Genomic DNA, 72089 nt, shown 5'->3' with positions numbered 1-72089 from the left:
ATTTTTATTTTTCATAGTTTTTTCCCCCTTTTGTTCTGTTTCTTCTTTTGCAATATGACTAATATGGGAACATGGTTTATGAGATAGTTGTTAGGGGCTGTGCTTCATGATTACAGAGAACTCATGTCTATCTGGTGACATGTCATTCAAGAATTGTGCACATCTTGCTGAATGAGAAAGGTGCAAATGCTTGTCTTTTCCATGTGTGACAAATGTCGCAGGATCAATTCAAAATCACTTTGAAGAATCAGTTGTGAAAAAAAATAGATCCTACATAGCGAGAAGTACCTTTGTGTTCTTATTATTATTGCATTCTTCTTATTAAAAATGTTTGGTATCATTGCTCCTTAGGGATAATGGCAGAAGTTTTATTTCTGCATTCTCTTTCTCGCTGTGCTCTGTGTGTGTCCACAGTCCTCAGACAAGCTTTTTCAGTCTAACAATTCAACTCAAATGAGATATCTGTGAAGTTTAGCACAGTGCCTGGTACTTAATAATTCCACCTTAATCCAACATTTATTAGGCATCTACTGTGTTCCAAGCACTGTGATAAGTCCTGGAGATACAAAATTAAGGGATCTCTGACCTCAAGGAGGTTTATACTTAATTAGGGAAAACAATACCAGATCCTAGCTCTCAAGCTGTGAGGGACCTCAGAGTCCATCTAATTCAATTTCCTTGTTTTTATTTATGTAAAAACTGGGATATAGGGAAATGAAATGGCTTGTATAAGGTCACACAGATATTAAACATCAGAGACAGAATCTGAACCTAGATTCTCTGATTCAGCAGTCTTTCTATACTACATTGACTTCTATTGTGCAGATGAGCAAATAATATATAGGGTTTCCCAAATAGGACATTCTATATACAAAATAAATATAAACTCAAAATAATGGGAGGAGGAGCTCTAACGATTGTTGGGATGAAGGAAAGTCTTATATAGAAGGTCATATCTGAGCAATGTTTTTTTTTAATTTAATTTTAATACTCTTATGAATCCTATTGGGAAAGAAAAGTCAGAACAAAAGAGAAAAGCCATGGAAGAGGAAAAAAAAACATAAAAAGGAATTGAACATAGCATGTGTTGATTTACATTCAGTCTCCTTAGTTCTTTTTCTGGATGCAGATGGCATTCTCTGTCCAAAGTCTATTGGGACTGCTTTAGATCACTGAACTTCTAATAAGAACCAAGACGTTCATAGCTGATCATTGAACATTTTCACTGTTATTGGGTACAATGTATTTCTAGTTCTGCTGGTTCCTCAGCATCAGTTCAGTTAAATCCTTCGAGACCTTTCTATAATCAGTTTGTTCATCATTTTTAATAGAACAATAATAATCCATTATCTTTGTGTACCAGAATTTATTCAGCCATTCCCCAATTGATGAGCATCTACCCAATTTCCAATTCTTTACCACTACAAAAAAAAAAAAAAAAAGAAAGAAAGAAAGCCACTACAAACATTTTTGTACATGTGAGTCTTTTTCCCTCATTTATGATTTCTATGGGATACAGACCCAGTAGTAGTTCTGCTGAGTCAAAGGTAAGCAATATTTTCAAGGAAACTAAGACTTCAAAATGTGGAAGCATAGGCTGGAGACAGCCTGGGAAGGATTGTAAACTAAACATAATAATAATAACAGTAACAAGACCCCTGGGAGCTATTATAATCCCCATTTTATAGACAAGGAAATTAGTTAGGGTTAAGTGACTGTTTCAGTATCACATATTTAATTAGTGAATGGGACTAGATTTGAATTCAGGTCTTCTTACCTCCAACTTAGTACTTTATTCACTCTATACCATCTAGTTGTTTCTATTTTATCAGATATTTTTAATTATTTGTGCTTGTATGCTATTTCTTTTTGAGCTACCCTGTGGTGGATATGAATCTTAAACATATAATATATATTTGCCATGTAAAAATAAATAATTTGTCTATATTGAATTCCTAAAAACTGATCTTTGACATTGACTTTTATATGTTGAATTGTCTTTTAAGCTCGAGTTTTGATTGTCCTGAAAATCTGAAAATTCAATGAAGGTCTATTTTTTCCTCATTTAAAATTATAATTTTACTGGATATGATGTTTTTGGGTGCAGTTCTTTTTGGTTATCGGTAGAAATGATTCCAGGACCTGGGGTCTTGCTGCTGATAAGTCTTATACAATTTTAGTTGTAACTTCAGTGTATTTGAATTATTATTTTCTTGTTTCTTGCAAAATTTTCTCTTTAATCTGGGGAATTCAAAGTTTGGCAATAATATTCCTGTGTGTTCTCCACAAAGGATCTCTTCCAGGTCGTGACTGTTGGATTTTTTTTTCTATATCTACTTTCCCCTCAATTTCTATCACTTCAGGACAGTTTTCTTGAATTATTTCCTGCATTATTGTGTCAAGACTCTCTTTTTGGCCACAATTTTATGGCAGTCTTATTCTTATATTTTCCCTTGATCAGTTATCCAGATCTGTTGATTTTCTTATAAGATATTTCACATTCTGTTCTATTTTCACATTCTTTATAATCTCTTTTGTTATTTCGTGGTTTCTCACAACTTCACTTGCTTCTCCTTGCCCAATTCTAATTTTCAAAGAATTATTTTCATCTTTGACACTCTGTACCTTTTTTTCTAGTTGGTAAACTCTTTTTTCATAATCTTGTTTCTTGTTTTTTTTTTTTTTTTTTTTTTTTTTTTTTTTTTTTTTAAGTTTTCCTCAGTCTCTCTCATTTGATTATTAAATTCTTTTTTGAGTTCTATAAATTCTCTCTGGGCAGGGAGCCATTTTACATTACTCTTTACATTACTCATTACTTTTTTTTCCCACTAAAGTGTCCTCTGAAGATGAACCCTGGCCTTCCCTGTTCCCATAATATGTTTCAATGGTGGGATTCTTTCTTTGCTGGTTCATTTGTTTAATGAGTTATTCCTGTAAACTCCTGGAACATGGGATTGGGAGATGATCCCTTTATTTACCTTGGGCTCTCCACTCTGACCAGGAACCCCAAACCAAGAGCTCCACCTTCCTGCAAGTGCCCACAGCTGGCAGTGTCCCTGCCCCATGGTTGGCACTCACCAGGTGCTGGTCCCTCCTCCCCCAGGGCTTCTCTCAACAGCACAGGTGGGCCTGGCTTTCTCAGTTAGGGGAGGGTCACTTCATCTTGAATTCTCAAACAATTCATTCCTGCTGAGGCTTTAGCCACACCCAGCTAGCCTGAGGAATCTCCACTTAAAGTTCCAGCAGAGCTGACCTTGAGGTATTGGCACTTCAGACAATTTAATCCCAGTCTGAGGTCTTTCTTTGGATCTTCTCAGGTTATATCTGGAAAACTCCTGTTCTGCCGCACTTCTTGGTTTTTCACCAGTCTATGCTTACCCTTGATGAGGTGTTAGAGTGGTCTAGATTCCTGGTGGTCTAGAGGTTAGTGGCTGAGAGAGGGTTATTAAGAATCCCCATTAAATTGGCCCCAGGTTCTAGGAATGAAAGAATTCACTCATTCCCGAATATTAGTTGCAAAATGAAAGTTTATTGTTCGATAGAAATCAGTTTAACCAGAGACTGACTTTGATAGTGGCAGACCTATGGAAAATAGAGTTTTGCACCGAAAGTGCAGTTCTCAGTGGATAGAAAGTCCTGGCAGCTGAGTAAGCTATCGAGGTCCATCTGCCAAGACCTCAGTCATTGGAAGCTCATTATATTGGTTGTCTTGGTGGGGGTTGGGAAACCCGAGCAGACCAGTAGGGGCTGGGAGAGCCTAAATTGGCTCATATCCTGTGGGGGCTAGGACAAGCCCAGTCTCCTATTGGAATTCAAAGGGATGCTTTTTGACCAGGATTTGTGAATCTAAGGCTCTGGTATCCAGGAAAGACAACCTTGTCTGGGGAGGATATGCCTCAGCCAGGAAGGGCTGGGAATCTGAAAGTAATCACAGATCAATAAGAAATACAGTTTCTTAAAGGGACCCCAACCCATTTCACCCTGAGGTGAATTTGTTCTATTTGTGGGGAAAATAAGGAGAGCTTGAAATTTTCCAACCTACTTCACCATCTTCTCAGAATCCTCCTAGTGTTATTTCCTTACGGCAATATATGCTCTATGAGATCAGAGAATAAGCTTTGTGCCAGGGTACAGCACAGTGCTCTGCTACAATCTGGGACTTCATAAATGTTTATTGAATGGATAAATGCATGCACAAATCAATCCTCTTCATTATGAAATAGGTGGAGAGAAAAAAAGAAGAAAGCACCTCATTTCCTTGTTATCTCCTTCCCTAACCCCCTCGACTCTTTTCTTTTCTAGAAGAGGTTCCCTTTCCGACCACATTACTCAATCCAGAAAACTCATCTCCCCCAACTAATCTGACTTTTCTTTTGAAGGCATTTGTTAAAAACCGCTAATAGAAATACCTCTAGGTTAATCAGAGATTAATGAATTTTGAAGTGACAAGTTCCTTTGGAAGGCTGCATAATAAGTCAAAGAAAGGTTGAGATTTTTATTGGCAGAGGTTGTAGCCACATTGATGAAACCACAGATCCTCAAAATATTGATTAAAAAAAAGCTGGCTAGCAAGTCAAAAAAGCAAAGAGCAGTGCCCTCTTGGGCCCTCTTCTAACACATTATTTCAGATGGCTTTAAAGAAGCTATAATTTTAATATTTCTGGATGTTTTAAAATAAATTGAACAAAGAGAAGTTTGTCTACGAAGTTATAAAGTGACTTCCTCACAGCTTATTTATAGGGCTTTATAGAAATAGAAATATAGTTATTATAATTATATTATCACCTAATATATTATAATTATAATAATTATAACAATTTAGGATATTGGACCAAATCAAATAAGAAATAAGTCACCAATTAAATTGGAATAATTATAAGGACTTACCTTTGAGTTCAAAAAAATCAATGTCACAAATCCAAAAAAAGTAGACAAAACTAGAAGAGTTTGCTTGAAAAAACTCTAGGAATAATTACTAGTCCTATATCCTAAGGAGGTGACTGGCATAATTAAAAGTCCTAAGTACAATATGATACTCATTTAACTTTTTATGCTAGCAAAAAATAGTAACAAAATGGGTATCCATTGAATGAAAAAAATTGTCTCATATAAATCAAATGGGATATTATTGTTCCATAGGAAATCATGAATATGAAAAATCTATGGGCATTTATATAAAACAATAAAGTAAGAAGACAAATAAATTAAGAAAAAAATAGTGACTATAATGTAAATAAGAGTACTTAAAGGGCCAATATCATATAGGGAATAGAGAGTGGGCCTCTCAATCAGTAAAACCTGGATTTAAGTCACATCCTGGTTATCTAACCCTGGAAAAGTCAATGCATTTTTTCACAGCTACAGGCACCTCTCAGTGGTAGAAAAATTTCTAATCTGCATAAATAGAAAAAAATTCTATTTATTTTGATGGTTGTAGCCAGTGAGTAAAGGCCTAATGCCATCTTATTTTAAGGGATGCATTATTTTTTAAAGACCAGAAAGGCAAGTATGTGATACAGTGGACAGAAGAATTTAAATCTGGAGCCAAATAAATGTGGCTGTGTAATCCTAGGCAAATCATTTAATTCTACTTGTATCATTTCCTTACTTATAAAATGAGTTAGAGAAGGAACTGGCAAACCACTTCAGTAATTTTGCCAAGAAAACCCTGTATAAAGATACCAAAAGTCAGATATGACTTAAATACTTGAACAAAAACAGATGCAACAAAGAAGATAAACAGATGTTATCTGATAATTATATCACCAATGATAGCTAAAGAGAAGTTTGTTAATATTAGTTCCCTAATAACTGGATTCCTGCTTGTTTTTCTTACTGAGTCAAGTCAAGGGGCATTTATTAAGCCTATGCTATGTGCCAGGAGCAGTCTAAAATCTACAGATCAACCAAAAAGAACAGTCTCGCCTGAAGGAATTTACATTATGATGGAGGAATGTCACACTTAAAGAGATGCTGGAAAGTAGAGCTAACACTTGGTATATATTCCAAGATGGTATCTCAATCTCAATTCTCATGACTAATCATTTACCTCATACCTTCTAGACCTACACACAGATTTTGGTCCTTGTGTGTCTCTTACTCAAATGACTTCAGGCACTTTTGTCCCATGTTCAAGCAGGTGGCTTCTGCTGGACCATAAAGGTATACTTGGACTCCTGCACCTGAATTTGGGTTATGAGTTATTATCAACGCTCTCAGAATCATGGTTCTGATACTAGAGAATTTCGACCATCTTAACAGAAAAAGTCTTGATTGACAAACTCTCTTATCCATTTCCCCTGAACTTGCATTGGCATTCAACTCAATTTTATGTCCCATTTCATATCATTTTAAAGTTAGAAATAATCATAGCTAGAGGCCATCCAGCCCTCTCTATTTTGCATGAATCGCCTCTCTCTCCACTCAAGATTCCATCTTAGTTTGAACATTTTAATTAACTTGGAAATATGTAGTAGTTGAAAGAACAATGGATTTGTACTGAAAATATTTGTTCTAATTCCAGTTTTCTGCTTGCTACCTGTAGGACTTTCAATAAATCACTTTGAATTCCTGGATTTCTGTTTTCTCATCTCTTAAACAAGTAGGTTAGATTAGGTGATGTTTAATGAGCCTTCCAGCTCCAAATCCTAAGATCTCCTAAGCCAACTCCTTTTATTTTTAGATAGCTATATTAAGGAGCATGTTATATTGATTTGAAATTTGCCCCCTTGAAGTTTGCATTCATTTTCCCCATGTGGCTATGCCTTGTGGAGCTTGCCAGATTATGCCTGATCACTCTTCTCTCAAAAGTCCCCTCTTCTACAGGTTAACATCCGAACATGGGAAGACATCACATGAAAAGGAGTTTTCGATGTGTGGAAGCTAGGAATGATGCCCGGAGGAGAATAAAGGCCAGGTTGGGTCCCTCCACAAAATGAAAACCCTAAGAGAAACTCACCAGTGGAAGAAGGGGATGGATCATAACGAAGATATTCCAGGTTGACAGCAGGAGCCATATAACAGAATGAAAGGCAGATCTAAATCTTTTCCAACCTGGGCTGATTTTCCATCAGCTTGCTTTTTCTTATGAAGTCATAGAAAAAAAGCATAAAATAAAATGATGTACTGGACGGGGAGTCAGGAAGCTTTGATTTTGAAGGCTGCCCTAGACACTAACTCTGTGATCTTAAATAACCTATTTAAGTTCTTTTGACCTCAGTTTCTTCAACTGTAAAATGATCCCTCTAAACTCTACATTTAAATCTATGATCTATGGAACAATAGGAATTCATGCTTCTCTGGTTCTTTCCTACTAATCCAACTGAAACTGTTTCCTACTCTGGGCTTCTTTTTGTGGGATTGCCATATGGCTCACTTCTCTTTCATTTCTCTTGAGAAAGTAACTGAGATGATCAATCTCATTCAGAGGTGACACAGCTGAGTGGAGGGAGCTGTTAGATGAATGACTGTAGAATGTAGAGAATAATGATATTAACATATATGTATATTGGGGACTTTTAAAATTGCTTTGGGAGGAAAGGAAATATATATTATATGTATTCACTTCTATTCAGAATTGTGAAACATGCTGACTCTCTAGCAGGGAAATAGTTTGATTGCAGGTTGGTGCCTATTCATAATGAATTCGATGGTGCTGATTTATTTATACCAATTGTTTAAGGCATATGCCAGATATATGAAAAATATATATGTATTTATTTTAATAGATGCCAGCCTAAAGATAGATAAAGTACCAGCTCAGAAAGGAAGGAGAAGCAGCAGTGGGAATAGTGGGAAAAAAGTCACTCAGAGAAAATGTGTACAGATCATGCCATTGAGATTCCTCATTCTATTCCTTTTTAAGCAGTGGGATCCCAGACAGTGTTAGACCTGTCTGTCTGTGCCTCAGTTTCCTAATCTGTAAAATGAAGATAATACCTACCTCTCAACAGGCTGGGGGGAAGACATGCATATCATTGTGAAGAAAGTTAGTAATGAAGTGAAATACCCTAGAGACACAGGGGCTATTATTTTAATAAGGACAAAAACAACCTGTGTGAAACTTAGTTTTTTATTTATTTATTTATTTATTTTTTTTAATCAGGGTGGAAGTAACTTCCTACTCCAATCTTCTGTCAAAATATTTTGTGCCCACACAATGTAGAACCACTGTTCTTTCTGAATAATGGATTTTTAATTCAGAAGTCCTGGGGTTTGTGCCTATTACCTGACTAATTGCTTTGAGTAAGTCATTCCACTTTATATTTGTTGTGTATCATGTGTAAATTGTATAAAATGAAGAATTTGGACTAGACAGCTTCCACGTTTCTTCTAGCTCCATATCTGTGGTCCACATGGAATAAACACTGACTATACATCTATTGAACTGAAGGGCTGATAGATACCTTATAAACATACCTTATGCTGCATTAATAAATGCTTTTCTACTCAAAGGAATTGCTCATCTTTTTATCAATGATAATTAAAAAGGAAGCCAGGAGCAGCAAATAGTGTTTTATTTATTGTCATGAATCACACCTACAGTCAATAGGCTTGTTGAAATAAACCCATTCCATATTAAGACAATTAACATGAAAAAACAAGAATGGAAAAGTTCTAAAGTTACATTCTTTTTTTTTATTTAGAATTTTTTCCACAGTATATATACATGAGTAATTTTTTTTATAATATTATCCCTTGTATTCATTTTTCCAAATTATCCCTCCCTCCCTCCATTCCCTCCCCCCGATGAAGGCAATCCCATACATTTTACATGTGTTACAATATAACCTAGATACAATATATGTGTGTAAATACCATTTTCTTGTTGCACAATAAACTTTAGATTCCGAAGGTACATGTAACCTGGGCAGACAGATATTAGTGCTAAAAATTTACATTCACTTCCCAGTGTTTCTTCTCTGGGTGTAAGTCCATCATTGATCAACTGGAAGTGAGTTGGATCTTCTTTATGTTGAAGATATCCACTTCCATCAGAATACATCTTCATACAGCATTGAAGTGTACAGCGATCTTCTGGTTCTATTCATTTCACTCAGCATCAATTGATGTAAGTCTCTCCAAGCCTCTCTGTATTCCTCCTGCTGGTCATTTCTTACAGAGCAATAATATTCCATAACCTTCATATTCCATAATTTACCCAACCATTCTCCAATTGATGGACATCCATTCATCTTCCAGTTTCTAGCTACAACAAAAAGAGCTGCCACAAACATTTTGGCATATACAGGTCCCTTTCCACTCTTTAGTATTTCGTTGGGATATAATCCCAATAACAGCAATGCTGGGTCAAAGGCTATGTACAGTTTGATAACTTTTTGGGCATAGTTCCAAATTGCTCTCCAGAATGGCTGGATTCTTTCACAACTCCACCAACAATGTATCAGTGTCCCAGTTTTCCCACATCCCCTCCAACATTCATCGTCATTTGTCCCTGTCATCTTAGCCAATCTGACAGGTGTGTAGTGGTATCTCAGAGTTGTCTTAATTTGTATTTCTCTAATCAGTAGTGATTTGAAACACCCTTTCATATGAGTGGATTTAGTTTCAATTTCATTATCTGAGAATTGTCTGTTCATATCTTTGACCATTTATCAATTGGAGAAAGGTTTGATTTCTTATAAATCAGGGTCAGTTCTCTATATATTTTGGAAATGAGACCTTTGTCAGAACCTTTAACTTTAAAAATATTTTCCCAATTTGTTACTTCCCTTCTAATCTTGTTTGCATTAGTATTGTTTGTACATAAACTTTTTAGTTTGATATAATCAAAATCTTCTATTTTGTGATCAATAATGATCTCTAGTTCTCCTCTGGTCATAAAATCCTTCCTCCTCCACAGGTCTGAGAGGTAAACTATTTTCTGTTTCTCTAATCTATTTATTATCTCATTCTTTATGCCTAAATCATGGACCCATTTTGATCTTATCTTGGTATATGGTGTTAAGTGTGGGTCCATATCTAATTTCTGCCATACTAATTTCCAGTTTTCCCAACAGTTTCTTCCGAATAATAAATTTTTGTCCCTAATGTTGGTATCTTTGGGTTTGTCAAAGATTAGATTGCTATAGATGTACCCTTTTTTGTCCTTTGTATCTAATCTGTTCCACTGATCTACCGGTCTATTTCTTCGCCAGTACCAAATGGTTTTGGTGACTGCTGCTATATAATATACTTTAGATCAGGTACACTTAGACCACCTTCCTCTGACTTTTTTTTTCATTAGTTCCCTTGCAATTCTCAACCTTTTATTCTTCCATATGAATTTTGTTGTTATTTTTTCTAGGTCATTAAAATAATTTCTTGGGAGTCTGATTGGTATAGCATTAAATAAATAGATTAGTTTGGGGAGTATTGTCATCTTTATTATATTCGCTTGGCCTATCCAAGAGCACTGAATGACTTTCCAATTATTTAAATCTAACTTTATTTTTGTGGCAAGTGTTTTGTACTTTTTCTTATATAATTCCTGACTATTCTTTGGTAGATGGATTCCCAAATACTTTATACTCTCAACATTTGTTTGGAATGGAATTTCTCTTTGTATCTCTTGCTGTTGCATTTTGTTAGTGATATATAAAAATGCCGAGGATTTATGTGGATTTATTTTGTATCCTGCCACTTTGCTAAAATTCTGAATTATTTCTAATAGCTTTTTAGCAGAGTCTTTGGGGTTCTCTAAGTATACCATCATGTCATCTGCAAAAAGTGATAGTTTGATTTCCTCATTTCCTACTCTAATTCCTTGAATCTCTTTCTCGGCTCTTATTGCCGAGGCTAGCGTTTCTAGTACTATATTGAATAGTAATGGTGATAGTGGGCAACCTTGTTTCACTCCTGATCTTACTGGGAAAGGTTGCAGTTTATTTCTATTGCATATTATGCTTACTGAAAGTCTTAAATATATGCTCCTGATTATTCTAAGGAATAGTCCATTTATTCCTATACTCTCAAGAGTTTTTAGTAGGAATGGATGTTGGATTTTGTCAAATGCTTTTTCTGCATCTATTGAGATGATCATATGTTTTTTATTAATTTGATTATTAATATGGTCAATTATACTAATAGTTTTCCTAATATTAAACCAGCCCTGCATTCCTGGTATAAATCCTACTTGAGCATAGTGTATTATCCTGGGGATGATTTTCTGAAGTCTTTTTGCTAATATCTTATTTAAGATTTTAGCATCAATATTCATTAAGGAAATTGGTCTATAATTTTCTTTCTCAGTTTTTGATTGACCTGGTTTAGGTATCAGTACCATGTCTGTGTCATAAAAGGAGTTTGGTAGGACTCCTTCATCCCCTATTTTTTCAAATAGTTTATATAGCATTGGGGCTGATTGTTCTTTAAATGTTTGGTAGAATTCACATGTAAATCCATCTGGTCCTGGGGATTTTTTCCTGGGGAATTGATTAATAGCTTGTTCTATTTCTTTTTCTGAAATGGGACTGTTTAAGCAATTTATCTCCTCCTCTGTTAATCTAGGGAGCCTATATTTTTGGAGGAAGTCATCCATTTCACTTAAGTTATCAAATTTATTGGCATAAAGTTGGGAAAAGTAACTCCTTATTATTTCTCTAATTTCCTCTTCATTGGTGGAAAGATCCCCCTTTTCATTTGTAAGACTAACAATTTGATTTTCTTCTTTCTTTTTTCTGATCAGATTTACCAAAGGTTGGTCTATTTTATTGGCTTTTTCATAAAACCAACTCTTGGTTTTATTTATTAATTCAATAGTTTTTTTTTTTTTTTTACTTTCAATATTATTGATTTCTCCTTTGATTTTTGTATTTCAAGTTTAATTTTTGATTGGGGGTTTTTATTTTGGTCTTTTTCTAGCTTTTTAAGTTGCAGGCCCAATTCATTAATCTTCTCATTCTCTATTTTCTTCAAATAAGCCTCTAAAGATATAAAATTTCCCTTATTACCGCTTTAGCTGTATCCCACAGATTTTGGTATGATGTCTCATCATTGTCATTATCTTGGGTGAAATTATTAATTGTTTCTTTAATTTGCTGTTTCACCCAGTCATTCTTTAAGATGAGATTATTCAGTTTCCAATTGCTTTTTGGTCTATTTACTCCTAACTTTTTACTGAATGTAGCTTTTATTGCATTGTGGTCTGAGAAGAAGGCATTTATTATTTCTGCCTTCCTACATTTAACTTTGAGATCTTTATGTCCTAATATATGGTCAATTTTTGTATAGGATCCATGAACTGCTGAGAAGAAAGTATATTCCTTTCTATTGCCATTCAGTTTTCTCCAAAGGTCTATCATACCTAGTTTTTCTAATGTTCTATTTACTTTTTTAATTTCTTTCTTATTTGTTTTGTGGTTTGATTTGTCTAAATCTGAGAGTGCAAGTTTGATATCTCCCACTATTATACTTTTACTGTCTATTTCTTCTTGTAACTCTCTTAACTTTTCCTTTAGAAAGTTAGATGCTGTTCCACTTGGTGCATATATGTTTAGTATCGATATGGCTTCATTATTTATGCTACCTTTCAGCAGGATATAGTTTCCTTCCTTATCTCTTTTAACTAGATCAACTTCTGCTTTTGCTTGATCTGAGATAAGGATGGAAACCCCTGCTTTTTGGCTTTACCTGAAGAATAATAGATTTTGCTCCAACCTTTTACCTTTACTCTGTATGTATCTCCCTGCTTTAAGTGTGTTTCCTGTAACCAACATATTGTAGGGTTCTGATTTTTGATCCAGTCTGCTATCCGTCTCCGTTTGATGGGAGCGTTCATCCCATTCACATTTATAGTTAAAATTACTAATTCTGCATTTCCTGCCATCATATTATCCCCAGATTATGCTTTTTCCCTTGACTCCCTGAACCCCTTCCCCGATATTTAATTTATAGACCCCCCTTGTGACACACAGCCCTCCCTTTTTTTTTTTTATTATCCCTCCCCCCTCCCTCCAAGTCCCTTCCCTTATTCTCCTTTTCCTTTTCCCTTTTCCTCTCCCCCCTTTTAATGAGGTGAGAGAGAATTCTCTGAAAAACAAATATGTCAATTATTTACTCTTTGAGCCTCTTCTGATGAGAGTAAGATTCACAAAATGTTTCTCCCCCTCTCTAAATTCCCTGGTGTTTTTTCTATGCCTCTTCCTGGGATATAGTTTCCCTCTTTTTTATCACTCCTTCCCCTTTTTCTGATACTACCCTCTTTCCTTTACTACACCCCCTTTTTATATCAGTAAAATCAAATTATCCATGCGTACTTTCTATATACCCACAACAGAGATACAGTTCTCAAGGGTTCTGTGTACCTTTTTCTGTTTCTCTTCAGTCTTGTGGATGTAGATCAAATTTTTTGTTTAAGTCTGGTTTTTTTCTTAGAAACATATGGAATTCCTCTATTTCGTTGAATGACCATCTTCTTCCATGGAAAAAGATGCTAAACTTAGCTGGGTAGTTTATTCTTGGTTGCAATCCTTGATCTTTTGCCTTTTAGGAATATCAGGTTCCAGGCCCTTCTATCTTTTAATGTGGAGGCAGCCAGTTCTTGTGTGACCCTTATTGTGGCACCTTGGTATTTAAATTGTTTTTTTCTAGCTGCTTGCAAGATTTTCTCCTTTGTGTGGTAATTCTGCAGCTTAGCCACAATATTCCGTGGTGTTCTTTTTTTAGGGTCTATTTCAGAAGGATTTCAATGAATTCTTTCAACATCTACTTTCCCTTCTGTTTCTATTATCTCTGGACAGTTCTCTTTGATGATTTCCTGTAAAATAGAATCTAGGCTCTTTTTTTGGTCATAGTTTTCGGGAAGTCCAATGATCCGCAGATTATCTCTCCTAGATCTATTTTCCAGGTCTATAGATTTTCCCAGTAAGTATTTGACGTTGTTCTCCAGCTTCTCATTTTTTTTTGTTTTGTTTGAGTGATTCTTGGGTTCTCTGTGAATGATTCATTTCTATTTGTTCCATCCTGACTTTTACGGAGTTATTTTCTTCTTTAATTTTTTAGTTCTTTTTGTATATGCCCAATTTCGTTTTTAAATGAATTATTTTACTCTATTGAATTTTTGTCCATTTCCCTAATTTTTTTAAGAGAAATATTTTCTTTTTCCAATTCAGAGATCCTATTTTCTTGAGACTTTTTTTTATCTTTTCCAATTGAGAAATCCTACTTTCCTGTGATTTTTTAACCTTTTCTAATTCACAAATTTTTGTTTCCCTGCATCTCCTGTGAATTCTTTATTTTTTCCAACTCCAATTTCAGAACGTTGTTATTGTCTATCATAGCTTCCCTTTCCTTTCCCCATTTTTCTTCAAACTCTCTTAATTTTTTAATAGTCTCTTCCAGGAGAGAGTTATGTGATGGGGGGCAGGAATCGTTCCCTTTTAGGCTGTTATCTGCTGACTCTCTGCTGTTAACTTCCTTGGGGTTGGATACCCGCTCTTTCTCTGTGTAGAAGGAATCAATCATTCTTCTTGGCTTTTTACTCATATTTTAAAATCTTTTGGGGTCTGTCCCTGGGGTAGGAAATTATTTCTTTATTTCCGTACCAGCTTCCTCCCTGACCGGATGGATGCAGCAGCTCCTGCACCAGAGCTAAGAGAGAACTCTGGGAGAGAGTTCCCCACCCCCTTCCTGTAAGTGCCTCAGAGGTGATTAGCACTGCTGTGCCCCGAGGGCGCTTTGTTCTAGTGGCTTCCCTGAGGTTTGAAACTGAACAGTAACAGCGACACAAATCCCAGCCTATGCGTCCTGGTGAGGCGTGGATGTCTGCAGCAGGTGACGTGAAAAGCCCCTGCGCTCAAACTGGAAGTGTCTGCCAGAAACCGCGGTCCCTAGTTCAAAGGTTCTGCTTCTCTGGGACTTCCGTTCCACAGCCTCCAGCTGAGCCAGGCACTATGAGTTACTGCCCCGCCCACTTTTCAATCTCTTAACTACCCCCAGGTGAAAGCCTGGATTGCCTAAGTCGGCCACACCCACAGTGCTGAGGTCTGCTGATTCACTCCCGGATTGGGGTGGTTCTGGTATCTGGCTTTATATTTTAAAGTGGCTTGATTTCTCCTCTGAACTGCTGTTTTATAAGCAGAGAAGAGCTAACAGCCTGTGCCAGATTCCTCTATCTCAGTGGCTTCTCTGATCCCAGAGCCCTCTCAGCCCGATGGGCACAGTATGCTAGCACCCAGCCGTCTGTGCTGGCCTCTCTTCTTCCTCCCCTGGGAACTGACCTTTTCTGTGGAAACTGCAGATTCTCTTCAGCTGGTAAGTGGTGCTTCCACTCATTGTGGTTTCTATCAGTCCAGTGCTGTTTTTGAGGCTGATTTATCTAATTGGTAATGAGGGAAGAAGGGAGCTCACAGAGTCGCGTGTATCTTCTCCGACATCTTTAAAGTTACATTCTTAACACAGGACGTGATTGTTCTACCAGAACTGCCCCAGGCCATTGCTCTTCCTCAGAGATATTACAAATATAGGGCAGCAGGGTTTTAACTTTACCTACATGGAACAACAAGGACAGGGTCAGGACAGAGTTAACTTTACCTACATGGAACAACAAGGACAGGGTCAGGACAGAGGGGAGAAAAGGTAGAGTGGGGAATGAGATGTCTCCCAACATAGTTTTTCATGGTCCTTTGCCAGTCTCTATTAATGTGAAGTAAAAATTGTTAGCTTACCATAAGTAGGATCATGTAACTTGTTAAGTCTTGTCCAGAAGCCACCTTTCTCCCAAAACCTATGGAAAGATTTGTAACTGAGATGGGGAATAAGGACATTTTTAATCAACATTTAGGAAGCACCAGCTGACTAGAAATATCTAAACTTAGCCCCTAGGTTGTTTGTTTGCTTGTTATTGGGCCCATGGCCACATCAGTGTAAGGAGTTTCTGAGACAGATTTTCCTGTACTAGTGCAGGTTGGCACCTTGTCTGGTCTTAGAGAGTTGGCAGGCATTTACCAGACTGACACAGTATATTCCTTTGGAGACACTTGAATCCAGGTCTGTCCAAGGAGAGATCGCTCTGTTACTTTGCCATGTGGCAAGAAAGATTCTATAAACTAGAATGTTTCCATAACACAAAACCATAGAATTAAAAGCCTAGAACTTTGAAGACGTCCACAATAGACACTCAGTCCAACTCATGTATCAAAAAAAGAATTCCTTCCATAGCATACATGATCCTAGAGAGGTTCCTCTCTTTCCTGTGTCCTCCTTCTCAGAAGTGAAGGGCACCTGGTTTTGTGCTTCTCTTTCCAGATGTTTTGTGCTTTTTGTCTCCAGCACAAAAATCAGCAGTTAGACTTCCGCATGTAACACTAATACTTTTGGGGAATGGATCACTTCCTTTGGTGGGATTTTATACATGATTAGATACTCAGCTATGCTACCACCATGGGTACCACTGTTTTCCTCCCTCGTCACCAAATCTCTCCCAAGTGCCAATATCCCTAGATATAACTTTATTTTCAATACTAATTATTAAGTAAGGGATGGAAGGGTCAGTGAGTAAAATTATTTTCTAGGAGTAAAACAAATAAAAACACTATTAATTGATTACTCATAAGGTCCAAATTGATGGCAACACTTCTTTTACTAATTTTTTTTTTCTTGGCTGAGGCATTTGGGATTAAGTGACTTGCCCACAGTCACACAGCTAGGAAGTGTTAAGTGTCTGGGGCCAGATTTGAACTTGGGTCCCTCCTGACTTCAGGGCTGGTGCTCTATCCACTGCGCTACCTCGCTGCCCTCTATTATTTCTAAATGTCTTCTCCATCTTCCAGTCTTTTTTGTCTTCTTGAAATGCTTTTGAGTATGACAGTGGGAGTCACATTTTGACTTATTATTTTAGCAGAGAAAGTAATTTTGATTAGAGCCATCCTTAGTCTTTTGTCTGGGATCTGGAGAGAGTTAAAGTAGATGATCTTGAAAAAATCTTAGCGGTCATCTTGGGAAAGGAATTGCTTTACTCATGGTCACTCATGGAATCAATGAAAGAACCAAATCTCCTTCATAATATAATACTCTTTCTATTGCACTATCCTGCACTGTCTTTCTGCTGGTTATCTGCAAACTGTGTCCCTTACTTGTGGTTCTAGTGGAGCTGGGATAAGTTTAAATGGAGTCAGTTATTCTTATTTAGTTTTTACAGACACTCACAAATACACACACAGGCTTGTAGTTGGAGATCAGTACAGGCAATATTAAAGGTATTATCAACAGACAGAAATTGGCTGGCCCATATCAGGAGAGGAACCAAGAAAGACAGCGAGGGAAAGCAGCAAATTAACACGATACTCTAATGAACATATCTAAGTAATTATCTAGTCAGCTACAAGACAAGCCATAAACAAGAACTATATCTTTAAAGCTCTGGTAAAGATACTCTCAGATGCTTTAGACTATATGTTCCAGTTGATATCAGGGATCTCCAAATCCTCCTATGGGAAGAAGTCATTAATTGGTTCCATCAAATCCCAGAAAACAGAAATGCCCCTTCAGTGAAATGCATCATTATTCAAAAGAGATTTAGGAATCTAAAAGTTAGGTAGAATAATCTGAATTTTTTCTCATCAGGACCACTTATAGAAGGTAGGACTATGCTAAAGATAATTCCACAATTCTAAATTCAGCTTCAGATCAAATAGAAAGGCTGTCTGGAGCAGTGGCTATTCTCTGCTTTAGAAATGGAGTTTGCATCCTGACTCTGACATACTGACTTTGTCATCCTGGCTAGCTAGTTACTTAACCTCTCTGAATCCCAGAAAGCTCCCTGAGACTTTAAGTTAAGGATAATTGCCACATAAAGGAATCTTGATATGGCTAACAATTCAGCCATTTAAACTGCTGCATCATATAGAAATCATGTGAGTTCTTGTGTCTGCTAGAACATAAAATTCTTTCACATGAATTGTTTTCTGACAAAGTACCAAGTGTCCCTCTAATAATTTTGTATTTCTAGGACCGATTTTTGAAAAATTACTACAATTCTTTATATTTATTACATTTTATCTTTATAGATTATAATAGGTTTAATAACTAATAATGATATCTAACATTTATATAATATTTTATGATTTGTAAAGCACTTTATAATTATCTTCACAATAATTATGGATGGTAAATATAATTTATTATTCTCATTTTACAGATGTGGAAACAGGCAGGGAATGCTTAAGTGATTTTCCCAGGGCCTTGATAGCTAGCAAGTATCTGAAGTAGTTTTCAAATTCAAGTCATCCTGACTATGGGTCCAGTGCTTTATATACTAAGATATCTAGCTGAAATGAGATAGTGGGTCCATCTGGCCCACTCTTTCCATTTTATACCTGAGGAAACAGAGATTATCTAAGAGATTAAGTGACTTTCCTTAGGTCATTCAAGTAGTTTGTGCAATGTGAGATTTGAATCTAGGTCTCTGACTCTCAAATTCTTTGCTATTTCTGTTCCATCCTGTCTTTTAAATTTTTGTTTGAATCAGTCCCCTTTTTCATCCCATAAAAATCATTTCTGGATATTATCATTCACTTTGGTATTTCACCTTCATATTATCTGAAAATTTGATTAATATATTACTATTTAGAAGGGAAACAATAGTAATTGACAATAGGAATAGCAATTGGAAAAGAAAAAAGACTAGAGGCAAGATGAATTAGAAAATAAACATCTTCTAAAATCTAGGCAAGAAATCGTGAGGGTTAGGCTGGTTGTGTCAGTGGAGAGAAAGGAACTGAGAGGAGAGAGAGTGTGCAGGTAGAATTTGCCAGCTTCTTAGAGTTCTGGTTCTACTATCTACTACAGTTTTTAACAGAGCACTTCAATAAATCCACTGTTTACTGAGAACCTAATATGTCCAAGCAATTTAATCTCTCCTATGTAAAATGGAAAGGTCATGGTTATAGGCTCTTTGATATCTCTTCTACTTTTAATGTTCTGTTATTCAGTAATTGGTGGTAGGTTCCCACCTCCTTCTAAGTCTTGAAGGAGAAATTGCATGAATATCTACTGGTTATGTTAGAGAGTAAGTACTCTTTTCTGATGGAAGTTAGACTATAAAACTTTAAATTTCTGTGATTTTATTTCTTAGTTTAATCAGGGTAAATGAAGCAGTTGGCAACAGGGTAAGGTGTTAAGTACCTAGTATTCCTTAATTCTCTGCTTCATTCTCTGATGAGGGATCTGCCTTCTCATGACCCAGCAGTGAACTAGATTGAATTTGTAAAGGCAGAGGGCAAACTTCTCTGATCAACTGAAAGGATAATCTTAGAAAATAGTGTGACAGGCTGGACAAGGATGCTGTTCCTATCTCACATATGGTCATTATCCAGACTAGAAAAAAAATTAAGAAAGTCAGCTTGCTTCTAGGTCAGAACAACTTGATTTGCAATCACCCAGAGGGAGAGACTAATCGGAGAAGGAGGAAACACTATAAGGATGGAATAATTCATTGTTACAGGCAAAGAAGCCTCAAATTACTGTCACCCTCTTAACTCCTCTATTATTCTTCAAATCTATTATACATCCTAATGTGAGAGAGTGTGCATCTATATACTTTCTGCAGTGATAACAATGATGATACTGATAATAATGAAAAGTAACTCTGATTTTGATAGTGCTTAATGGTTACAAAGCTCTTTAAGTATTTTATTGTATTTGATCCTAATAAAAGTCCCTTGAGATAGAAATTATCATTCTTAAATATTCAATATGGAACTAATATCTCAGAAATGTTGATGCTCCTCCACAAAGGAGAGTGTAATCCTCTCATGTCTGTCTGTGCAGCCAGACTTATTCACAAGCTCTCATAAGTTTGCCATCCACAGTAATGGAGGCTGGAGGTAGAGTACCAAACTCTATGCCTTTTTATACAGAAGTAAAAGCTGGATTCTAATCTCATTCCACTTTACATCTTTTTATCCGCTGGTTTCAAAAGTACAGAAGAAGATGCAACTGTGGGTACCCCTTGTTTTCTTGTTCCACCATAATTTCCTGCCTCCTTTTGCCTCCCCTTAGTGGATTATAAATTCTTCAGCACTTAGCATAGTTCTTGACACATAGTAGCCCCTCAATAAATGTTAATTTGATTAGATTAAATAACAGGGTTCAGGGCTAACAAAAGCTTTCTGCAGAAGGAGGGATTTGAGATGAGTCTTGAAGGAACTCCTCAAACTCCAAAGGGAGAGGTCAAAAAGGAAAATGGCCCAGAAATACAAGAAAACCAGGAAAAAAATTTTTGCTCTACATAACTCCAGAGGTCAGAATTAGGTAAAATAAGCAAAAATTCAGATTTAAAATTGGTGTAACAAAGTTTTCTTAACAAGGAGAGCTGTCCAGAAGGTGTAATAGACTGCCTTCTTAAGATGTTGTTCTAGAGGAATTCAGGAAGAAATTCAATAGTCATTTCTTCAGCATATTCTGAAGAGGCTTCTTCCTCCAACATAGTTGCCCTAGATAATCTCTGAGATCCTAAAATTCCATGATTCTTAACAGCTTGATTTCCTTAATCCATTACCACCCAAACTATTGCCTTCTGTGCTTCTTTTTATGTTATTCCAAAAATCTCCTTTTGAAAAACAAAATAAAATAAAAATCTTACTTAGATAAGACATTTGAACAAATTTCATCAAAAAACCAATCCTGACTTTGCTATTTAATGTTGTTTTCTCTTGATTGCCTTGTCTGAAATAAACTCCTTCCTTCTTGCTACATTTTATAATCTCAGTTTTTTATCATAGATTCATGCTGAATCCTTCTAAAAACCTGTTCCAACCCCTTAGTTATTGGTATTCTCTTCTCAAATTATCATGTAGGTATTTAGTTGTTTATCCATTGCTTCATCTCAATAGAATGTAAGCTTTTTAAAGCCTGGAAATATTTATTGGTTTTAGCATAAGGCTTTGTACCTAACAAATTATTTCTCAAAGCTTGTTTTATGATTTTGCATTTGATGAAATACTTTTTAAAAACCTCCTTAGGTATGAGTTTCCACATTTGTAAATATATAATGTCCAAGTTTTCATCTAGCTTTACAATTTCAATTTCATGAAATTCAGTTTAAGTACATGCTTCTTTCTTCAATTCAACCAATTTAATTCAACAAAATAAATTATTAAGTATTTCCTATAGGCAAGACAATGTGATTGGGCTGAGGATCCAGAAATGAAAATTGATTGTTTCTAGCCTCAGAGAGTTTCAGTCAAGTGTAGGTTGGAGGAAGGAGATAGTGACATAGATATAAACAAGTGGGTGGGGGGAAATAGTGGAGATCTTGATTTCAGGTTTTAAGTGGGAGAAATCACTTTCAGTAATGGAAAAGAGAAAGTGTCCTTTCTTTTTAAATGAGCTGATTGAATTTCCAATTGTTTTGCCTAAATTCAGGAGCTTCCTATTTTAACCAGTACATAGATACTCCTAAACTTGGAGAGCAAAACTAAAATGGTGCAGAAGCAAGAAGGAAATATAGCTTAATTTCCTACCATAACGCTCCCACAAAGATTTTTTTAAAAATCACCAAAGTTCAAGAAATAAAAAAAATATATCTTTCTGCCTAGATGAGCAAAACCAGACAGACATCCCAACATTGAGGACAAGGTCTAGTCAGACATAGCAATGTAAGCCCTTCCAGTGCAATGACTGAATAAAGATATATATCATGACAATACCAAGTCCTCGACTCACACAGAAAAACCTAGTCTTGATCGGGTACAAAAAAAAAGTACAAATGGCAACTCTTTAATTGTTACCAGTTCTGGATCAGAGCTCCGTGGAGAAACAAAGAGGAGACCTGGTGGCATTCCAGAATAAGGAGTGGTATCCGTTCTCAGACTGAGCAAGAAGCAACATTAGAAGCAAGTGACTCTTGCTATGTGACTGACTACAGACTAGAGTCTCAATTTCAGTTCCTATTCCAGTCTGAAGCATGCAAAGTAATAAGCTAAGCAGATCAGAGGAGGACAGGCAGTTCTGCCAGACTGAACCAGCTGAGCTTTCCAACTGGCTGATTGAATTCAGGAGCAGTCCACTTGGAACTCCCAAACAATGGCAGGCTAACATATATTGTTCAGATCCAAAGACAAGTCAGGAACTTGCAAAGTTCACACCAGTAGGGCAGTGATCAAATTTTACCTTGGATCAGATAACTTTGGGAGCATTAAAAGCTTACAGGTTCCCAGCCTAGCTTTCCTTGTACTCTTTTCTCATAATTCTCAATGGCCTAAGAAGATAATAACATTCTTTCTAGAGGTACCCATAGAGCCCAGTACTAACATAAAGTCCAAAATAAAGAAGTAAAATGGAAGAACTACCAAGTAAACAAAAAAAAAAAAGAAGAATCTCACAAATAAAAAAAAAAATTAATGCTGACAATTTTGCTGAAAACAAAAAGATGGAAGAAATGATTCTATAAAATGACATCTATAAGCAAAGTTTTAAAGTAGAAAACAGCTTAGTGGCAAATTCAATTTGAATTCAGGAAGAGATATGCAAAAATTTTTTTTTATTTTAATAAATAAGAATGCTAGAGGGAAAATGGGAAAGAAAAGATAGAGGGGGAAAACAAAAGAATTAGGAAGTGATTAAAATGTTGGCAGAAGAGGAGAAAAATCTTATCCAGGCAATATATTTCCTGAAAATTATAATGGATTGAAAAGAATTTAATGACATTATGAGCCCACAAAATATTAAAATAAAAATACTGAAAAAAATGGAAGAAACTATAAGATATATTAGGTAGTTAAGTGACACAGTGGATAGAGCCACTGGGATTAAAATCAAGAAGACTCATTTTTGTAAATTCAAATTTGGCCTTACTAGCTTACTAGCTGTTTGACTTTGGTCAAGTCATTTAAACCCATTTGCCTCAGTTCCTCATCTGTACAATGATCTAGAAAAAAAGTGGCAAACCACTGAAGTAACTTTGCCAAGAAAATCTCAAAATGAAGTCACAAAGAGTCAAATATGGCTGAAGAACAACAACAAATAACATATCTCAAAAAAGAAAAAAAAAAAACATAATTCAAAGAGAGATAATTTAAGAATCATTGAACTACCTGAAAATCAACCAAAAATTATTTCAGATATCACATTTCAAGAAAACATTAAACAAAATACTCAGATCTCATATAACAAAATAATGCAATGGTTATGGAAAGAATGCACTATTCACTTCTTGACAGAAATGCCAAGATGGAAACTTTTAGGAACATGATAGCCAAAACTCTAAGGATTCTAGGTAGAAGAAAAAAATATAGCAAGAAGTCAGGAAAAAAAAAAGGTTCAGGTACTGAGAAGTCACAATCAGGATCAAAGAAGCAGCCATCACTATAAAACAGCAAAAAATTTGTAATACAATATTGCAAAAGGGCAAAAAATATAGACTTACAACCCAGAATCACTTGACAATGTTGAGTCTAATTATATATTTGGGAGAAAATGGAACTTAAATGAAAATATAGGGCATTCAAGTATTCCTGATTATCAGAACTGAATAAAAACTTTGAAATATAAGTATTAACATCAAGAGTATTATGAAATATAATAAAATCAGCAAGCAAGCAATCATAATGGACTAAACAAGGATAAACTGTTTTTATTCTAATATGAAGAGATGATACATGTACTCTCTTATAACTCTATCAGCATCAGAGTTCATAGAGGAAACCTAATTAGAAAAGACCTGAGGGTGTTTCTATTATCTTAAAGATCCTAACATAAGAATAGAAAAAGAAGGGGGAAATTAAATATTAGGCTTAGAAAGAAGGAAGGTTAGGGGAAATTATATCATCTATTCAAGATATATGAGTAGGTATGTATAAAAAGAAAAGTAAGTGGGAATGTTAGCACTTGAATCTCTCATCTGAACTGGTCAAAGGAGGAAAGATTAGATACTCAGTTGGGCATACAAATGGGCAAAATAAAGGGGAAAAAAAGGGAGAAAGGAGAATAAAAGGAACAACAGATTAAAGAAGGGATCAGTCCTAAGCAAACAAACTCTATAGAGAATGATCTCAAAAAGAGGTTCTCAAAGAAAGGATCAAAACCAGTGAGTGGTATCAAGGTGAGAGAGAGAGAGAGAGAGTAGGAAGTCACTGAAGTAGAAGCAGATTATACCAAAACTAGATCATGAATCCTGAGAATATTCCTTTTATCTTACTATCTTTCTATATTTATAAAGATGGAGTGGGAAACAGTGAAGGAAGAATACAGTAAAACAGGACAGAAAGAAATACACAATTATTAACCATAACAGAATATAAATGGGATGAACTAACCCATAAAATGAAAGAGAATAATTGACTGCATTAAATAGTAGATTCTAACAATATGTTGCTTACAAGAAATACTTGAAACATAAATAATATTAAAAACTGGAGCAAATCTATGATGTTTCAGCTGAAGTAAAATATAAAGCTAATGGTAATTATTGTGATAAGATATATAGTGAAATTTTAAATATATAAGAACAATCATTTTCCAGTTGATAAATTGTCAAAGAATATAACAGACAACTATCTGAGAAATAAATACAAGCTATAAATAACCATATCATTAATAATTTGAGAAATTAAAATTAGAACAATTCCGAGATTCCACCTTATTGTTAGAATGACAAAATTGGAAAAAATAATTGGGGAAAAATAAATAAAATGACAGTTGCTGAAAGGAATTTATGTATGAAAAGAGATATGCCAATGCACCATTAATAAAGCTGAGAACTCATCCCAACATTCTGAGAAGTAATTTGGAACTATTACCCAAAAGTCATTAAATTTTGCTTACTCTTTGGCCTAGGTTTGCCATTAATTGGTCAACATTTTAAATAGATCAAAGAAAGATCTTGACAGCAAAACTTTTTATGGAAGAAAAAAGTGAAAACTGAAGAGCCATTTCATTTAGGAAATAGGTGAACAAATTAGGTGATAAGAAGAGAATGAAAAACTATTGTGCTATATAACAACTATATTATATAGACAAACAATTTTGAAAGACTTAAGAAATAATATCAGTGAAATGACTAACTACAACAATTCCAGAGGACTTATGACGAAACATGCTACCCATCTCTTGAGAGATAGCTGATGTACTCAATGACCAATAAGAATTTTTTTTTGATTGATCATATATGTTTATAATAAAAGGTTTTTTCCTTTCTCATGAGAGGAAAAGAAATTAAAGGAAGGGAAAACATTTCTATTGACTGAAAAAATAAAATTTAATTAAAAGTACAAATATAAAATAATTCAGGAAGTATCTAAAAATAATTGTTTCCTCATTCAAACTCAATGCTTGCTTTATAATTTTGTTTATAAAAATAGTTTCTAGTTTCAATTATAAAACTCCCCTTTCAACACAAACTTTTACATTCCCCTACTCTTGTATACACATAATATTTGTGTTGTTATTATACTTTGATAAAAATACATAATTTTTAAAAAGGTACATAATTTTAGTAGAACTGGAGGATTGATCTGTGATTTATGACCTGCTGTGTTATTGATAAAAAAGAAATTCCAGAAGAGGAAAACACCTACTACCAACTCAGGAATAAACTTTAGAGGGCTCTCTAGAGCATTAAGTGACTTGCCCAGGATTAATTATTCAGTGTGTCTGAGGTAAAAACTTAAAGCCCGATATCCTGGTTCCAAGGCTCACTTTATATTTACTTTTCAATGCTATCTTTTATGATGAATTTATTAAACCTCAATAGCACCAATAGACATTTGAAAATCATAATACATGTATATATAACACATTCAGTTTATAGAAGCATGCCTTCATGCTTTTATTTAGCTTGCCCATTTTATTCTCATTGCATCCTCTTGGAAGTCTTAGCTTTTTTCAAAGCTTTTAGTGGCAACCCTTTTAAGCTCCTCTCCCTTTAGTTATCTTTTTTCTTCTTGAATTATGATTCTCTTATCTTAATGAATATTATTTCCCTAAAATACAATGTAACCTTCTTTAGGAAATGGATTGTTTTTTGTTTGTTTATTTTCTTTGCCTCATCAAAATCTCCAGTTTCTGGTACATAGTAGGTACTAAGAAATGCTTGTTAAATTATATTTATCCCATTGAGTTAGGCTGCATATTTTCTTGGCATTAAATCAAAGCCAAAATGATAATGCTTGTTATGAATAGAATATGGATTGCCCGGTTCCTTGTAGTGAGTGCTTATAATAATAATAGTTAATATTTTTATAGTGTTTAAGGATCTGAAAAGCTCTTACCATATGCTAGCTCAATTGATCCTCACAATAAGCCAGTGAAGTAGGTGATATTTTTATCTCCATTCTTAAAATGAAAGAACTGAGCAAAAGAGAAGTTGTATGATTGCTCAGGATATATGTAAATATAACAGTAAATATGTCAGGCAGAATTCAAACTTTGATTTTTCTGACACCAAATCTTACTTTCTATCAACTATGTCAAAATGCATAAATTGTGGACATAATCATGACAACTGCTGCATTCCTATTTGGCTCAGCAAGCTTTTCTTCAAAGCCAGGACAGAAGTTAACTCAAGATTATATTAGCATAAATTCTGAAGTGATAAGGATGAAAATCATGACATTTTCTTAAACTAAGGACACTTATGAATTGTGCCTCTGCAAGGGTTTTATGGGAAGAAGCCTACTGACTTAGTAAAAATAACACATATTTCCATTTGTTTTCTGACTTCCTATATGACCCTGGATCATAATACCTATCCTTCTCATTTCTGGTGAGGGAAAAATGAGATATTTTGTAAAGCTCTTCTCAAACCTTAAGCACTATATAAAAACTTTATAATAATAATAATAATAATTATTATTATTATTATGTGTTTGCTGCCCTCAAAAAGAAGCTGGGGTAGGGGAAATCTTTTGTGTGAAAAGTAGTATAAGAACTTGGGAAAAGAACTTGACTTGAAGCTAGAAAATCTCTCTTCAAACCTAGCTCTGGTACTTCTACCTCTCAATGGTGAAACCTTAAGCAAATCATTGTACTGATCTGAACCTCAGTTTCTTTATCTGTAAAATAAGTCTTGTTTCCTTTGATCACAAAAGGCAGAACCAGGAATAGTGGGTAGAATTTGCAAAAAGGCAAATTTCAGTTTGATTGTAGAATAAAAAAAAGTTCCTAATAATTTTGACTTTCAAAAAATAGAATAATCTGCCTTTAGAAGCAGTGGATTCTTCCTTCTTGGAGGAAGTCAAGCAAAGGCTGCATGAGCTCTCATCTTGTTTGTTATCATGGAGATTCCTTTGGTAAATAAATTGGATTAGATGGCTGCTGAAGGTACTTTCAATTCTCCATTTTTGTGGCTCAATGAAAATGAGAAGAGTTATTTTTTATATTATCTTCCACACAAAGTTTCTGTCTATGAGGAAAGTCAAACTGCTGCTCTTCCACTTAGTGCCTTTGCAATAGTTTCCTATATTTCAAATATGTTCTATCTTCATAGAATTTTGTCTAGCTTCCTTTAACGATAGCTCAGGTACTACCTCCTTCTATATTAGGATTCTTATTATTCTCACTTCCCCACCTCTGTCATCCAGTTATTAACACAGATTCATGAATTTTTTGTTGCATTATTTGTATACATGTCGATTCTTACACCTTCCTTTCCTCCAGGTAAAATGCAATTTTTTTTCAGGATAGGGACTATTTCCTTTTTGTTTTTGTAATCCCTCCTCTTAGGTCAGTGCCTTGCATAGTACCTGCTGGATAAAGGCTTTTGAATTGTATATGGCACTATAGAAATGTAGTTTATTCTTTTGATGAATTCAATCACAGGTTCATAATTTGTTCTGGCTTGGTCAACCTGGTCATGAGCTCCAGCTTTGGCATCTGACTCCTAGTTTGGATTTCAAATTTCAGTTTTGATAGTTCTGAGGCTTATGCCTTTAAATGCTAGCTAAATTACTTGGCCACTTAAATGCAATTTGAATTTAATTTAACAAACCTTAAGCCAAACCTTATTTTTCTTTGCATTATCCTGAGAACAGACATACATCTCTAAATAGATATAATTTCATTCTTGGAATAGGAAGATCCCACGCCCTCCTCTATGGTTTCATAAATTACTGTGGCTGACAGTTGAACACATGGTGGCCAATTTAGTGATGATCTCCACAAACACAGTCCCTTCAATTCAATTCAAAGGCACTTTATACCTTTTGAGATTGGTAGATGCTGCTAGTTCTTGCTGAATTAACTTTTGATAATGCAAGGTCACCTACATACCATCATGAAGCTTCAGAGGTGAGCTTTAGTGTATTGCCATTATCTTTTACCATTATTACTTTACTCTTCTTTTCACTGCTCTTATTCATCACATACTTAGAGCTAGTCATGAAGGAGAGAAAAGCCTAAGTTCTACAAAGGAAACCTGATGATTTATGAATCCAAGGAGTTGTAGAAAGGATTGTTCTTAAGGAGATTTAGGCCACCTGAGATCAAGGGCTGAGTTAACAAAGGTCTGGGCAGAGCAACTCTCCTCCAAAACTGGAGAATGTTAATAGGATGACCTGTTCCTGTGTTGGGAAAAGCCTTCATGGGAAACCGGGCATATTTGGTGATCATAAGTGAGAAAGGCATGACTAAAAAACCTTATTCAATTACTTGTCAGTATTATGTTTTCAAGAGTTGGTGTGCAAAACATCCTTCTGCTTCTTTTTACTCTCTTTGACCCTTGCTTTATTGATTTTACTTTCAAAGCAAAGGGATTCAGTATATCCTTCAGAGTCTAGTTCATGCTTTTTTAAAATTGTAGCAAGTTTATTTATTTTTGATACACATTGCTTTATGGATCATGTTGGAAGAGAAAAATTAGAGCAAAAGGGAAAAACCATGGGAGAGATTAAAAAAAAAAACAACAGAAAAAAGAAGTGAACATAGAATGTGTTAATTAAGATTCAATCTCTTTTTAGATCTTTTTTTCTGGATGCAGATGGCATTTTCTGTCCAAAGTCTATTGGGATTGCTTCAGATCACTGAAATGCTGAGAAGAACCAAGCGTTTCATAGTTGATCATCACTCATTCTTGCTATTATTGTGTACAATGTACTCCTGGTTCTCTCTGTTTCACTCAGCATCAGTTCATGTAAATCTTTCCAGGCCTTTCTAAAATCACCTTGTTTATCATTTTTTACCATTGCCTTCAATGTATCACAACATGTTCACCCATTCCCCAGTTGATGGGCATCTGCTCATTTTCCAGTTCTTTGCTACTACAAAAAAGGGCTGCTATAAATATTTTTGCACATGTGGGTCCTTTTCCTCTTTTATAATTTCCTTGGGACACAGACCCAGTAGTAACACTGCAGGATCAAAGGGTAAGCACAGTTGATAAGTTTTTGAGCATAATTCCAAATTGCTCTCCTGAATGGCTGGATGCATTCACAGTTCCACCAACAATGCATCAGTGTCCCAGTTTTCCCACATCCCCTCCAACATTTATCATCTTTTCCCATCATCTTAGCCAATCTGAGAGATGTGTAGTGGTACCTGAGAATTGTGTCTAGTTCATATTTAAGCTCCTCCATGAAAATTCTCTGATTACTCCAGAAAACATAGACTCTCTCTTCTTTGACTCTCTCCGTTCCTCAATACCACACTTGCTAGCTAATTGTTTTGTAAGAGTCTATGTAGTATGGAGAATTGAACCTTGGCTTAGTGCTTGAAAATTGTTTGAATCCTTTCACTTGTATTAAATAATTATTTAATTATCAATCCAAACACTATAAAGATATTAGGAATTATAACTGTATATGTGTGTCTTTTGCCCAACTAGATGTAAGTTCTTCAAAGAAAGAAAATGTACTTATTGTATCCATTCCATCACAGCTCCACTCAGAGTGGGGAACTCAGAATGGAGAATAGTGAAATAATGGAAATGGTACAAGATAAGAGGCAGAGAGAAAATCTGCATTCAAGGTTTGGCTTTGCTATGTAACAATCTGACTTGGACAACTCAAATCACATCTCTGGCCCCCAGTTTCCTTACCTGACAAATGAGGGACTTGACTTAATAAACAGGCATTTGTCAAATGCTTATTTGTAAGCAAAGATAGAACAAGTTCTCAAAGGATGTCTATTTTAATGAACTACATGTTCTCTAAGTTCCCTTTCAACTTTAAAGTCCTGCAACTCATTTTATAAACTTCATGCTGATTGCTTCTTCCTTTTACCTACCTTTAGTCCTATTATTCAGTTCTGTATAACTTGAGAGTTCTCCTATTCTCCCAGCTCTGAGTCTAACTCTTTAGGCACCTTTAGTTTTCCAGAATTATATTCCCTAACTTTTTAGTTTCCTTTTTGTGTTGTCTTTTTCATTAGAATGTAAGCTCTCAGAGGTCAAGACCTTCATTCAATTGGCTTGTACTTATATCCCAGACCTTAGCACAATGCCTGGGCTATATTATTTAATAAACACTTGTCAAGTGACTGACATTAAAAAAAATATTCTTTAATTATTCTTGAGGAAATTCATGTGTGTGAATTTTAAAATTATAAAATTATAATTGGTCTCCCTTCTGCATTCTGACTTTAACCTATCTTTCCAGTCATACTCCTGTTGTTTCCATTGGATATTTCTACATAGCAAATAAATTAGGCAACTAGTTTTCCCCCAGTTTCATTCTATCTATTCCTGCCAAGGAACACAAGCTGCCCCCATAACAGGAACACACTACCTTGTGATCTTTGGCTGTTACTTATGTTTCTTCATGTCCCAGGTTAGTGCTCTCTCTTGTATAAAATCTTCTCTGATCTCCCACATGAAAAGTAATTCTTCTGCTCTGTACTGACCACATTTTCTTTTGTAGTGCATTTATTTATGCAAGTGGTATCCTAAACTATCCTACCTTCCCCCTCCTTCCCTCAAATTACTTAGAAACTACCTATGGATAGGGACTAAGCCATATTTAATTTTTATGTCTAGTAATAACAGAGAATTCCAAAGAGGTGATTTTAGGGTTAACATAGAGGAAAATTGTCTTATTTGAAATATACAAAAGTGGAATGGATTGTCTCAAGAGGGCAAAGGATTCCTACTCAAATGTCTTTAAGTGCAGCAGACTTGGAACTCAGATGCCCTCATTTCAGGTGCTGGTTTGTGAAGGGCACCATGAGCTAGCTCAGAGCTTCCTTTCATCTTCCCCTCTGGAGCTCAGGAAGTCATCCTTGTATTTCATGGGGAGTAGAAAGAAGAGGGAAAGAGGTTACTACCCCTTTAGTGTATTCAAGAGCTCTAGCTTAACAGACAATAAAGATAGTCTTCAATGCCAATAGAAAATAATCAGAGATGCTAAGTGAAGTGAATAGAACTAAACAACAACAACAAGATTATATGATGATCAACTATGATGGACTTAACTTTTTTTCAGCAATGAGGTGATTCAGGACAGTTCCAATAGATTTGTGATGGAGAGAGCCATCTGCATCCAGAAAGAGAACTATGGGGACTGAATGTGGATCGCAATATACTATTTTTACCTTTTCTGTTGTTGTTTACTTTTTTTCTTTGTAAATTTTTCCACTTTTTATTTGATTTTTCTTATGTAGCATGATAAATGTGGAAATATGTATAGGATTGTACATGTTCAATATATATATGTGTGTATATATATACATATATATATATGTGTGTATATATATACATATATATATATATACATATATAGGATTATTTGCCATCTAGGGGAAGGGGTGGGGAGAAGGAAGAGAGAAAAATTTAGAACTCAAGACTTTGCAGAATGAATATTGAAAATTATCTTTGCATGCATTTTGGAAAGTAAAATGCAATTATTAATGAAAAAAGGGAAAAAAAGAAAATAATTAGAGAATATCTGCCACTCTCTGTCATTGGAAATGAGGTGCATCATGTACTTCCAAGGGCACAATACATTTATTTTGCACATCTTTCCACCATATCACAATTCCTTCCTGATAAATCTATGACTTCCATTCTCAAGATGTTGACAAGCCTCAAGTAGTTTTCTTTTGGTGGTTGATTTGCTCAGTCAGGTCTGACTCTTTGACTCCACCAATTTGTCCATCAGGTTTTCTTGGCAAAGATACTGGAGTGGTTTTTCATGTACTTCTCCAGTATGTCTCCATCGTACAAATGAAAAACTGAAGCAAATAGGAGTTAAGTGACTTGCTCAGGGTTATACAACTAAGAATTATCTGAGGCTAGATTGAACTCAGATCTTCCTGACTGTTGGCCAGTGCTCTAGCCACTGTATCACCTCATGGCCAGCCTTGAGTACAAAGGGATGTTAAATAATTGAAATACTAAACTAACCTATGATAAAAATTGTAGGAGTGAGATGATTGGAAGAGTCAGCCCTAATAACTTGGAATAAACAGGAGTAAACTGATTCTTTGAGAGGAAGAAGTAACATTTTCATGCTTTCCCCCTTTCCCAACATTTCCTTTTGGTTCTCTAGAGGCAAAGGGTTCAAATATCTTTAGCAGATTCTCCCAGGGATAGACTGCCACCTCCTGACAAATTACCTCTCATATTACACACTCTGTTCTTCCTTCTCATCAGCCAGTGTTCTGTCACAACAGGACCACACATATCTCCAAGGTAAATTTTTAACTACTGATAGCTGTGGTGGTCCAGATAGACTCCTCACACACAGAGCAAGCAAGATGAAGAAGCAGCAAAGTAAAATAGATAGGACCCAGGACTTGACATCTTGAAGACCTAAATTGTGTCTAGCATCAGATGCTTATTAAGTATATAATCCTGAGCAAGCCAGCATTAAATTCCCTGTGCCTTAATTTTCTCATGTGTAAAAAATAGGGGGTTGGATTCTATGGCTTCTAAAGTCTGTTCCAGTTCTAAATCTATAACTTTATTACCCCAATCCTCCATGATCTGACAGTATTTCAGGGGACAAGTCATATTTTTCACATTTTCCCCTTCCTTGAATCTATTTACGTTAAAAAATACCTTTATCTCTGATGCTTCCTGTACCTCTCCTGGGGCTTATCCAAACATAATGAACAAGAGTGGGCAATAGAGGAAGCAATTGTGGTTCTCAACCTGCCCTGGCACATCCTTGCTGTGATTGAGTGCTGTCTGTCCCCATTCAAGGTCATTTCCTCCGATCTTCCTCCTGCACCCTCAACATAAGCATGCTTGCCAAAAAGTGCTTCCAGCAGCTCCCAGATGCTGCTCAGTCCTATCCCCTGAACTTGGTTCACATCCAGTTACCACCCCACCTCCACCCTTCCCTCGCACCTGTCATGAACCTCAGTTCGTCTTGCAAATAGACTCTGTTTTCCTTCCAGCCTTTCCCCCTTTTCTTCTTCTACTCCCACTCCCTCCCCAATCATTTTGCAAGTCACAAGACCATAAGACTCTAGTTAGAATGTCTGGAGATGACAAGGCTGTGGGATAATGGAAGGAAAAATGGGTTTAAAGCAAGATCAGGCTTCAACTAAGAGTTCTGATGCTCATTACTGGAATCATCTTGAGTAAATAATGCTACTCTTGGTTTTAGTTACTTTCTCTGTAAAATGGATGAAATGGAATAGACTAAGTGACCTTCAAGGTCATTTCCAGGTATGGGAAAGCTAGTAAACGTTTGACAATCATTTCTACAGAAGGAAAAAAAAAGTCTTCGCATGCTTTTAAAAATTTGATCTGCATTATTATGTTATCATTACTGGTATCATCTTGAGCAAATCATGTTACTCTTGACCTTAGTTACTTTATTTGTAAAATGGGTGAAATGGAATGGACTGTTACCTTCAAGGTCATTTCCAGGTATGGAAGAGCTAGTAAATGTTTAACAATCAATTCTTCAGAAGTTAAAAAAAAAAAGTCTTCACACGTTTAAAAGTTAATCTGCATTATTAATGTTTTCTCCCTCATGTTCTTAAATCTATACAATCAATAAAATAATAAACTATATCCTGATTTGTAGGTTTCTTGATTTTTGAGGTGTAAATGCTCATATTGAAAATTTAACAATCAACTCCAACAATAGACTCTGCTTTAGGAGCTATACTGGGACAAGCTGAATCTAGTCCATGCTTGCTTTCAATTACAAATCTATTATCTTATAAACCCTTTTAGATTTTCAGTCATTTAGTTGCATCCATCTCTTTGAGATCTTTTGACCATATTATATTGTTCATGAGTTTTTTTTTTTTTTTTTTTTTGTTTGTTTGTTTGTTTTTTGGCAATTACTGAAGGATTTGCCATTTCCTTCTTCAGCCCAGTTTGCAGATTGCTAGTACACTAAATACAACCCTGTGCAGGGTTGGACATTCATGTGGACTTGGCCACAATGGGGCTTTGTTTGTTGAGATTGTTACAAATTCTAATAGAAAAAAGGTTAAACCTAACCAGAGTCTGTGGTTGTAATTTGTGGTCTGTTGGAGATTTGGTCCCTATCCTGAAATATGGCTTGGGTTGAGACCTCTTAAAGGTCTCAGCCACTCCATTTCTTCCATGAGAATATTAGTATAACCCCAAGAGTTATAATAGAAGGGCTAAATGCAAAGAAAAGTTGGTCCCAATATGAAAAATCCATGATTGTGGCCGTTAGAAGCAAATATGAAATAACGAATCCAATTAAAAACATTGTTCCTTTCATTGAGAGCATGACTAAGAACTTCTGGTATTTGTTCCAGAAAGCTTCTTGTGATCTCTGTTGAGAAGTGAGAGGTGAAGAACCAAGGACATCCATGCCTTCTTTGGACCTTGGTTTCCTAAGAACAGTATGGACTTTATATCTGGTTTATTTTCTGGAGATCAGTGTCTGGGTCTTGAATTGAACTCAGGAAGATGAGTTTTTCTGTGGCCCAGCACTCCATGCACTGTATGACATAAGACTGATGACATAAGACTGAGCTAGGTTATCTGAGATCTCTTATAAGACTAATTGTTGTCATTATTTATTTTCAGTTGTTTCCAATTTTTTGTGACGTCATTCAGGTTTTTCTTGGCAAAGATCCTGGAGCAGTTTGCTTTTTCTTCTCCAGCTCATTTTACAGATGAGGAAACTGAGGCAAATTGAATGAAATGACTTGCGAGTGTCTTGAGGTCAGATTTGAAATCAGAAAGGTGAATCTTCCCTATTAAGTCCTGCATTTTGTCTGCTGTGTCACAAAGCTGCTCCTTGCTAGCTGTGACACTGGGCATCTCACTTAAGCTTAATTTGCCTCAAGTTTCCTTATCTATAAACTGAGGGATAGAGAAAATACCTACCTCCTAGGATTTTCATAAAGATAAACATGAGATATATTTATAAAGCATTTTGCAAACTTTAAAAATACTATATAAGCCCTAGCTATTATTAGGAACTTCTATCTTTTATTGAATTAAAATAGAACTCCCTGTAGCTTCCATCTATTGATCCATCTATTGTATTGTCTGTGGCCAGGAAGAGGAGGTCTACTCTATTATTTCCTATGGTAGCTTTTTAGATATATGAAAAGAGTGATTTTACCCCACTTCCCTTCCCCTGCCCACTCATCTCCCTATAGTTTTCTCTTGACCAGTTAAAATATTTCAGCTATACCATTTCTTCTTGTCACATTCTTAGGCAGGATAGCCTTTGGGACAGGCAGAGATACCTTTACATGGAACAGATTAAAACCTCCTCAAACTGGGGGTAAAGGAGCGGTCTATTCAGAAAGTTCCTAATTAGGAGAGGGTCAGAGCTCTTGGGTTAGCTGAACAGAACTTGACCTGGTTGCAATAATACAAGGAGCTGAAGTGAATGGTCAGCATTGGAAGGTGGTACCTGAATCAAAAACAATGAATGGCACAAACATGTTAATGGAGAACAAGTTTTGGTGGCCCAGGAGTCATGCTGATGAGTTCCATGTTGGAATAAAAGAGACTCTTGCCCAGAATTCACAATCCACAGAATTTGGCTTTCTGTGTTCATGTACCCAGGTATTTCCTTGAACATGTTTTATTTATAGTGATCTCTTGTGTTGCATTATACTCTGAAGATATGGTCTTCTTTAGCTATAGACATTGAGTTAATTCCACTTACTGTGATAGGTTCTCTGACCTTCTAATCCTTTCTGGATTCTTGGCAACTTTTCATTGTCCCTTTTCAAATATACCTCCCCAAATTGAACCGAAACTAAAGGTCTAAATCAAACAACAAAACAATAAAGCTAAAACAAAACAAAAACTAAAACTTAGGAAGGTTTTTTAGGAATTTCAGAAACTTTAAGCTTTGGGTACCAGCTCACTTGCCCATGCCCAACACAAGTCACCTCCCTACATAGCTCCTTTTAAATTATAACAAAAAGGTCCCAAGGGCCAGGATCAATTCTCTATTAATAGTCCATTCCATGCTGCCACCAAAAATGGAAATTGTTTTTATTTTATTATTTTATCCATTTTTTTGTTCTTTATTCCCAACTACCTCTCCCCCTAAACTGTACTACTCTCCCCTCAATGTGACTACAGCAAAGTTGTCCAGCTAAGGGATGAAACAGGTCTAGGGATTCCTCATGTTTTTTATGTGAATGTGTCTGCTTCTCGCAGCTATTCTCCTACTCTACCAGCAGGGTCAGAGACCTGTCCCCTTCCTCCTCCCAGCTTCCTCCTCCTAGGCCAGTCATTCCTTCTGATCTCTAGAGATCATCCTTAGCAAACTCCACATATTCCTCTGCCCCTTCTGCCTGGCCACCTGCACGTGACTGTTGCTATGAGGCTCCCAGAAGATCTTCCATTTGTCCATCTCAACCTTTAATAACTTGAACCTGGATAAGAATACATTTCACAGAACTGACGATTAGGATTCTACTCAAGGGACTCACAGACCTCATTGCTGCCAGAGACCACAGTGGTCAGTTAGTCTGACCAGCATCTGGACAGGAATCTCCCGCCACCGCCTACCCCCACAGCCCTACTTCCTCTTACAAATAGCCATACAGAAGTCGCTGAAGACCTCCAGAGAAGATGAAATTCCTAGACACTAAAAGTAGCCCATTCTTTTTCAAAAGAACCCCAAAGCACCTCTTTTTGCTAGAATTTTTGCTTTGAACCCTACTGGGAAATAGGTCAGCTGAAGGAATTTGAAACTTCCCATACTTCTTGGATTTGCGGAAGAATCTAAGGAAACATTTTATATTCCTGGAAGATAACAGCCTTATTACATCCCTCACACGGTATAATCGACCTTTGTCAACAAAGTCCACATTGTGCTATCCTTTTTTTCCCTTTGGTGGCCATGATTAAAAAGACCTTTTTTACTTCAGCATTGCATTGAGAGTCTTCTGACTAGGACTGACTATGGGTTATATGAATTCATTCTTCTACTGGCAAAACAGGTTTTTGTCTTCCTTTAAAAAGAAAAAGGGAAATAAAAGAAAACTTTCAGAGTGAATGGTATGACTTCTTCACTTCCCTGCCTCCTCCTTCTGACTGACTATAACCTTTTCATTCTTAAAGAGTACCAAGAGTAAATCCATCTCCTACTTCAGCTTTACCCTTTCCTTCACCTCTGCCCCGTGGCCTTTATTCCATTGTGCTCTGGCTCTAGGCCACACCTCAAATGCACCATGGGTAATGCATTCAAATATAAATGCTCAGGAGGGGAGTAATGAGTCCCATTCAGAGGAGTCATATGTCTGGCAGGTGGCATATATTTAAAGAGAAAAAGAAAAGTAGGAAGTGTCTAAAAGGTCATCCCCTCTACCTTTCCTCCCTCCAGGGTCTGTGTCCTCTTGATGAACAAAAGAGAAAATATCATTCTATTTATGAGGCACTTTATTTCATTCAAATCTACCTTTAGGCAGGAGTTGTTTTTTTTTTTTTTTTTTTTTTTTTGTTCATTCCTATTTAACTTCTTGAATCAAGATTGAAGCTGAAGCAAAACTTGAAATATAAGAAATCTCTGGTCAGTGGATTTCAGTGAGATGCCATGGACCTGCATCATTTCCATACCAACAGCAAGTGAAGGATTTAAAGCTTAATTCATTTAATGCTTCTTCTCACCACTTCCCCCACTCCGATTCCTATCTTGGGGTAATAGACTGACAGAATTGTATGACATGTTAGCAGACCTGACAAAGAGCAGGGGCATCATTCATTCAATAAGTTTTTATTAGGAATACATTTCCTAAAAAATAAAAATGTCTAAAAATATCCTAGATAGATGCTGGACTTATAATCAGGAAGACCTGGAGGCCTTTCTGAGTCCCTTCAGCTTATGCTTTTCCTTCTCAGGGTGCTATCAATGTGCTCTTTATATATTTTATAAATTGTCTCTGCATGCCATTTCTCTATTGGGATGTGCGGTCCCACAGGGCAGATTGGTCTATTCTTCCCCCTATCTTTGTATCTGCAGTGATTAGCAAAGCCCCTGGCTCATATTTGGGACTTGTTGATTTAAATTAAATATCACCTTTGGCATTTACTAGAAAGTCATTTGAGTTCTCTGTTCCTCCTTTTTCCTGTCTGCTAAACGAGGATAATAGTATATTCTGTGGTATCTACCTCAAAGTTGTGAGGCTAAATATGATCATCTCTATGAGGTGCTTTGAAAATTTCCAAGTGTTCTATAAGTATCAATTACTAATACCGTAACAATAGGGTATCATCACAATGCCCTTCATATCACATGAATTTTTATCTTAAAATAAGCTTTATATCTTTTGTTTTTATATAACTGGAATTTTCCCCATTGTCCTTTTCCTTACATTCTGCCACAGAACCATCTCATATAACATTTTTAAAGGAAAAAAAAAAAAGAAGAGAAAATAAATCAACAAAACCAATTAATACATAGAAAAAAATGTGAAAAAAATGTGCTATGTTCTATATTCCATGTAAATTTCTTATCCTAGACCCTGCATCTCTTCAGAAGGTATGGGAACATATGTACTCTTATATATCCTTTTGTTCTTTATAATTTTGCGACATTCACTACTGATTCTTTTTGGGTGTTCACTTATTTTCTTATTTACATTGTTGTAGTCAATGTGTATGTTATATTTTTGACTCTGTACCAGATCATGTATGTCTCTACATGGTTCTCTGTATTCAACATAGTCCAATAATATTTCATCAAATTGATGTACCAGAATTTATTTATATAGTTTCTAATCAATAGTCACCTACTTTATTTCCAGATCTTTTATATGTATATATCAGTGACTTTTGGGAGAATATATTCCTAGTTGTGGAATATCTGGACCAAAAGAAATAGACATTTTTAGTTACTTTATTTGCACAATATCAAAAAAATTAGTATATATTTCTTTTTATTATTTGAACACTGATAACTGCAAAATACCTTTCCCACTCAATCCCTTTCCATAAGTCATCCATAATGAAACAAAATATTTTGTATCCACTTAAATCTTATAAAAACTTAAAAGTCAAAGATGATTTTTTTCAATCTATCCAGTTTGCTGGCTGTGAAGTGGAATGTCAGGGTTGTTTTGATTTCTAATCTCATTATCAGTAATTTGAAACTTCCTTTCATAATATTGTTAATTTGCAATTCTTCTTTTGAGAACTGTTCATTCATATCCTTTGATCTCTTTTCAACCATGTACACCTTGTTCTTCTCTGAGAAATTTGACCCAAATATTATTTCCTCTTCAACAGCTACCATTTTTTAAATCCTAGGTGCATTGACTCTGTAACTTAGAAGTGTTTTTAGTTTCATGGAATGAAAATTATTTTTCTTTTGTTTTCTTAAGAATCCATCTTCTACCTATCATATGCATGGCAAATTTATAATCTGCTTCTCTTTTAATTTAAATAGTATGATTTTAAAATATTAATATCATGTATCTATTTTGAATTGTTTTATATATATATATATGTAGTATAAGATATTGATCTAAATTTATTTTCTACAGGTCTTCTTTCAAATCCCCCCCCAGTTTTTTTTAATCAATTAAGGAGTTCTTTCCTGGGTAATTTGTGTTTCATATTTATCAAATACAGAGTTATTAAGTTTGGCTGTTGGCTAATTTCCTCTTTGTTTTTAAACCAATATCATATCACTTTGCTTTTGCTTTATAATATAATTTGAAAACTGGAAGAATTATCTCACTGCCCTCTCTTTTTCATTATTCAGTGGTCCTCAAACTTTTTAAATAGGGGGCCAGTTCACTGTCCCTCAGACTGTTGGAGGGCCGTACTATAGTAAAAACAAAAGCTCACACCCTGTCTCCACCTCTCAGCCCATTTGCTATAACCCGGTGGGCCACATAAATGTCCTCAGTGGGCAGCATCTGGCCCGCGGGCTGTAGTTTGAGAACCCCTGTCTAGATCTTTTGTTTTTTCAAATGAATTTTGTTATTTTTAGTGAGATTTGTAAAGATTCCTTTTGATAGTGTAATTGGGAGAGGTGGAACCAAGGTGTTGATGTGAAGGCAGGAACTTCCTTGAGCTTTCCTCCAAACCCTTCCAAATAGCTTTGTATTGACTCTAAACAAGTTCTAGAGAATCAGAACCCACAAAAAGACAAAGCAGAACAATTTCCAGCCATAGGATGCTTGGAGGAGTCTGTGGCATTAGGGTGGGTCTGGATCTCAGCCTTTGCAATCAGTTCCAGCACAGCCTTGGGTGCAGAAAACCAGGAGCCCAAGATGGAGCCTCTGAATTAGAAACAGTGGCTGTGATCTCCAGATCTCATAGTCTGCAAGACACCAAGGACAGCTCAGCAGGTATACTCTGATACAGTAGAGAGTTGAGGGGAGTCCCAGCAAACCAGGATCAGATTTTGAGAACCATTGAATCAATAGTGCTAGCAGCAGAAAGATCTCCTTCCTGAGATCTCAGCCCAGGAGCACTGGAAAAGCTGGTCAAAGGGAGATTACAGGCACCTGTTTACTGGCACTGTGACAGGATTCTATTGCTTTAACCATCTTCAGATCTGGGTTATAATCCTGTCTCACAGTAGAGCTCCCTAGAAGGATCTCTGAAAACAGTGGCAGAAAACCTCTGAAGCTAGGGACTTTACACTTTCTACCCTGGCAACAGAATCCTACTTTAACAAAGAGTTAAAAGTCAAGTAATAGGCTAAGAAAATGAGCAAGCAACAGAAAAAAGAGTGACATAGAAAGTTACTATGGTGACAAGGAAGATCAAAGGACACACTCAGAATATAACAAAGTCAAAAGTTTTGCATCCCAAACCTCAAAGAAAAATAAGAATTGATCTTAAACCATTGAAGAGCTCAAAAGAGATTTTTAATATTAAGTAGGAGAGGAAAAATTGGGAAAAGAAATGAAAATACAAAAATCTACTGAGAAGAAAACCTTAAAAAACAAAATTTGCCAAATGGGAAAGAAGATACTAAAGCTCTCTGAGGAAAATCATTCCTGAAAAGATAGTGTGATTGAGAAAGAATTAAAATTGTGAATTTACTTTGATAGTACTGTCATAATTATTATATTGACATGGTCTATCATTTATTTTTTATTTCTTTTAGAAATATTTTATCATTAAATCCATATAAATATTTTGTGCTTTGGTGGGTTGGTCTTTAAATATTGCATGCAGTATGCAGTTTCTTGCATTGGGATTTCCTTCTCTATCATTGTAACTTATTTTTGTTATTATTACATGGAAATGTTATTGACTTTTAGGTGCATTTTGTATCCTGAAACTTTGCTAAAGCTTTTATCTTCTTTAGTATACTGCTGATTTTCTAGAGATTGAGGGTGGTGGGAAAGAGAGTGCTATGTGACACACAGTAAGCATGAAGGATTTCTTTTGTTCATGATGTGGTTATCTTATTATGTTTCTTGGTATCTTGGTCTGCAGAGACAATTGCCCTATCTCTTGTTCATAATTCTTAATAGGAATAATTTTGAGAATTTGGGAGATCCAGAGAAAAATTTCTAATCCTTTATACTACAAGTCACATAATCTGGAAGTACTTCACTTAACATTCTACTGCAAGAATCCTAACATAGGTGCTAAGAGAAAGGAAGGATAAATAAAATTCCTGGGAGATCTGAGTTTCTGGGGGCACATGATCTCCTGTTATGTTGTAGATGGATTTCCCACAGATTTCCCACTTTCAATACAGTATAGCCATGGTTCTTCCCAAGAAGCATCTGAAGCATGTAACAGCTCCAAAGCATCGAGTGCTGGATAAATTAACCGAAGTTTTTGTCCAAGGTCATCCACAGGTATCCAAAAGCTTAGAGCTTCCCACTCGTTATCTTCCTGAGGAAAAATTCAATTGTGTTCTGATTAGAGAGAAACTAAGGAAACTGCAAGCAGCAACTCAAGATTAATGGCAAAGTCTACACTGATATCACATCCGCTGCTGGCTTTATGAATGTCATTGGCTATGAGAAGACAGGTGAACATTTCTGTCTGGTTTATGACACAAAGGGACACTTTGCTGTTCATAGCATCACAGCTAATTATACATTGGGCAAAGTAAGAAAAATATGGGTAAAAATGGCTTTCTCCATCTTGTGACACTTGATGTTCTCACTATCCATTAGCCAGGGCCTCTCATCAAAGTAAGTGACACCATTCAAATTGGTTTAGAAAGTGGGAGAATCACTGATATCAAGTTCAATACTATTAATCTGTGTATGGTGACCAGTGGCTAACTTGGATTGAATTGATATAATCATAAACATTCTGGCTATTTGTATATTGTCCATGTAAAAGATTTCAAAAATAATAGTTTTGCCATTTGGATCTCAAATGTTTGTTACTGGCAAAGGTAATAATAAGATTTGGATCTCTTTTCCCTTAGGAAAGGGTATCCACCTTATAATCGCTAAATAGACAAGAGCTTGAAAGCTCAACATCACTGGCTAAATGATTTGTAAAGAAGATGAGTTATTACAATGCAATTAAAAAAAGATTGCCCTGCAAAAGTATAAAATACAAAAATTGTTGTGTCACAGTTCCTTTTTGTGGTCCTACCTCAGTTTCCCTAAATTATCCTGCCTCAGTTTTCCTAATTGTCCTGCCTCAGTTTTCCTAAAATGTCTTATCTCAGTTTCCCTAAATTGTTCTGCTCAGTTTCTCTGAATTGTCCTGCCTTAGTTTTCCTAGACTGTCCTGCCTCAGTTTCCCCATTTTCTGCCTCAGTTTCTTTGAATTGTTCTGCCTCAATCCCCCAGTTGCAACCCCCCTTTTCTGCTCATTAGAACTGAGATAATTAGGGCTGTGGAGATCTGATATTCCAAAAGATAAAACTCTAGATGTCCTATCTCACATACCTAATTGGTATCTTTAAGTTTCAGACTTCCTGGCTCTAGTTGGATACCTCCTATGTCCTCCCATTTGTAAGAATTTATGATCTTTCCCCAACTTGTCAGAACTGGATTGATGGTCCCTGCCTAGAGATTCCTGCTCACCAGAGTTTGGACTCACCCCACCCCCCACTTTGTCTACCAGAATTTAGAGCCATATATATGTCATTGAAACTTACATTCACTGTTGGATGCTTTGAGACATCAGCCTGGGGGCAGCATGTCCACAGCACAATCTCTCCCTCTCAAATAAAATATTAAAAACTTTTTATTCTCTTTCTATCTTGCCTCAGTTTCTCTAGCATTATTTTATAAATGAAACAAGAAATAGCTTAACTCAGTCTCATAAAGAGAACTCAAACAAGCTTTAGATGTCCTTTTCTTCTTTTCTTGGATTAGAGCCTTCTGGATATGAATGTTGCATAAATTGATAGAAGATTTAGATATATTGGTTAGTATTATTTGATTGCTTTTCTTTGTAGCCTGAGAAGATCTACTCTAGTTGGAGGATTGGAAGAGGATTTATCCCAAAATGGTTGATATAAAAACTAAAGATATCAATAAGCTTCAAAAAAAAAAAAAAGAAAAGAAAAAAAGAAAAAAGAAAAGAAAAGAAAAGAAAAGAAAAGAAAAGAAAAGAAAGAAAGAAAGAAAAAAAGGAAAAATGTATGAAGGTTAGGGAGGGACCCAAAAGAAAGGAGGAAAAAATTAGAGGAAAGTGAGCAAGAAACAAGAATGTGATATCTAACCCCTCTTCCCTTCTTTTTAAAGTTGTTTTCCTCTCCTTTTTTCTTTATAATGGGCAATAGCTATTCAATGAATACACAGTTGCATTGTAAATGTAAATTATTATCACTTAGTGATGTCCAAAAAGAAAATAGAGCATTACAGACGCATGAAGCTATCCTAAGATGGGGAACATAGGAATAATTGTGAATGAGAAAATATACCTAAGAATAGCACAGAAAGCAGATGAATGAAATGAATAGGATACAGGAAGAATTTGGAATTGTTAAGAGAAGGAACTATAAGAGTTAAACAGTTTCTCAATTTAGTAAGATTGCCAAAGTGATATTCAAGGAAAAGAAAACAGGAAGTTTGGATTATCAGAAGTGTGAAAAGAGATTAGTCTTCATGTACCTCTGAGGCATAGGAAGGTTTTTGATTTCCTAAACGGGTGAGAGATAGAGTTGGCTGTCCTTGGAGGGTTGCAGGGTGATGGTATAAAGTTAGTTTTAGGCCTTGAGATGAAGTTGTTTTGAGGTTGAATGTTGTAGTTATATTAAAAACCCGAAAGTTACATATCTATATACTGTCTGTATCTTAATGGTCCACATCCAATATATAGTATAGTAGATCTTAATTTCTAATTGATTTTTTGAGAATGTGGTGATTTGAAGACTTTGATAAATAAGTGGGCAATGAATGAGAGAAAAAGTATTAGGCTATGATTATAGAATATAAAATATTAGATCTGTAGTAGACTTCAAATCATAGACTTTATCATTGACTTTAAAAGATTAGATCTGGAAAGCACCAGAGAAAGAAAGAGGCAAAAAGAGAGAAACACACAAAGAGACAGAGAAACAGGGAGAGAGTTAGAGAAAGCAGACAGACAGACAGACTTAAAGACAGACTGTTAGCAACAAAGAGAGATAAAAAAAGACAGAAGGCATTACCTCCGTCATGCATGACCATTCAAGCTTTGACTTACAAGAACTATGTTCAAACTCGAAGGTGACTATCCCCAATTATTATTTCTTTAGCTTTTGCTGTACCTATCCAGACTTATTTGTAAAAATCCTTTTGAATATTGCTGGCTTATGTTTGTTTCGCACAGGTAAAAGTTCTTCATTCACATCCTTTAAAATATTGAGGGTAATACTGCATTTTAACTGTAACACAGCCTTTACTTCACCTTAAAAATGAAAAAATAAAAATAAAATCCCCAAACCTCCCAAAACAAAAATAAAAACAAAACACAATAAAAGTTCTTAAATGTAGATTACATATAGAAGATCTAATTCTCCTTCACCTCTGGTGAATTTTTCCTTTCCTTTGGAAATAATCAACATTCTTGTGAGTACCATTTTCATTCCATAGTCATATATAGGTATTCATACTTTTATTCTCTTGGCTCAAATTCTTTTAAAAGTGAGATATACAAGTGATCCCTGCAGAGATAATTTCATCATAGAGATGCATACAAGCATTCAGCTTTATGGTACATCTGTAAGGATTTAAACCATGAAAATTAAACTTTGAGGGCTAACTGGAGAACTTTCTGACATTTCAATGAGTTAGTCTTTCACTCAATAGATGCATATATATACACATATGTATACATGTATATACATATGCACATATATGTACACACATATATACACACATACATATATAATACACACATACATAATGTTTTAACATCAGGACAATGGACCATTGTCTTAATTACAATCTTTATACCTTTCAATTGCTTAATTGTTTTAAATGTTTAGTTTTAATAGCATATCTTTTATTGTACAAAATGTCCTTTTGGTTTCTGCTAATTTCTTTCCTTATTAGTTTCCAAAAACTTGAAAACATTCATTTTAAAAACATTGATATTGTATAAATTGATCTTCAGTCTGCATCATTTTCTATAAAAAATTTCTATTTCTTTCCAAAAATCACCTGTTTCCTCATTTCTTATAGCACAAAAGTAGTCCATCACATTCATACACCACACCTTATTCAGGTCTTCTCCAACTGACAGCCATTCCTTCAGTTGACAATTCTTTGCCACTACAAAAAGAAGTGCTGTAAATATTTTCATACATATAAGACTTTTTCATCTTTATTTGACACTTTTAGAGTATTTAACAGTGGTATACCTGGGTCACCTTTAATAAACTCTAGGATCAGGTCATTCACATACAGATTTGGAGAGAGATTAATTGGTCAGGAAGTGGGAGGAAGCTACTCATAGATAGAGTGTCCTCTGAAGACTAAAAAATATACAAGAGAGCTTCACTTTGTTAATTTATTGATTAATCATATATCCTGTCATGCTCTTTGATAGCAGAAAGTGGTGAAATGAGGCGAAGTCTATGTGTCTATGTCACTCATAGTAACACTACTATATCTATCTGTAGTATTCATTGATCACATCAATAGTCAATTTCACATGTTATTTGGAAGACTAACTCATTTGAATGTCAGAATGATGGAAGCATAGGTTGACAGGATCTTATAGGATGTCTAGGATGAACCCCTAATTTGTCATTCATCAAATAGAACCCTAAAGAGGTTGTTATTTTCCCAAGGTCATACATGTTGTAAATGTCACTGCTATGACTTGAATCAAAGTACCCTGATTATAAATTGGGTTCTTTCTTCATAACTTTCCAGAAAAATGTGATGAGTTCCCCAATACCAGTCACTTAGGTTGAAGGAATTTGGAATAGTTATTTAAAAAAAAAAAAAAAAACCTTTCCTAAAATCCACCCTTCTAGAGAGAGAAGGGGAAGTTCCTTATTTATACCAGGGATTTGTACATCTCTATAAAACCAGTCCAGTTTTAAGAATTCTAACAGCTGAGGTCAAAGTCTAGTTGTATTATTGTATTTTCTCCAGCTATTGTAATCCTGTATTATCCCAGAAACTTGGTGCTTTATAAAGACTAATTCTCTTGAAGATTAGGTCCTAGGATTCTCAAAATTTAGCTTTTTAGAGAGGCAGCCTTGGTAAGACCATTCAGAATATTTTGTTTCTTTTCTATGGCTGCCATACCTTGGTTGAGAGATTATCTCACTGCTCTCTCCCAAGCTCAGGCTAGGGGCATGGAGTCCAGGTGTTTTCCCCGTATGTTATGGGAGTGCCCATACCATACCCATGTGCTTCTGCCCCAAAACAATCTTTAGCAACATTGTTGTAGGTTCCACTAGTCCCAATTTTGGTCCTTTGAGGAGCTTTTAGGATGTCTCTAGAAAAGGCTGTGAGTGGGAAAGACCAAAAAAGATACTTCTGCAATTTATCCTTTCCTCTCCTTTTTGTAGGATCATGTCTCCTGCCATGATCAATTAATCCTCAACTGCTGAGATATAATCAAAGACAGACTTGCTATCTTTATGCTCAGCTGAATGATCAGGAAGTTCTATCACTCTACCCCATTTAGAATACTGAAAATAGAATATCAGGACATATAATGTTAGATTTCCCATTTTCCTAATTCATACTCATTTTAATCTCTTTAAAAACTATTGAAAATGGAAGAGATACTGAAGGACTGGAGATAGTTTTTTCCCCCGATAAACATTTCTAAATATAGATTAGTAGGTTTGAATTTTGATTGTTGTCCAAATTTTGGAATATTCATTCTTTTTTCATCCATGGCTGACTCTTTGTGATTCCATTTGGGATTTTTTTTTTTTTTTTTTTTTGCAAAGATACTAGAATGGCTTGGAATTTCCTTCTCCAGTTTATTTTATGTATTGTGAAACTGAGGAAAACAGGGTTAAGTGACTTGCCCAGAGTCATGCAGCTAGTAAGTGCCTGAGTTCAGATTTGAACTGAGATTCTCAGTAGTCTATCCACTGTACCAGTTAGCTTCACCAACTATTTAGTCATCTAATTTTTCACATTCCACCCCACTCCATTATACAAACAATTAAAATTGAAGTTGAGAAAACAACTTATATACAATCTCCATAGGGAGAAACTAGTAGGGTTGATATTTAACATCTTTTTCTTGGTGCTTTTATTTTTATTCATCATAATAATAGCTTTTTAATTTTCAAAATACATGCAAAGATAGTTTTCAACATTTATCCTTGTAACATCATGTTCTTTAACATCAATTCTATATTTTATATCACATCATATTGAATTTAACCAAGGCATTTTGTAAAGGCTTTTCTGATGTTCTTTTAGACAAAGTGAAAAGATATGAAAAAGATGATAGTGCAATTAGATAGATTCAAAATTTACTGAATAACCCATGCCCAAAGTTGGGTGGTAAATAGGCAGGTGACAGTTGGCAGGAAGTCTTTAATGGGGTGCTCCAACAATCTGTTCCATTTTTTGTTAAAAATGTTCAATAATTTGGATGAAGATTTTTTTTTTGTCCAGTTATTTCAATAATGTCTGACTCTTTGTGACCCCATTTGGAAGTTGTTTCTTTTTTTTTTTTTTTTTGGCAAAGATTACTTGAATGGTTACCATTTCTTTCTCCAGCTTACAGGTGAGGAGCCAAAACAAAACATTAATACTTGTCCAAGTTCACACAGCAAAATGTCTATGGCTGGATTTGTACTTATGAAGATGAGTCTTCCTGATTAAGTTCAGTGTTCTAGCCACTGTATCACCTAGCTAAACTGAGGAGATATAGGGGATGTTAATCAAAGAGCAAAGTTGCAGAGAGAGTTTTCTACTTTATAGGAGAAAAAAATCCATAACAATTGAAGTTTACCAGAAGTAAAATAGGCAGCTTGAGTTTGTAGGGAGTTTTCCATGACTGCATATTTTCAAATAAATCCCTCATTATAATTCTTTGTTAAAAATGTAGAGGAAATTCTGAATCAAATACCATTTGGATGGTAACTGAGGACCTTTCTGAATCTCAGATTCTGTAAGTTTTTTTTTTTTTTTTTTTTTAAATAAGCGAATATTAGACCATAACAAAGAACAGTGCCATAGAGATCATCTGGACTCTCATTGAATTGATTCCCAGCATTGGGATAATACTTGTTCAATTACTAAGAGAAACAAGACAAGATGCTTACTGAGGCACAGTCCAATCCCTTCCCAAATTCTGTAGATACTGGGCCCATCTCTGTCCTTTTCAATAGCTAGGGCAGTTCAATGTTTTCCTTAAGTACATTTCTGAAAGTTCCTGCTTGGATTGACTTAGTTCAATGGGACTGCTATGGCATCTTGCCTACTATCCCTATATCAGTTTTACAGGAGAAGATCTTGTGGAGGTTTCCTCTTAAGTCCAATGTCATTAAAAGCTCATGGTAATATATAGAAATCAAGACTCAACAACCAAGAAGGATGGATTTAAAATCCATTCCTAATGCATGCAGAGTATGTGACTATGGACTAAGCAAATTTTAAAGATTGTAGATTTCAGAGAAGGTACAGACCTGCCTAGGGAGAGAAAGCTCCCTCTACCAATGAATTTCCAGGTCAAGTATCATGGTATTGAGAATTGGAAGGGACCTTAGAATTCATCTAGTCCTGGCTTGATCATGCTACATAAGGAAAATTAGAGCCAGGGGAAACAAATTACATAGCAATGTTGGTCAAGTAAAGTTTCATTGTCATCAAATTTTCTTATTTTCTTAGGATTTCTTTTTAGACTAAATGCAAGACCCATTTTGGTACTTATCTACATGCTACATATAATATATAATTAGACTTTAAGGGTTTCATTGAAATCATTCAATCTAGTCCTCCTATATGATAGTTAGAGAAGTTGAGATCCAGAGAGGTGAAATCATTTAGGTAAGTTCCCATAGCAGGTCTATAGCACAGCTGAGACTAGAATTTAGACCTTCTAATTGATACCCACCCCCAGGAATTAGTACTCTCTGTCATGCTTCTCAGGTACTGTTTTTGTTATGTTTGGAAGGGAATCAGTGTTAAGTAACTGGGCCAGGATTACAAAGATATTAAGTGTCTGTGTCTAGATTTGAACTCAATCCTCCTGACATTGTCCACTGCACCACCTAGCTGCTCCTTAGATATTGTTGTTTTAGAAGGAAGACAAAATAATTGTTTATATAGTACCTATTATACCCAAATATTTATTAAGTACCTACTAAGTTCTAGGCCCTGCACTAAACAATTCACAATTATTATCTCCATTGATCCTTTCAATAACCTTTCTAGGTAAGGCCTGTTATTATGCCCATTTTACAACTGAGGAAAATGCAGCAAAAGAAAGAAAGAAATTAAGTGAATTGCCAAGGTCACATAGCTGGTAAATGTCTCAAGTCAAATTTGAACTCCTTTTAACTTTTACTATTCATTTTACTTGTCCATTTATAGTGATTTGTTTTACTTTTATTTTACCCTTCTCAAGTTTCTCATTACATTTTAATTGCATCTCCATATTTATGTTTAACTCATCATCATAGGTTTATAGAATTAACTAGAAGAGACTTCACAGATTAGCTCTTCTATCTCCTCAATTTTAATGGTGAAAAAACTGAGGCAAAGAGAGAGTTGCTCTCATTTTTTTTTGTGTTTTTTTTTTCAAGCGGAGTACAAGGGAAGACTGTTTTAATTCCCTTCCCTCTCAATCCATTTAGATGTAGAGCACCTGAGGAGGGAGTGACAACAGGGAGAAGGAAAAGAAAAGCATTTAAAGAGAGAAAGAAGAATCCTGTTTTCATCCTCTGTCTGGCAAGACAAGCTCTAAGTGCCTCCTCTTTGAGACTCAGACAAAACATGGTTGAAGCTCAATTGACGACTTAATTGTGCCAGGCAATTCAGAGGCACTCAGAGGTGACATTGCCTGCCTGGATGACCCTTGTTGAAGGGAAAGGATCGTTTATCGGAATGGTTTCCAAAGGGCCTTGTTTCCTGGGAGCGTCTGCAATGGACAGATGCTACTATCAGTGTCAAGCTGAGAGGTGCTGTGAGTGTTTAAGGCAGACACCACACATGTTCCTTTCGTTTTCCTGCCAGCCTTTGGGAGTAATTTCCTGAGGGCCGGTGGAACCCTCCAAGAAAAATTCAGCAAACTCTTCCCCCCCCCTCCACTTTTAGCTTGACTTCTTTTGGGGCTGGGGTATAGAATTCCAACCTTTCAGCAGCTTTGGAACCAGCTCTTAACTTCCCCGTATACTGCAGGGTTTCTGTACATCATTTTCCCCCCTCTGTTTTTAATTTCACTTTAAAGCAATGGAGTTACAATCTTTGTAAACAAACTAATCAATCAATGGGATCAGCCATGAATGGGAAAAAGCTAGATAATTTGATGGATTCCAGGCAATTAAAAAAAAATAAAATAAAAAAGCAACCAAAACCAACAACAGGCAACTTGTATAAATGAACAGAATGCTTATCTGAGGAAATAGAGTCCCCCGCAGGAGCTCTCAAAAGATCACATGGATTCTTTCCTCTCAGTCTATTAAATCTTCCATATGCTTGGAGGAGATTATACAGTTCAGAGGATTAGCATTTAGGGTTTTCAAGCCTTGTCTGGAATACAAGAGAGCATTCAATAATTCAACAGATATTGGTTAAAGGACTGATATAAGCAAGGCTCAGTGCTCAATGTAGGAGAGAGATACACAAATGGAAAATTAGCCTCCCTTCCCTGGAGGGGATCCTAATCTAATGGGGAGAAATACCCAGATACAGACAACCACATGGAAAAAGGAAAACAAGAAAGCTAATTGGTGCAGCAGCAAAAATTTTGGAAGATTTGACTTTGAATCCTGTGTCTCTGATCCTGGGAAAGTCAACTAACTTTATTGTGCCTCAGTTTCCCGATCTGTAAAATTGAGGAGATAGAATAGATGATCTCTGTGGTTCTTTCTAGCTCTAATTCTATGATCCTACAATAATGAGTCTAGCAAAAAAACCAAAACGAAACAAAACTAAACAAAAATCCCAGAGATGTGAAAAGAAAGTATAGTGAGAAAATTTAGGAGGGACAATATTGCTCTCACTGGAATCAGCATCTAGAGTTGAAAAAGAGTAACTCAGGAAAGTTCACCAGGTAGCAAGTGTCAGGAGCATGATTTGGTTCTAGGTGTCCTGATTCTGGAATTATCAGTTTCTTCATTTTTGTATAGTATATTTTAGATTGGGAACAGTGTAAATTAGAGGGAGTTCATAAAAGAGTGTGACATCTGGGATGAATATTTTTTTTTAAATAAAATTTATCTTTCCAGTTATGCGTAGGGTTTTTTTGTTGTTTTTTTTTACATTTGATTTCAAACCTTTGAGTTTCAGATTTTCTTGCTTCCAACCTCCTTATTCCCCATTCCATTGAGAAGGCACATGGTAAAGTATGCCAAACATTTCCATAAAAGTCATGCTGTAAAAGAAAATATAGATCTTTATGTTTCCCTCAAACAAACAAACCTTAAGAAAAATAAAGTCTTTTTTTTTTTAAGTATGCTTCAATCTGTAATTAGACATAATCAGTTCTTTTTCTGGGTATGGATAGTATTTTTCATCATAAGTCTTAGATCTTTGTATTGTTGAGAATAACATGGTCATTCGCAGCTGACCATGGGACGAGTCTTGAAGAAAAGATTTTCACTTATGCATTTAGAAGAAAAATACAGGATAAATAAGGAAATGATCAGTTTGGGGGCATGAGGGCAAAGGAGGGAGAACGGAGAATATGTGATAAGGCAAGTAGATTGGAGTCAGATTGTAGAGAATTTTAATAACACCATGAAGTTTTTATCAGTTTTGTTAATTTATTTAATAGACAATGGGAAACCACTGAAGTTCACTGGTTTTTTCCTTTTCTTCCCTTCCCTTTCCTTTTTTTTTTTTTTTTTTTTTTTTTTTTTTTTTTTTTTTTTGTTAGTAAAGCAAAGTGTTTAGTAAAGTAAAGCAATCACACTAGTGTCTAACAACAACTTTGTAAAGGACTAACTGAAGAGGAGATAAACTTAAGGCAGAAACTGGTCTCCCTATTTTCAGTTTCTTTTGCTTCCATTCTTCACATTATTGTTCATGTCTAATGGGGTTTTCTTGGCAAAGATACTAGAGTGGTCTGTCATTTCCCAGCTCCTATTACAGTTGGGGAACTGAGGCAAATAGGGTTAAATGACTCGTCCAGCATCACACAGCTAGTGTCTGAAGTCCGATTTGAACTCAGGAAGACATAGCTCTCTATCCACTCTTGTTGCTAATCTATAATCAGAACCTTTCCTATGCTTGTCAAATCCCTTTCCATCTTTTAAAAGCCAAACAAATATTATCTCCTCAAATATGACCATATTTGCAGTTGTAAATCTGTAAACATAAAATAAAAGCGGCATCTATATGTTGTTTGGTATGTAGCAGAGTCTGCATGGGACTAAACATGTGCTGTGGCCCCCTACTAAAGGGCATCCATGAACAGAGAGTCCTGGCTGGTGGTCCTTGTGCATCCCTGATTGGGGGTTAGTGGGTAAGCTGTAGGAAAAGCAAATGCACCACAAAGAACCACACTAAAGTCTTCATCTCTCTCTCTGCCTCCCATCCAAACAGGTGGATTGGGTCTTTGGATCTCCCTCCTTGCCTTCCAACCAGGAGAAGGCGATGTCCTTCCTCTCACTCTCCCCAGGAGCAGCTATAGTGATTATGAGTATATAGCGGAAGGGGCAGGACCATGTAGTGCAACCCTAGAAATAACCCCAAGGCCACCTGACCTTGGGAAGGATGGGGTTAGAACCATGTATTTCTTCCCTTCGGCTATCTTGTCTTAATTTACTTTATACAGGCTGGATGCTGAGTCCAATAGTTTGCTGGCTGTCCAGCCTGATGGCCAGTGAAAATGGGGTTTCTAAAACTAACGAGCAACCATAATGAGTTGCCTGAAGTTAACACAGGCGCAGAACAAAATTGAGTTGACCTAGTGACATTTCAGGCCTAAAACCAGAGCTCTGAAAGGTTCCTGTGAGCTCTGTCTAGGGAACTATGGGTACTGCACCTGTACACAAAGTCAGAACTAGGCCATTTCTCAGCTCCACCTCTAAGCCATAAAATTAGCATGTCAGGGACTTGAATCACCTGCCTTCTCTTACTTTTCTCTATAAATTTACCTGTTTATTTCTGTCTCTTTGCTAATTTTTGGGAATTTAGCACACTTTGATTGGTGTTACAATTATAATAAACTTTGCCCTTGAGTTGGAGATAGGTCTGAGCCTCCAAATTCTTTTGAGACACCTCAAGATACTTGTCTGGAACCCCAACATTTTAGGGGTCCCCTTGAATTCCAACAATGGGATTGCCAAGATTAGGATGATTCAGTGTTTGAAACCATTTATTGTCTGCCTCAATGCCTTGTGTTTCATTCACTAAGAACAAGTGACAAACAGTAATTTTGAGATGACTATTTCTAGTTTTGATGGATACCTCATGAACTTGAAAAAAAACAGTTTTCATTAGTTTCTTTCTCAAATTAATTGCCCCACTGTACTCCAAAAAAGGCCTAATGCTAAATGCAGTGAGATTATCAACAATCTTTCTCTTCCTGAAAACTCTCTCTCTAGTCATCTAGACCATATTCATGGTGGATTATTTGCATTTATTTTTGAGGGGCTGCCACATCACATTGTTAATTCCAATTGAGCTTAAAGTCTACTAAAATCCCCAAATCTTTTTCAGAACAATGGTTGTCTCCCTTATGCCCATTTAGTTTAGCCCCAAGAAACGGATTTTTCTATAACCAAATATAAAAAAAAATATATTTTTATTACTATTTTATCTCATTCTATTAGGTGATATTCTCTAGCTTATCAAGATCCTTTTGGATTCTGACAAGACGTTATATGTGTTGACTATCCCTTCCAGCTTGTAGTTATCTGTAAATGTGATGGATGTGTTACCTATGCATTTATTCAACTTAATAGAAAAAAAAAAAGTTAAACAACACAAAGTTGAATGCATTTCCTTAATGTAATTCCCTGGTGATATCATAAACTACCCATTCCAGCACCCAGCACATAGGAGGCACATAAATAAATGCTTATTGATTTGATTTAACTAGCATAATGAGCCTTTGCACAAGGGATCCTATTAATCCTTTTTAATGAAGAACCAAGTTATGAATCATACCTAAACTTTTAGATTGTCCTCCTCAGTACTACATATTGAGGATATAATGAACCATTGAGTGAAAGAAAAAGGCTGACTTCTTTTAAAGGTTCCAAGGACAAAATCTGGTTTGTACACAGAGCTTCAGCTCTTTCATGGAAAGAACATCTAGGGACTCAGTGGAGGGAATGAAGGAATGATCTTAGACAAGAGACTTAATCTAACTGCCTCAATTTTCTTATCTATAAAAATAATGAAACCTACCTCCGTAGGCTGTTATGAGTATCAAATGAGATAATAATTATAAAGCATTTTGCATACCTCAAAGCATTATGTGTGTGTATGTGTGTGTGTGTGTGTGTGTGTGTGTGTGTGTGTGTGTGTCTATATATTCTGTATATGCTGGCTACTAAGAGTAATTCTGGACCACAGATAGCTCTAATACTCTATGTTCTAATATTCTTTCCAACTTTAACTTTCTGTGCTCTTCTTTCTAATACACTATGCTTTGATATTCTATGTTCTATAATCTTTCCCAGATTAAAGATTCTATGTTGTAACATTCTACATTCCAAAGCAAAAATATATAAGCTTTTTGAAAGTAGGGAGAGTTTCATGTCTATTTCGGTATCAGTGCTCTCTACATAGTAAATGCTTTAAAAATGCTTGACCAATTGAGTTGAATTGATATTCCCTCTAGTTCTAGCACAGTGTGTTCTAATAGTGGCACTGTATTTCATAAACCATTCTTTCCTCCCATGTTATGCCTTGATTCACCATTTGAAGCACTGCTGGAGGAATTGTATACTAGCTAATGTTAGATTTTCTTGTTTGTTTGGCTGTTTCTTTATTCTGTTTTTTTTTCCTGTCTTTCTTATGCTTGGCAAGAATAAACAGCAAAGTGAACATAAGTCAGATGATATATGGGAAAATGAGAAAATAGGAATGAAAAACTGCTGAGCTATTGAATAGCAAACCTTAAGAGGAACTTGCTTATTTTCAATATCTTTATTTCCCTAAACAGAAATAGAAAATCTACACTCAGAAAGGAAATCCCAGAGGACCTTGCAAAACATGAAAGAGAATTGCTTACTTATTTTCTTTCTTCTTTTTTTTCACTTTGCTTTGGTCAGTTTTGTTTGCTATACTATTGAGAAAGAGACTTTTAAGTTTGCTTTTTCACTATTAGGGTAAACTTAGCATCATGTTTGGGGTAAGGAAGTCTTTGGAAGGGCAATAGAAAACAGGAAGGAATAGAATGAAAGGAGATTTAATTTAATCTTAATCTAATTCAAATGATCAATTTGAACTTTCATCTCATATTTACAAGATTAAATGAAAAGTTAGAAGCTGAAAGGAAGCTTAGAAATTATTTAGTCCTATTTTTACTTGAAATTCTGTGCAGCAAACTCATGCACAACATGCACTACTTTTTTTTTCAGGTAGCATTTGGGCCTCTGGCTCCAATCTGACTAGTTCCAGTGAGGGGGAACTCATTACCTAATGAGGCAGCCTTTTTATTTTGCATAAAGCACTTATTATGAAGTTCTTTATGTTGACCTGACACATGTCTTCCTTTAACTTCCCCTCCTCTGCTTTTGCTCCTAATTCTACCCTTTAAGGCCAACAAGAACAAATCTTATCTATTTTTCCACATGAAAACCTTTCAAAAGTTTGGAAACTGACATCATATTTGTGTTAAGTCTTTTCTTTCTCAGGGTAAATATTCTTGGCTATTCAACTGATTTTCTTATGGCATGACTTCATGTCCTTTGCCATATGGCTTTTAATTAACTCTTTGTTACTACCTTATTGTGTGAGCTCAGGGAAGCTTTTTTACTCTGTGGTCCTTAGTTTTCTCATTATTAAATAAGGGAATTGGACAAGATCTGGGTTCCTAATCCGAGGTTCGTAAACTCCAAAAGTTTCTGTGGATAGATTTCAGGGAGTCTGACTAATCTTGAACTGAATTTTAATTTTTTTTAATTTAAAAAAAAAAAAGCAAACAAAACTTTTATTTATGGAAAGGCTCCTCAGAAGCTCACTGTTTGCAAGATTCCAAAGGAAATGGAGAAAGAGAGGGGGAAAATGGTATTAGACTGCTTACCAAATTGAAGGTCTACAGAGCTTTTGTGCTGACCTCCTTGCCTGGACCAGTGACATGCAAAGAAATTGAATTGCTTCCATTTGAATTGTCTTAGGACGATTCTGGAGATCACCTGGCTAGATAAAGTCCTGGTCACAGAGGTCCTTTCTTGAGTGAAACTGCCAAGCATTCAAACTACCACAGAGAATACAATTCCAATGGGTTAATCATGTTATTCGAATGACAAATGTAAGTTTGCCTATATGACTGTTTTACAGAGAACAAGACAGGTGCTCAAAGGTAGTCAGAAGAAGCAATACAAGTTCGCTGTCAAAATCTCTCTGGAACTTTGGAATTGATTGCAAAACATAGGAAACACTGGCAAAGTACCATCCAGCATGATGTACCCACATTAAAGAAGGGTATGTACTCTATGAGTGAAGCAGAGTTGTAGCAGCTCAAGAAACGTGAGAGGTGCAAATTTAGACAAAATTAGACTACAAATGTTCATAAACACTATTTTTGCCAAACCTGTGGTAGACCCTACAAAAGTTTATATTGGTCTGATATCAGATGTACAGTATCAACATAGTGATCTGTTTTGGTCCTTTGCAAAAATGAAGGACAGCAGTGAACCGACCAATCACAGGTTTCATCGGACTGCCAAAAGGCAGATCCTGAGACTTTATATTTCCCTTGTTCCAAAGAGAACAATGGGTATAAATTACCAATTGACATATTTAGACTTTATGTGAGGAAAATATTTCAAATAAACTATACCAAAGTGGGAATGTGTCACTGTATTAATATTGTAGCTTATTCTTTTCTGCCCTGACTACCTCCCTCTTCCAGTCAGTATAATTATGTAAGTTTATAAGAGTGGCAATAACAGGAAGTAAAATTGCAAGAGCTAACATTGAAGTCATATACAAAGTCTCCCAAAGATCAAAGGAGCATAATTTATAAGTGATATTCTGTCTTAACCAAAAGACACATCTTAGTAATATGTAGAGTCAGGAAAATTTATCTAGATTCTGCTATCAAGGTTTTGGATCTTATGATACACAAATCTCAGACAAGTTCAATAAATTTGCATAATACCAAAAGAGAGGGATAATTTTGAGATGATGTGAACACGTGAACTCTGAAATAATTTGGGTATGTTAATGAACTAATCCCAAAGTGGCCCAGTTAAGAGTCAGTCTATTTTCCCCAAAGACCATGGAAAATGAGACCTCAAACTCCTGACCCTTCAAGCACTCTAGCCTCTGCATTTGCCATGCTGCCAAATGCTCCCAACTTTAATTCATGATTACACGAGTGATTATTGGTGCCTTTTTTCTTTCCATCCCTTAAGCCCATCAGTAGTGTAGACATATTTAGGAGATGATGTCTATCACCATTCTATTCTGTGTTCCCACGCCAGCTGCCTCGGGATTTCCTTTGCTGTTTGTCTCTGTTTTTATGGACTTATTGCCCCATACTCTCTGTGCTTAATTAAAATGTGATTGCTGCTACATTTTCCACTGCCAGTTTTGGTCTTCCTCACTGAGTAACAAAAGAACTAGGCGTGTCTTCCCCAAATTCATAATTTCATAGATTAAAAATCAATTCAGCGACCTCAGGAGATGTTAATAATTACTATTTGAATATTTATTTAAATTTTACATTATTCTCCATATGTCAATTTGCTTTAATCTCAAAACCCTGCTACTGGAAGGAAGATACTGCAGGTTATATTCTTCACATTGTATAGAAGAGTACTGATTTGTCCATGGTTACCTAGCTATCATATATCACGGACAGGCTATGAAGTCAGGTCTTCCTAACTCCAAATGTAACAAGAGTGGGCAATATCAAATGAATAATAAAGCACGATGTGGTCCATAAAACATATGAGGCATGTTAAGGCTGAGTTGTTCCTAGTGAGAAAAGTTCCCAGTACAAAAGGTTTTGTTTATTTGGGGGGAGAGGGATATATAGAAGGAAGAAAGGAGGGCCAAAAAGGGATAGAGCTGCTACTGGAGTGGATAGGACCTTGGGAGAAGTCATAATTGTCAATTTTTGTTTTTCTTATTTTTTGTGTGAAGAGCAATGGCCTTTGATTGGGAAAGGATAGAACAAAAATGGACAATAGGGAATTCATGCTCAATATAAATAAAGGTGATCTCTCTACCCTTGATGGATCCAAGTCACCTGACTCAGATGATCTGAATCTTTGATAATGAAAGAATCTATTAGATAAGATTGCTGAGTTACTTTCACTGATATTTGAAAAATCATGTAGAATGAAAAAGGAATATAGATCTGGAAGTCAACAAATGTTACCCTAGTATTCAAAAAAGGGGGAAAAAACCCCCACTATCTGCAAATTATATAATGAAAAATAGACTTCAATTTCTGGGAAAGTATAGGATGTTTTATTCTGAAAGTGGTTCATGATTAAAAAGTCCCTCTTAAACAAAAGCAATTAATTGCTTTAAACTATCTATCTAATTATATATCTATTTGGTTATTAGAATTGTTGTAGAGGTCTTAATACTTCTTTTCATGAAGAATTTGATACTTTTTTGGTGGAAAATATGGATTAAAAATGGAATAAAAACTCTTATAATTAAATGGGTTTGGAATTGTTTGGATGGACATAGTAAAAGAGTGGTCAGTCTCAGGATTGGAAGATGTTTCAGAAAACACCGAGGTGTTTTCATACATAGGTGAACAAGAGTCCCTTCAACTATATAAATTATCATTCTGTCATAGAAGTCTTAAGACAAAAGGCAACATGGCCTAGTATATGGAGTGCTTGGAGCCAGAAAAACCTAATTTTACATTCGATTCAGGGAACGTGATGGCTATGTAACCAGCAAAGTACAATAATTCTAATCTCTTTTCTAAGTAACAGCTCTTCAAATACTTGGTGACAGCTTTCCCCTCACTCTTGTTCTTTCCATGCTAAACACCCTGATCAGCATATATCATGAACTTGATTCTTCACTATTTTGGTTACTCTCATTCATATGCTCAGTGGCATTTTAATGTTCTTCTTAAAATGTGAAACTCAGAGCCAATCAAAGTCGTCCAAATGTATTTTAATCAGAGCAAAATAAAGTGGGACTATCACTAATCCAGTTCTGGACACTATTCTCTAAATACACCCTACTTTCTCATTAACTGTTTCTGGCCTCTATATTACATGGCTAATCTGCTTTGAACTTGTGGTTCAGGAAAACCTCCCATAAGGCCTTAAATAAAGACCTCAAGTAGAAGTATTCTCTTGCCTATTTTCCACTTCTTCCTTTTTGATCCCCGATGTACTTAATGACATACTAACTTAGCATCATAGGAATTGGAGCTGAGACCTACTTTAAAGTTCTTTTCATTCAACCCTGTCAGTTCTGCAGATGTAGCACTGAAACCCAGGGAGATGAAGTGATTTGTCTAGCAAAAGCAGGTCATTAGTATTAGAGCCTGAATTTGAACCTGTTCCAAAGCCATTCGGTCTAGGTACTGCCAGTTTATCACCACTATATCCCCAATTCTGAACTCACTGCTCCTTACTTTTCAAACATAGAATAAATGTTTTCTGTATCAAATTGAGCAGAAAGAAGGAAAGAGCCTCCTAGTCAAGCCTTCTGCTTCCAAAACAGATGTAATTAAACAAAAATAAAAACAAACCTCTGGGGAGGATTTATCCCAGATAATTTTTCCTCCTCTTTTTCCTTTTATCTCCCTCCTTTCCCACAACAACCTATCCAATATCAGCAGCCCATATTGAGGATTTCCTTTCAGTTTTAATAAGGAAAGCAATATGAAATAGTTTCCTGTGAGGGGCTTCTTCCATCAATTATGTTAACATACATGATGATCATTTTTATAAGAGAATAAATTATTCTGGCTATTTTTTAGGAGATCAAAAAAGAGCAATGTCAAGAGATGCAGTCAGAGAAGCACTTTATTAGGGCATGCACTTCTGTGAAGCAATCAGGCATTTAGATGGAATATTAAGTATCAGGGGAGACAGCAGGTAGCACATGAGAAAATTAATTCCCTTTCCCTCCCAAGTCTTTGACATCTATTTTGGCCTAAGATCCACTGCTGACCTCTGGATAATGTAACAACATGGCACAGAGTCATGGAGCATGGAATATATTTTATTTTAATTTTCTTTTTAAAAATCTAGTGAGGAAACTCTGTTTTTCATTTAGATATCTTGTTCTCACTTGAACTAGGAAATGCCTTCTTCAAAATTATTGAAGTAAGCAGACTCATAAAATGATATAGCTGGAAGGGACCTTACAACACAAATTGTGAGAACGTAGAATGTTTGAGCTAAAACATAGAAGGGCAGAAATAGAAGAGATCTGAAAGATTATTTAGTCCTTGCAAGTGAAGAAACTGAGATCTGAAGAGATGAAATGGTTATATTCTGGAATGAATTGAAACAATGAAAGAGAAAAATAGTCCCCCTGTTTGAGGAGCTTACATTTTAATGGGAGAAGAAAACACCTAAAAGGGAATAAAAAAGTAGGACATTCAATTTCATTTCAAATCCACACCTCCCAGCCTCGAGCCCCTTACTCTCTATTCCAGTAGGTTGCCTATGGTGAATTCCTTTAGGCATTGGGCTGAATGATGACTTGAAGGGAAAGAACATAGAGAACAGAGAGTCCAATTAGAACGCTACTGTGGATCTCTTTCTGCCTATCTGGCCATTCCTTCTCAGTTTTCTTTGATAGCTTTTTGTCCAGGTCATGTCACAATTTAGGTGGCTTAGTGAAGTCCTTATTCTAACTACCCCAACTCTGCTGTACCCAGTCTCTCAATTCTACTCTTATAAGGTCTCTCATGTGTGCATTTGCTCTCTCTGACCCTGCTAGGTTACTCTTATCACATCATTCCAGGATTGATCGCATTAGTCTGCTGGTTGATCTCTCAGTCTCACTCAGGTCTTCTCTTCTCACTGCAATCCATCTTCCACTCAGCTGCTAAAATGGTCTTTCTAAAATTCAGGTTTGACTAGGTCTTGACCACTGCTTGTGGCTTCGTTTTCAATCTAGGATTAAATGTAAAATCCTCTGTTTAGGTTTTAAAGTCTTTCATAATCTGGCTCCTCATCTTCTCATCTTCTCATCCCTTACTTCTCTCCTTGTGATCTGTAATCCAGCAATGATTTATTTGCTATTCTTTCATTTTTTCTGGTGGTTCATCTGTTTCAGTCATATTTGATTCATCATGACCCCCATCTGGATATTTCTTGGCAAAGATATAGGAATGGCTGGCCATTTCCTTTACTAACTCATTTTGCAGATGAGAAAACTGAGGCAAGCAGGGTTAAATAATCTGCCCAAGGTCATGGCTAATAAGTGTTGGAGGCCAGATTTTAACTCAGTAAGATTCTTGACTCAAGGACCAGCAGCACTCTGTGCATTATAGCTCTACCTAGTTGTCCTACTTTTTTTTTTTTTTTTTTTTTGCAGAAGACACTTCAACTCTTCACTTCATGCATTTGCAATGCTCACCATACCTGAATTCTCTCCCTCCTTAGTTCCCCCAAAAAACTGGTTTCCTTTGAGACTTAGCTAAAATTCCACTTTTTGAAAGGCATCTTTCCTTGTCCTTTTAAATGATAGTATTTTTCCTTTATATGATATCCAATTTATCCTGTGAATATCTTGTTTATACACAATTGTTTGCATGTTACCTCCCCCATTAGACTGAATTCCTTGGATTAAAAGGCAACTTCTGACCATTTAAAAAAAATTCTCAGCACTTACCATAATAGCTTGCATATACTGGGCTCTTAATAAATGCTTGTTGACTTGATAAGACTTGAGCAATGAGGGACTTTTCAAGAGCAAGAATTGGGAGGATGTGATGGCTGAACAAACGGAGAAAGCAAATAGAAAGGAACTATTGCATCAATTTTGGCTTCATCTGCAATTTGTTTTGGGCTGTCAATAAAGAGTATAAATCTTTAACTTTAAGGCATTAAATTTTGAGAATGCTGACAACTACAGCAGATGAAAACATTAAGTTTACAAGAATATTTAGTTAAAAATGGAAATAAAGATTTGTTCTACTTGGATGGCTTCCTTTTTCTCTCTCTTTAACCTCCCAGTTCCTAATGAACTGGAAGTATACTTCATGCTGCTTGCTTAAGGTGTAGCCAGTGATACTTTTCCCTAGCGAAAACTTCCCTGGATGTAACTATGGGTTGGGGTGTTTTATCTAATCTTTCTATGGAAAATCTTGTGTGAGAAATAATTCTCTACTACCATCTCCCAAAGAGTCCAGAGGGAAGAGTAACAGACCAGGTGCCATCTCAGTGGAGGCAGAAGGAATCACAATGGTCAGCTTTGGCTTCCTCCTTCACTCCTCTCCAACCCACTCTTGATACTTGGACTTCACCAGCCTTCTTATCCTAGGGAATATCTATTCCTCTGTGATCCTTTCCTAGAAGATGTCTCTTTACCTGTGGCGTTTTTACTCAATACCTTTAGACTCCTCCTCTGATGGTTGAGTTCCTTTTAAAAAATTTGATTTTAACAAACTGCCCATGTCAGCTATACTCATTCGTGTGCTCTTGGATTGACTCTGTCCCACATTTCTCTATCTTGCCCCTGCACAGTACTTTCTCTCCATACTCCTCCTACTTTTTAATTCCCTTTTAGGTTTTCTTCTCCCATTAAAATGTTAGCTCCTAGAAGAGAGGGACTATTTTTCTCTTTCATTGTATTTATATTCCCAAACCTCAACAGAGTACCCAGATTATAGTAAGTACTTAATAAATTCTTGTGGACTTGACTCATTTTTGAGCATGAACTTATTTTCAACTCCCAATTATACTTCTTATATAGTAGGCCCTTAATAAATGCTTATTGTATTTATTATATTATTAAATGGTCTTATCACCTATATTTTCCCAAACTACTCTATGCATCTCCCAGGTTGTTTTGCTCTAAGTTCCAGACTAAATATTCTGGGTTCTTCTTCCCATTTCAAAAACAAGAGGAGCAACATTGATTGCATTCATTCTTATAAAGAATACTGTTAGTGTATGTAACTCCAGCATTGAGTACTATGGGAATCTCAGTTCAGTAAAGGGAAGTATTATAGTCAATAATGATAATGGCTAACATTTATATAGTACTTAATATGTGTTAGGCACTTTCTCAGGTGCTTTATAATTATATCTGAGCCTCACAGTAACTCTGGGAGGGGTATGTGCTATTATTATTACCCCCATTTTACATTTGAGGAAACTGGGACAAACAGGTTAAATGAGCTAGTAAGAACACAGAGCTAGTAAGTAGCTGAGGGTGGATTTGAATTCAGGTCTCTTTGAATTCAGACTTGTTCTGTATAGACACTGTCACCTAGCTGTCCCTCTTTTTATAGAGGACACTATTGTTTCCTTATATTTCAATAGGAGAATAGGTCATTAGGGACAAATTCCAACAATTGTTTCTTTCCCATTTCTCTCTTGTTTTGTTGCCTAAATTTTAATCTATATTTGATGTCACGGAGTCTCTTCTTACTATCAAACTGGATGTCTATAAATAATAATGAGCTCCACAAAAATTTCCAGAAAACATAATTCCTAAATGGAAGGTAGAGCCAGATGTACCTGAATTATACCTGAATTCAGCATTTTGGGAACAGGGAACCACACAATATGAGGAAGGGGATAAGAAGGAAGAGCTGAAAGGAATTGGGAGGGGAGAGAGAAAGTGAATGCAGGAAAGGATAAAAAAAAGAAGTAAACCAGGGTTAAGTGACTTTGAAGAAGGGGAGAGATTTGGGGAAGAGAACAATGAAGAGGAGGAGGAAAAAGAAAAGCAAAGATAGGGAAGGTTCTCCTTCATTCCATTGTACTGGACAGATCAGAAGTTGAGTCTTGTGCTGTCCAGGATTTCAAAGAGAGTATATCAAACAGAGTCAGAAGCAGAACCAAAAACTATTTATTAAATGCCTATGATGTGCCAAGTGGGCAGCTAGGTGGTAGAGCACTGGGCTTAGAATGAGTTAAATTTGTATTCATGAATCCACACCCAGTTTTAGACAGCTGAGTGATTCTGGACAAGTCACTTAACCCTGTTCGCTTCAGTTCTTCATCTATAAAATGAAATAGAGAAGGAAATGGGGAGCCATTCTAGCATCTTTGCCCAAAACAACAAAGCCAAATGAGGTCATGAAGAGTCAGACACTGCTAAAAGAAGTGCACAACAAATGTGCCAGGCACTATACTAAGGCACTACACTACGGACTTCAGATATGAAAAAATTATGACATTCTGCCCTTAAGGGTCCACAACATCACAGGGAAGGAAGGTTACCTGGGCTGGAGCCTGATGAAGTTCAGCATCTGGAGAGGGAAATGTTCTAAGGAAGTAGGAATTTCAGGTCTGATGTCATCTTGCAGAAAGATGATTTTCTGGAGATCATGAATTCCACATCTGAATCTAATTGGTGATGATATGTCTTGCAGATTAAGCCAAGAGCTGTGTGCCTGACTACATTAGTGAGCCCAAATCTCCTGTAATTTTGAAAGAAAATCAAGCATCTGATTTGATAAAAGGACTTTATGGGGAGGAGATGGGTCTAACTGGAGACAGCTGGAACCAGACTCAGGCTAGACTTTTGGACTGAAGCAGCGATGGTAGCGGTGGATAATTTTTCATTGCAGCACTTAGCACACAGCCTGGCACAGGCACTTCATAGGCACAGGCACAAGTACTTAATAAAATGCTTCTCTGAATTTGTCATCTTCTCCCACAGCCCCAGCCCTGCCTCCTTCTACCATTTTCTGATCTGCCCCCATTGCTGGTGCACCTTCTGACTTGACCTCCAGTGATACAGACCTGGAGAAGCTATGGAATGTTTGTCCTGGGGCCAGGCTGTCCTGATTGGTAAGAACTTGCTATATTTGGCTGGCCCCCTGTTCCAGCATGGTCTTTCATGCTAGCAATTTTTTTCTACCTTATTCCTTCTTCTCTCTTCTTCTTCTTCTTTTCCTTCTCCTAGTCTTCTTATCCCCCTGCTCTTCTCCTCCTCCTCTTCCTCATCTCCTCCCTCCTCTTCTTCCTTCCTCCTTTCTTTTTTCCTCCTCTTCCTTCTCCTCCTTCTCCTTCTCTTTCTCCTCCTTCTCCTTATCGAATTAATACCACATTTGTTTCTGTAAATATGCTTGAATTGACTGCTCTATTGATCCATTCACTATCCCAGTGATTTCTAAGGTGAAATTATTCTTTCTTAATCCAAATCCCTCTAAATGTTACCTCCCATTAGAATTTAAGTTGCTTAAGATTATGAACTGTCTAGCTTTTGTATTTGTATAAAGTGATTAGAGCAGTGTATAGAAAATATAATTCATTTTATAATTTTTATATTCATAAATTCATGTATCAAAGTATAAAAAATCAGGAAAATAAATTGGATATTTGTTAATTGACTATCTACTAATTAGATATCACCAATAAATACTAAGCGGAATGAATTAAGTGTATTTAACCATCATGGGATAATAATTTTGCAGATGGAAGGAACTTTTCCTTTCAGTCCAAACCCTTCTTTAAAAAAATAAGGTAATGAGGCCCAGAAAAGGGAGATTATTTTTTCCAGGTCACAAAAGTAGTTAAATATAGAAAAAACAAGATTTGAATGCATGTCTTTGATCCAGGCCATTCTCTCTTATAATCTCCAGTCTTAAATGATGGTGGAATAGTCTCCAAAAGAATAGTACATGCTTTATTGATCCTATGCCGAGGAGAAAAAAATTTGAAGAAGTCATTTGGCCTAGCTTCCTGCTTTTATATTCCCCCTAGTATGAATAGCATGTAACATTTCTTTTTTTCTTTCTTTTTTCCCTCTGAGGCAATTGGGGTTGTGATTTGCCCAGGGTCCCACAGCTAGGAAGCCTTAAGGGTCTGAAGCTAAATTTGAACTCAGGTCTTCCTGGCTTCAGGGCTGGTGCTCTAACCACTGGTCCACTAGAGGAAGCATTTGTATGTGTGAGTAAGATGTGTCCCCCAGGAAGCAGTGATGATTGCTCCAGGGCAGAAGCACATGGATGCATATGTGCATCCCCAAACTCTCTGTGCACAAGTCACTGCTTAGAGCTCTGGGAGTGCATTCATTTTCCCCAGGGATGGTAACAGCTGGGCCATTGACAGACTTCATGCAAAAAGCATATAGCAGAAGCTGACAAGTGCATTATCATCCAGCTCAAGAGAGAAGCTCATGGCTGATGTTTTTGGAACTTAATCTTCTGGTTATAGGAGGGGATTTTTGAGTTCTGAGATAGTGTGATACATGCATCTAGCTTCCTCTTTAGAAAAGGGAGATTTACTGGGCAGTACTAGCTTTGGAAATTGCTCTGTGAGCCACCTTAGTTTCCAAAGATCTTAACTTTGATAGTTAGGGGATCAGATAACCTACATTAAATAACTTAACTTGGGGTTCTCAAACCTCTGAGGGACCTTTGCATAGATTTCAGGATGAGAATATAATTATATATTCACTAACCTCTGAATTCCATTAATCATTTTCTTCATTATGAATGCAGGTAACACATGAAAGCATTACTAGGGCTTCACCCCACTGCCCAGGGATTTTGTGATACAAATGTGGCTTCATGGTCTAGAAGAAGGGGATTTCCCAGGCAGCATTTCCTCTTGAAGGAAGAAAAGAATTACTCACCTGATTCCTGTGGCTGGAAGAGCAGTGAAGAGATACTGTGTCATAGGGAAACAAGGGTCTGGTTCTTCCCAAATCGGAGAGAAGATTGGAGAGTTCAGTTCTGGCAGGAAGGGGTGCTACATATTGAGAAAATCCACTGTGCGCTTGCCTTTAGGACAAGAGATGCAAGTTGTGAACTATTTCAATATTGTTGTTCAGCTGTTTATAGCCCACTGTGAAATTTTCACACTTTCTGCATTGTCTGTGGAGAGAAAAATGAGCTGTATTATGCATGTATTAAATGGAGGATTGATAAGAAACTGACTATGCTGTTATCTACGTTGAAAAAAACATAGAGGTGAACTATTCAAAGATTTTTAAAAAATATATTTTGTTTCCTTAAAAGTTTCTCAAATAAATGTAAAATAAATTTCAGCAACCATTTCTGAAATTTTTAATTTTGAAATTCTCTAATTTGCCTCTTCTGTCTTCTTGAGAAGACACTTCGGATTTTTAGATTACATATGTGTTCATGTAAAACATTTCCATATTAACCTTCCCCTAAAAGAAAATGCAAATAAAATCAAATAATGTTAAAAAGTATCTTTCAATTTGTATCCAGAGTACACCAAAGATCTGTCTAGAAGTGTATAACACTTTTTCACCAATAGTCCTTTAGAATTTTCTTAGTCCATTGTCTTAATCCGAGTAGTCAAGATTTTCAGTTGATAATCTTTGCAATATTCTGTTACCATGGGTAATGTTTTCCTGGTTCTACTCATTTTACTTTGTATAAGTTCACATAGATTTTTTTGAAACCACCCTAATTCATCATTTCTAATAGTATCCCATTACAAGGATGTGTCACAATTTTCTAGCCATTCCCCAATACTGCATACCGCAGCCAATACGTAGAGGCCACCATTTTTACTTGAGTTTGACAACAGATATCTAATCCAATCTCCTGTGCAATGAATTTCCAATTACCATGTTCAAGGTCTGGGAAACCCTTTCCATTCAGCAGTTCCTTAACTAAAGTTTATACAGATTATATTGATAAATTGGGGCTGATAAACAGCCCCTTGATTTACAATTCTTTGTCACCACAAAAAAAGCTGTAATAAACATTTTCTGCACACAAAGGTTTTCCTTTCCCCCTTTTCTTTTAACTCTTTGAGATATGGACCTAGTATTGGTGTTTGTGAGTCAAAGGGTATACACAGTTTTATAGCCTTTTGGTCACAGTTCCTAATTATTCTCCAGAATGGTTTTACTAGTTTACAATCCTACCAATAGCGGCATTAGTGTCCCAATTTTTCCATGTTCCCTTAAGAATTTGTCATTTTTCTTTTCTCCCAATATTAATCAATTGATTGGTGTGATGCGATATATGTGTGGATATGTGTTTTTGTGCTTATGTGTATTTATATCTGGGTGTTCCAACTCAGAGAGGCTAGACTAAATGACTTTGCAGGTCCTTTCTAACTCGGAGATTCTATGATCCAATTCAGTTCAGATTAATTAAAAACTATTTATTGCAATCCTTCTATGTGTATTCCTATGACTGATTTAGGTTTGATAGGAGAAAAACAAGAATTCCCAGAAGATGAATGTCTTACTTTGGAACCTTGGGGGGAACTTTGGGGACTCTCCAAGGGAAGGCTGAATGATCCATCATTAGCTGAAGATGTTTAAAAAGGATTTGGGAGTTATCTTTAGATTGGACTAGTGAATTGGGTTTGGTTGAACTGGGGACTTGAAGAGACTCTCCCTTTCCTTTCCAAACCCCAAATTTGGTAGCAAATCCTTGAGAACGAAATTCTTTTTGTGTTAAGTCTGTAGGTACACTAAGACTTAATGATGCAGAAATTTACAAGCCTAAACCAAGGATATTGTGGGGATTATTTCAGCTGGTCTTTCATCTCTAAGGGAAAGGAAAATGCCTCCTGATAGAACTTGAAGGGTTTCCACTTGGAGGGGGGTAGTGTGTGATCTCTCAGCAGTCTCTGTCTTATAGGTTCTGATGCTACTGATCACTTTGTGGTAAATAACAGCAACTGGGATGCGAATCCTCGTAATTTGACACAGCTTGAAGTAGCTTATTTCTTTTTTTCATTTTTAAAATCTTTTCCTATGGAGTTTGCCCCAAAAGTCTTAGGGCAGTTTTAAATTCCTGAAGCATAAAACTGCACTAAGACTTTTGGGACACAGCACACATTATTTTCCCTGCTTCCAAGATCTTGAACACTCAGAGTTCAAGGATTAAGGAGTAAATTTTAGCAATTCTTGCACCAGGATTTGTCAAAGGACATTCCTAGTCATTCAGGTCCAGGACTGTTGCAAAGAAAATTGTCTTTTAGATCAGCCCTGTTTGTGAACTTAAAGCTATTATTGCCTGACTGCTCAGTTGGAGCCACGGGAGATTAGATGGTCATTGAGCCACAGGACAATAGAAAGAAACAATAGTACAAAGAATGCATTTCCCTAAATGATTTTTCCCTACTGAGTATAATATACAAATAGTAAATCATAAATATGTACAGAAAATTTATTAGTATAATACTTAGCAGGGAATCACATCTACTTTTAGTAATCTAAAAACTGCTAGTGGACTGAGAGCAGTTATCAGTTTGCTTTAGTATTTTAGAATGACAAATTAGCAGAAAGAAAAAGAAGTCATCAAGGAGACAAATCAAGAGAGCACAAGGAGTATTCCCCACTGTCTTTTTAGGATGGGAAGGAACCTTGCTCTTAATGTAATTTAGCAAAAGAAAAAAGGCACTTATTAAGCAGAGACAGAAACAGACAAAGAAATGAGAGAGGAGTCATTGAATTATAAAAATGAGGATAATGCAAGTATATGTTCTAAAGAATATTCCCTGCTTGGGATGTTGTTGTGGAGGATATCTTTATCTACTCCTTTTAGTGATTGTCTTAGAAAAGCAGAACAACCATTGAGAGCTATTCCCCCGAGCTGATTACTTTAAGAGCATGAAAATTGTTCTCTAACTCTCCTTAAGGTGATTAATTTAAACAACTGAAAAAAGAGCGAAATACAAGAAAGCTACAATGGGCATTATTCAAAGTATTGGATGAGTAGGAAAGAAAGAAGGGTATTTCCAAGAACAGATCAGACATAGTTTTGTTCTGGAGGAAAATGGGATAGAATATTTCTTTACTTGTTAAGAAGTAAAACGTAGCTTATTTTACTGTTTCCAAGCTGGAAAAGTAGAAGGATGGTATGGTTTGTAGAGAGCTAGACTGAAAGCCAGAAAACCTGTGACATGTATTGACCTGTGTGACTGTAGACAACTAAATCTTAACCCCTGGCCCTCCCCATTTCAATCCTCCCACTAACTCCTCATTTCTCTTTTCCAAATCTTTCCGAATGAATAGTTTACTTGGGTATTGAAATACATAGATACATGTGTAGGTAGATAGGTGGGTAGATAGGTATAGGTAAATAGAGATGGAGAGAGAGAGACACATAGACAAAAATTTACATTTATTTGCTTTCATAGCAACTGTTCTTTTCTACAGACTAAGATCTTGATTCCTTTGATCTTATTAGGATAAGTAGATAAGGAAAGGATAAGGATCCTTTTCAGCAAACATTTTGAAGATAATGAACTATATTATATAGAAATTTAACGATTTTTGAGGAAATTTTTGATATGATTTAAGCCATATAGCTGATTGCAGAACATGAGCACAGTGTATAAAATATGACTCCTCTATATACCTTCCAAAACTGTTGTTAGGGAAAAACTGAGATAACAATTGTTTGAAATCCCAAAGGCTGCAAAAATTCCAGTAATTATTACTGAAAGTAAGTAACTGAAAGTCACTTTGCAAGTTTTGATAATGCAAAAAATTATCTCTAATATCCTTTTCTTCTTGAAATAACAAGCAAAATACTAGCTCACATTTATTTAGCACTTAATTATTTATTTACAAAATGCTTTCCTCACAATCTTATGAGGAAAGGAGCACAAATACTATTCATCTAACTTTTCAGATGAGGGACCTAAAAATTATAAAGGTATAATGATTTCGGTGAAGTTGCACAACTAATAAGTGACAGAGATAAGACTTTAAGTCCAATCCTCAGATTCCTAGCCCACAGATTTTTTTTTTTCATTAGACCACACTATTTCATGGATACATATCAACAGTTTGAAAGAGGAATGAATAATACAAATGCCAAGTTCTCTTTGATTTGTTGTAAATAGAAAAAAAGAAAAAGGAAAAAAAATCCATTAGAAGGTGCTAATAAGACAGGTGCAATTTTGAGATGGTTTTGACAAGCTTACTGACAGATTTATACACACATTGTGTGGTATGCAAAAAGAGATGCAAAAGTTATAATACTATTA

At 35.9% G+C, this 72089-nt stretch overlaps 1 long non-coding RNA gene and 1 pseudogene across 1 annotated transcript; both read left to right on the top strand.

The window, feature by feature from the left end:
- Positions 1-15080: 15080 nt before the first annotated feature.
- Positions 15081-68301, top strand: LOC141540947 (uncharacterized). The gene is made up of 3 exons (XR_012481614.1): positions 15081-15252; positions 65815-65945; positions 67601-68301. It is a non-coding gene; the product is annotated as an uncharacterized LOC141540947 (long non-coding RNA).
- On the top strand, positions 42013-42724 carry LOC141552187 (small ribosomal subunit protein eS4-like; annotated as a pseudogene).
- Positions 68302-72089: the final 3788 nt, after the last annotated feature.

The sequence above is a fragment of the Sminthopsis crassicaudata genome, chromosome 1 (assembly GCF_048593235.1).
Source record: "Sminthopsis crassicaudata isolate SCR6 chromosome 1, ASM4859323v1, whole genome shotgun sequence".
In the NCBI taxonomy this organism is placed as follows: domain Eukaryota; kingdom Metazoa; phylum Chordata; class Mammalia; order Dasyuromorphia; family Dasyuridae; genus Sminthopsis; species Sminthopsis crassicaudata.
This window is presented reverse-complemented; position numbering and strand designations above follow the sequence as displayed.